At 44.3% G+C, this 60,948-nt stretch overlaps 1 protein-coding gene and 1 long non-coding RNA gene across 5 annotated transcripts; one reads left to right on the forward strand and one right to left on the reverse strand.

Moving 5' to 3' along the window:
- The first annotated feature begins 9,804 nt into the window (after window positions 1–9,804).
- Window positions 9,805–38,378, forward strand: YWHAZ (tyrosine 3-monooxygenase/tryptophan 5-monooxygenase activation protein zeta). Of its 3 annotated transcripts, none has more exons than XM_030472218.1 (6): window positions 9,805–10,116; window positions 12,605–12,908; window positions 28,955–29,078; window positions 32,738–32,901; window positions 32,993–33,088; window positions 37,302–38,378. In XM_030472218.1, the coding sequence occupies exons 2-6, from the start codon at window positions 12,615–12,617 to the stop codon at window positions 37,359–37,361; spliced, it is 738 nt and encodes a 245-aa protein (XP_030328078.1). In that variant the 5' UTR covers window positions 9,805–10,116; window positions 12,605–12,614; the 3' UTR covers window positions 37,362–38,378. The 3 variants fall into 3 exon arrangements, with proteins under 3 accessions (XP_030328078.1, XP_030328244.1, XP_030328165.1); XM_030472384.1 differs by lacking the exon at window positions 9,805–10,116 and adding an exon at window positions 10,594–10,879; XM_030472305.1 differs by lacking the exon at window positions 9,805–10,116 and adding an exon at window positions 11,191–11,279.
- Window positions 38,379–41,043: 2,665 nt separating this feature from the next.
- LOC115601920 lies at window positions 41,044–58,835 on the reverse strand. Of its 2 annotated transcripts, XR_003989546.1 has the most exons (4): window positions 58,602–58,835; window positions 58,250–58,457; window positions 43,887–44,019; window positions 41,044–41,225 (listed from the first exon to the last, which is right to left on the reverse strand). It is a non-coding gene; the product is annotated as an uncharacterized LOC115601920 (long non-coding RNA). The 2 variants fall into 2 exon arrangements; XR_003989548.1 differs by lacking the exons at window positions 41,044–41,225; window positions 43,887–44,019 and adding an exon at window positions 55,585–57,655.
- Window positions 58,836–60,948: the final 2,113 nt, after the last annotated feature.

Raw genomic sequence — 60,948 nt, forward strand, 5'->3', positions numbered from 1 at the left:
TTTAAGACCGCCTATGGATTTCATCTGTAGTAGTGATTTTTAGGAGCACTTCTTTTTCTCCAGCAAAATTCTGAAACTAGATACATTTCATACTTCTCTTATCACCTTCCTTCCTTCTTGTTTTCACACCAGGTGGAACCTTTTCTACAGCAGGTTTTGGGGGTTTAGGTTTGTTTCCCAAATCTTGTCCCTCCACCTATTGTCCTTAGAAGAGCACCCAATCTCTGCTTTTGAGTTCTGAGCTTTCCTTGTGCAAACTATCTTCTGTGAAACTTGGCATCTTAATCCATGGCCTAGCAACTCTTCCTGTGCGCTGTTGTCTCCACACAACTTCTTTGCATTTGCAGGCGTGAGCTGTAACCAGCTCTGGTGACAGTTTTTCTGTTAAAGAATAAGAGGAAAAATGACATTGTAAAATCTGGAGCTGATCAACAAATCTGTTGGTGAAGCTCAGAGGAACTCGCAGCATTCTGAAGTTAATCTGCTGCTATTACTGCAGCTCGCATGCTCCTTACTGTAACACAGAGATCATTTGGTTACAGGCTAATCGCACTCCTAATGAGCCTGGCCAGACGCCTGCCAAGTTTGAAACAAAATGTTTAACTGAGAAGTGAGACATTAACTACTTGAGAGATGATGACATCCATAAGCTTGGATTCTCAGGTTAAGTAACAAAAAAAAGAGAATCCAGAAGTTGGGAGACAAAAAAGAGTACCTGCCCTGCGAGGCCTAAGGCCTGGAGTTTTTGCTTCAAAAGGCTTTCCTCAGGGCATAGGTTTCAAAGTCTGCCCTATATAATGAGAATGATTGGCTTGGTAACTCTGGCCCTGGCTTGCAAGTGACAGGGTGGGATCTCAGCCCCTTTTTCGGCCTCACATTTTCCATATGGCCACAGGCAAATCATGCAGACATTTACCTGAGAGGTTTGTCCCCACAGAGCCTTATCCTGCAGGACTGGGTGTAGATGTCAATTTGCCACTGACCTTTAAACGGCTGTAAAACTGTAACTTGGCCACACTACAAGCACTCCCACTAACTTTATACTTCCTGGGGCTTATCTATTATGCAAAACCAGGCAGGTTTCGCAAGCTGGGAAGTTGTGCAGAAGAGCAGTGTTTATCACAGCCCAGTGCTATGCCTGCGTGTATTCTTTGTTTTGACATCAGCTCAATTGTGTTCTGTTTGGATAACTGACCAGAGAAGAACTACAAAAACTTTCCATGCTAGATAAGGTTATCCATCTTGAGGAAGAACCGGACAGAAAAGACAAAAAGGAGACAAGGTGCTTTCCTTTGTTTCTGCAGCTAAGTTGATATATAAAATATACAACTCTCACTCCATTTTTTAGAGTAATACGGATCCTTGGAGATCCTACGGAATTGTAAGCCTCTATACTTTATAGAATATTCTAAAACCACTGCAATGTTGGGTTAGATATACTATTTGAAATGTGTGTATAGATTACAAAAATAATTGTTTGATTCTAGCTAGCTTCTTTTAAACAGGATTCACTAGTCCCACCACACAGCAGCGGGGTCTCTGAAATGTCAGGTAGCTGTCAGGGGGCACAGTAAGAATCCACAAATATTTGATGAGTATAAATATCAAAGCAGGAGATTCTCCAGTCAGGGTGGAAAGGGGTTGGTGCCAACTAGTTTTGTTACAGCTATCGACATGAGCACATCCTAACAGCCTGATTGAACTTTTTTTGATGAAGAAACAGACGTAACTGGCTCCCACCAGGGTATATCTATCTGAGACCTCATTACTAAATCAGACAGAGTTCTTAGGCCGGTTAAGTTACAGGAATTGATGGTGAGCCAGGACAGCAAGGGAATACAAAGATAGCAACAGACTCTGGAGATTCTGGGAGGAAAAAAGGTGTTCGGGGTGGGAAGGAGGAGGAAGAGGCAGGGCAAGAAGCTCGAGTTGCTCTGCAAGGAATAAAACAAACAAGGTGGGGTTTGACTGACTGTTTTCATGGACTTGGGTTGTCTCCTAAAATCTCCTCTGCCGTAACAACCTTGGGTTCTCTTCCGAAATCCACTCTCCATATAGGGCACATGCTATGCTCAATCAAAGATCTCCGAGCATACTCTGGCAGGCTGGCGGCTCTCAATCACTATATAAAGGCTGGCTTCCACCTGCCTTTTCCACAGCACAGGCATTTAATTACCCACTTTGTCCTCTGTACAGCTGCAGTTTTTCACAGACCTTATTTATCTTGAGATTTCAGCTCATCTTTCAAATTTGGTTGAAAATGGGTCCCAAAGTTTTTAAGGGGAATTGCTGAATGTACAGAGAGATAAACAACACAATCCCATAAACCTCATTTCAAAGGCATCCAGGGCTAAAAAATGCCAGTTTTTAATTTCTGATCCTGTTCATGCCAAATGTTGTCTAACATTTCAGCAGCAATCTGCGGCCCTGAGAGTCTCTTTAAATATCCTATCAAGAATATAAAATAAATTGTGATAAATGTAGTCAGTATAAAATAAAATGAGTTGAAATTGGTTGCTGGGATGCAAAACTGAAGTTGACAGGCAGTTGTGAGGAAACTTGCAAGAAAATGCTTATTTTATGTATTTCTTTGGGGCTTAGCAGCCTGGAGCTGTCAAGATGGTTTTGCACATGCTCGGCAGCAAAAACAAGGGAACCGAGCGATTTTACCAGTGGAAAATGTTAAGTTCCTACTGCATCAAGCAAACCTTCAAGATTAGAAATGCTATTAATACCTGTAACTTAAATAAAGTTACTTACATATGTATTTACGTGCCTAAGATGCCCTTGTAAAACTACATCTTTAATTTCTTTAATAGCTTGTTGTGATAATTTTACCAAGGGCTTGTGAAAAATCTAAATAAAATACAAGTAAGTTCACCTTCATCCACACCTCTATTCAACCATTCAGATAGCAATAAGAGATTAATGAGATTTTTCTATTCTAGAAATTGTTGTTTTTAGACCACCTCATAAAATGACCTTTGAGGTGCGGCATCATTCCACTTTTAACTTCAAATGATCATCTAATACATAATTCACTCTATTAATAATTACTTGGATTACCTTATAAAAATACAGGTTCAATACATTACCCATTGATCCTTTTAGTGGCAAATGTTTATGGTGAGAGTTTGCATGTATCCTATAGCAGCTATGCTGTTTTGTTTTTGACGTCCTCCAGAAATCCTCAGTGTGTACCCTATGAGACTGGCAATTTGCACCTTAGCAATATTTCTGATGTATTCAACTCTAACAGCTATGGTATATTTCTAAAGACTGTAAAGAAAAGAAATAATTTATCATTCAAAAAATAAGAGACAAACTCAGGATAAATGCATACAAGAGAAGAAGCTCTGAAATTAAATGGCAGAACTGATTTGAAACAAGACATTATGGAGCCTTTTTCCTGGCAATCAACATTAAAATAACATTTGCTAGTAAGCTCAAATAAATAAAAAATAAGTCCAAAAATAAATCAAAGCAGGTATAATAGAATGATGTTAGTCTCAAGTTTGCTTCAAGACATCCTGTCTCTTCTGGTAACACTTTTTAAGTATTATCTTGCTCACTCAAAAGCAGTTGCACATCACAGAAATTAATATGAGCTAAAAAGAGTTCCAAGTTCCCAAATCCCAGTGACTATTGTTTGCAAAAAGAAAAGAACTCTTTTCATCTATAAACCAACAGAATTACTCTGGATTCCATAATTCAGGGTGTAATTCAGTCCTGTGTGGAGGATCGGGATAAGACTGATGCACAGCTAATTTATCAACACCACCTTAAATTCGCTTGAACTCATACTTCCAGCCTGGGAGGACCTGCGTTTAGTTGGTGCCCCCAGCAGAGCGGGTGGCCAACTGCCTTCATGCATCCCAGGGCAAAGCACACCCGTTTCGGCACCATCCATCTTGCTTCCTGTAGGGAGAAATGGAGAAGAAAATGTGTGATATGCTCTTTCATTGTATCTTTGGAAGACACACAAATACCCCAGCACTGGGCCATCAGTTAGGAATGAGAATATAATAAAATCATAATATATAAACCATAGATTCTACTTGCAGGCCTCTGTCTAGCCAAGTGCTTTCAAAGACTCATCTCCTTTTTGTTGCTGATGTTGGGGATATTTCATTTGATTTCTTCGTGATTCTGATGACTACTGCAGCAGCATCCCTAAAATGCTCCTTAGCTGATCTCAAAATAGTCTGATTAATCAACCTTATTTAAGAGTGATGAACTTTGTTCTTCTGCGCAGCTTTTGAGTTTGCATCTAATACTGTAAAATCAACTCAGGTACAGAAGCAAACTGAATTTTCCCTGGGAAAGTAAACAAACCCAAAGCAATGCCAAGGTGCCCATTTTCAAAATGAGCTGTCAGCAATTCAAGAATTTGCACACTTTTACATTCAATATGTCACCAATGCACAAAAATGCCACAGTGAAAGGACCCAAACGAGATTTGTTAATGGACCTATTCATACATGACAGCCTCACCACCCAGACCTATCAAACCCTCTTTCCAGCTAACCAGTTACTGAAAGTTATCGCACCCCTTCAAGTGCAGCCAGGTCGTGATGTCCTCCCCCATCGCATACACTAAATGTCAGAAATTAAAGTTATTTAGATTAAATTCAGTTCTTAGGGACCCCTGTGCAAACTTTTAGACTTTCACAGCTTTCGGGAGCTTATTCTAAACAAGCAAGAACAGCATCTAGCTTCCTTTCTAGAAAGGTCAGTAGGAGGTAGAGAGCAGTGCTAATTTATCTTCATCTTTTGGTGACAGGTTCTGTGAAGGAAGCTGCCATTTTACATTACTTTTTGTCAGAATTGGGGAGTGTGATAACTTACAATTCATCACTTCATGCCATTCATTTGGTGGGTATCCTGACATCCTTCATCGATACTTGTTACTTTGGTGACAAGATGTTTGCAAACATTTTAGACTTATTGTTGTGAAAATGACCTTTGCATTTTACCAACCGTTGAATCTGAGGAATCATCCTTGGAGACACTTCCAACCATGCACTAACTCTCCAATATATACATATCTAAATCAGTCCATATACAAAATCATTTGATGATTTTAATCAAAGGTACAGGAATACTTATGCGGGATTCACCAGTACTTAGATTCTTCAGTTCAATGTGTCATTTTTTATGAAACTAGACTATGGACATAGAGGTGAGGAGGTTAGAGAAGGTTCTGAGGACATCTTCAATGACACCAAGAGAAAGGCCATGTGAGATCCAGCAGCTCTAACTACTTTCCACTCCATGATGGAAAATAGCAGCCTTATCCACAAGCTGGCAGCTGACAGAGAGTCAGAATCTGACTCATTTTAGACTCGGGGAAAAAAGGGAACAAAAAGAAAATAAAAGCCTAAAATGCATCCATCCTTCACTGAAGCCTCTCAGTTGGGTCCACCTGCAAGAGTGTCCTGAGGACGAAGGATGTCAGTTGATCCAAAAGCACAAATAGACTACAAAGGAGAAGAATAAGAGAGCTCATTCCTTGTGCAGAGCTTGAAGTTTGGCTTGAAAATCACAGGCTGTGGCCAAGGGAAGAAATTAAGACAGCTAGGACACATTCCTAAGAATGTTAATAAATGTTTTATTCCAGAAAGGTGGTAATATTCCAAAGATCTTGCTTTTGCTATGTGGGGGGCATGAAGTTCAAAGCCCTACAAAAGCACACAAAGGCTGCATAAGAATGCTGCTATACACAATATATATATGAAGCCTGAGAATCAGCACAGAAAGGTATGTAACAAAGTCACAACAGTCAGGATTTTGAGCAAGCAGCTTTTGGAAAAGTAGTTCCTGACAGCAGGAGAGCACACGACAGAGCTGCCAACTCTTCTTTTTTTTTCCTCAGAGGCTGTAGATTTGCAGAATCATCTCTGGTCTCCAGAGAAATGCCCTTTGCTAGGCTGCCTTTCCTCATTTTCCTGTTCCCAGGAAAAAAAAAACCAACACAAAAACCAAACCAGTCAATCAGAACATCTCCATTTTCTAGCAACACCAAGAGTAACCACCGCTGTGCCTTCCAGTCCTCACAGCATTCACTGACTTTCAAGAGCTACTCCTATGGACTTCCTGGACTGCCTTCCCTAGCCCGTGTGAGAGTAACATCCCCCCCCAAAAAAAAAACCACCCTGCCATCCTCTTCTAGTGTGTGGATAACCCCTGCCTTGCTACTCATCTACTTTTAATTAAATATGGTTAAGCACAGGGAAAAACAGCTAAGCACTTACAGGAGAAAGGATGGGAAGGAAGAAGGACAAACTAAATGCTGTGCTAGAGGGAGAATAAAAGATATCTGCAGTCATTTTCTGCTGCACTTCCCTCCATTTCTTCCTCTCATATAAGAAAGTAAAGTAAGAATGTCTGTAAATAAGCATACATTTATGTGCCTTTATATGCAAATATGTCCAACTCTACAAATGAGTTTTTGCTTCTAGCTGCTGACAAGTACGCCTGACAGTCTGAGATAGTGAAAGTGCAAGTCATCGAACAAAAAGCTGTGTGGAGAGCAGCAGAGAAAATGCATTTGAAGGAAAGAGAAACTGCTTAAAGCCTATCTTTTTAAAATAAAAACATCTTCCCTGGTCAAAACAGCAGTAGGCAAGACAAAATAAAACATTCCACACTGGGGGAAAAGTGCAGGAAATATAAGAATAGAAGACAGCAGGAGAGTATCTGTTCAAAAGACAGCATATGCAAAGGTGAGTAATGTCTAATTCCTTGGATCTGTTTCAAATGGCAGCGTTCATGAAATCCAGAGGAGTGGAAGTGGTGTTTGGCAAAAATAGCCCACTTAAAGGGGAAGGAGTGCAGCGCCTATTGACGTATGGGGCTGTTAGCAAACAAAAACTATGGGTAGTGGCAATTAGGGTTGTTGCAGGCGACATTCCACTCACTCCAAAACCAGAAATAATGGAAAGGACTGACTGGAAAGGCTGATGTTTTCCTTCCACAAAACTATTAACACTGCCTACAGCATTACAGCCTACTTCACAAGGGGTTCCCCTATATTTCCTGGAGATCTCAAAAAGCAATACATGTGCTTCATCTAACGTATCATCCAGTCTGGATTCTTTGTGCGCTTTTAAGGATTATAATTTTTTCCCGTATCAGTTAATTTTTCATCATGCTACCGCAAAATATTCAAGCACCTCTGAAAACGTATATTCTATATTTGGGTGGTTGCCATTTCAGTGAGACTCTTCTACAAAATAAAGGTTTAAAGCTTATGTTAAAAATGAACTCTGTAACATAACTTGAAGCAAGTTGCAGCAAATGCTGTGCCATCATACCATCTGTGTTCAAGTACAGCTCTCAAGCTCTCCTCCTATTGCTTCCTAAAGTGGAAAATAATGGTAAAAAATAAAAACAGATAAGATGAAGAAGCATTGTGCATTGGAATATGTTATGAACCTGAGCCTTACAACGCTTGTTTCAAAAATGAACTCCTCTGTATCTGTATACCCCAACAAAGCATCATTGTAGAAATAAAAAGGAAGGTTATATTCTTCTTCACGTTTAAATTAAGCAATGGTGATGTTCTCACCTGAGACAGCTAGTAAATTCTGGTGAGCTTTGTTCCACTAAATATTGCTCACTTTGCTTTTTTTTAGCTCTTTCCACAAGTGTTCCAGCAATATTCCATGGGAACGTGAGTGAAATTCATTAGATCTTGGAGTAAATGGAAGGCACTAGAACTGCTGAGAAATCAAAAAGAAAAAATACCCCAATGTTAAATCAATGTCTAAGATAAGAGGAATTGCTGGAGAAAACTTACACAGAGAAAAATGTATGTGATGACAAACCCCAACATGCATCTTAGCCCATGAGGAAGTATAGTAAGAGACCCATAAACAAACCCTATAGGTAAAACACAGAAAACCTAACTGTTTTTTATATAATATCGTTTTAAGGGTAAATGAACAAAAACCCTACCCTTAAAAAATCAACTTTCTCATGTGCAGCTTAAAATAGCACCTTTCTGACAGTCAGTCAAAACACAGGTTGTTGTTTTGAGGATGGAGAAATAACCCCCCTGTTCTGGTCACTTTATCACACTCTCAAGGTCTCCAGTCACTTCATCACTGCAGAGCAGAAGGAAGACAAGGAACATGCTGGGAAGCTATCCCAGAAGTGCCTGGAAAAGACAGAGAGAGGCATGCAGGCAAGACTAGGAGGCACAAGGCAGAAGGCAGCGCATCTGCAGGAGAACCTGTTGATGCTCTTTTCTCTGGTACCATATCAGCCTGGTCCTGGCCGGTCACTTGACAAGAACACAGATACATTCATAACTTCCTCCTGCTTTCTGAGAAGCAAGCACCTCACTTTTCCTATGCTATTCCCACACACTGCCCTACCAACAGATTTTTATGACTCTGCCTACATAAATACGTGTCTGTCCTGAGCTGGTGGCTATTTCTGCATGAGTTGTTGTGAACGATCAGTAAAGTGAGTATGTGTGACCCAAGCAGGAGTCACTCAGAAAGCTGCTGCCACTTGATTTCCAATTACAGCCGCACAGCTGGGACACCGTAACTGACACTGTGAGCAGGGCCTGAGGTTTCATATGAGACCTTGCAGTGGAAAGGAACAGGGTGGAGTGCTCAGTGCGGTCTGCCATGGGCAGCAAGCTCCTGGGAGGGAATCTCCCTCTACCCAAGTAGATGCTCCTGTGCCATGGAAGAGAAAACCTCCCTACCACCACCGCTATCCTGCCTGACCCTTTTCAAAAACCGCATCAAGGTGCCTTTCTCCATCTTGTTTGTAATTCTGTGAGATAGTGCTGATCCCAGAGTGCAGGCGAAAGCACGCGAGAGGTCAGGGCACTGCATACTTGAGACAGGGATTCAAGCTGGAGCATGCTGTTCAAGAAGGGGACAAGGGAATGCAGGCTTTGAACACCTCTGGGAAACACTCTCTTCTCAAAAATAAAGCGTTTCCAACAGCAGCGATGTTTGTTACTTTAATATTCTTACTCCTGTCAGCACGTTCTCATCAAGGTTTGCGTGGTGCTGGCCGCAATGCCCGTTTGCCTTTCCAAGGGCGAGGCTTGCAAAAAGGCTGTTCCACATCTGCGTGGCGCAGCAGCGTGTCCCCCCCACCGGGCCCCGCCGCCACCGCCGGGCTCCTGCCGCGGCTCCATGTGCCCCTTCTGCGTCCGTCCTCCCCAACCCGCACCTCCTCCCCGCTCCCGGCCCAGTATGGAGCTCCGGGCAGCACCGCGGTGCCGTGCTCGGCAGGCGTGGGCCGCACACGGACCCGGGAGCACCGGAGGCCAGTCCCCTCGGGGCTCCCCCACCGACCCGGTTCCCCCCGCCGTGCCCACCGCCCGGCACAGCGGGAGCGGCGCTGGACGGGCTTTGGGCAACGGGGGTTTCACCGGGAGAACTCGGCCTCGGCGGAAGGCACAAGGACAGGACCGGTGCCTCAACGGGTGCGGTAAATGGGAGGGCGTGTGTGACACCGCACACAGCCCAGGACACACCGGGGGGTGCCGCCCCACACCCCCATCCACACGGCGCCGAGGCCCGGGACCCTCCGCCACCGCCGCTCTCCTCAGCCCCCCAGCGGCGAGTCAGAGGCGGGTGAAGGGGGCTCGGCTGCAGGGTCAGAGGCCAGTGCGGAGAGACGGGCGGGCGGGCGGCCGCCCCACCTCGCCTCGCCTCGCCTCGCCTCTGCCCCGCAGCAGCCCCGCAGCGGCTGGCCCCAGCCACCCGCCGCCGCAGCCGGGGGCAGGCAGAGAGGGAGGGAGAGAGGGAGTGGCGGAGGAGAGGCGCGCGCCCGCGGGCGGCGCCGGCGGCGCGAGGCGTGTCCCGGGTCCCGCGCGCCGCCCGCGGCGGTTGGCGGGTGCCTCCGCCCGCCCTGTGGCGCGCCGGGGGAGGCGCGGGCTCGTGCTCGCGCCCTCGCCGTTGCCATGGCCCCGGCTTGACGTCACGGGCGGTGCGCTGCCCGTGCGCTGCGGCGCGGTGATTGGCGGAGACGCCGTGTGTGGCGCTGGGAGAGAGGCTGCAGCGCAGCGAGCCGCGACACAGGCACAGTCCGCGCCGGCCGCCCGCCCCGAGACACCCGCCGCCGCGCTCCCGCCGCGCACAGGTAACGGGGCCCGCCGCGCCGCCCCGCCTCCGGCCCCGGGCCCGCGCCGGGCGGCCGCCCCGGCACCCTGCCCCCCGCCCCCGGGGAGCTGCGGGGGAGGGGGGGGAGAGCCGCCGCCGAGCGAGGTGGCCAGCGCCGAGCAGCTCCTTGCCCGCCCCCACCCGCTCCGGCCTCGGCGGCAAGGAGCGGGGCGGCGGGAGCAGCTTGTCCCGGGGGGGGCCGCTGCGGAGGGCGGTGGGGGCCGCGCAGGTGAGGCCGCGGCTGCCCCTCCCCGCTGGCGGGGGGGATGGGGGGGAAGCGCGGCCGGGGGCGGCGGGCGGGGGAGGGGGCGGCAGGTGAGGGCCCCACCCGTGCCGCGGCGGCGGGGGCGACCCTGCGCCCGTGGGCGCCTGGAGTAGGGGGGGGCGCGCCGCCTCCGGCGGGCGGGGGCGCGGGCGGCGGCGCTGGGTGTGGTCTCCCGCCGGGAGCGCTGCCCGGGCGCGGAGCAGCCGCAGCGGCCGCCCCTCGGTCGGGCTCGCTGCCTCCGCCCGCCCTGCCCCCCGCCCCCACCCATCCTGCCCGCCCCGCCCGAGCGCTCCGGCGGCAGCGGCGGCTCCCCCGGGACTGCGGGGGGCTCCTCCTCCACCGCCCCCTCTCACACACCCACCCACCCCCCCCCCCCCCCCCCGCGGCTCCCCGGGCCCGCGGGCTGCCCCTCGTCCGGCCGCTGCCGGGGCGGGGACGCGGCATCCTCGGCCGCCGCCGCCCCCGGCGCTGGGCGGAGGTGAGCGGGATTAACGCGCGCTGAAGTGGGCAGGGCTCCGGCGCCGATCCGCCATGACAAAGGCGGCCGGCGAGGCGCTCGGTGTCCCCGCGGCGGGCGGATGCGGCGGCCGCAGCGCGGGGAGGGGCGGCGGGAGTGGCGGCCCGGAGCGGCCCTCCGCGCCCCGGGGAGCCCTGAGGTGCCGTGCCCCGCTGCGCCGCCCGCTCCTCCCCCGGGCCGCTCCATTTTCTGCTGTCACCCCGCGTGTGGGGGAATCGCGGCAGCGCCCAGCCCCGCCGCGCTCGCCCTCGACGCAGAAGCGAGCGGCGGCCCGGCCGCCGGGGAGGATGCTGCTGTAGCAGCCGGCGGACTGGCGTTGGGGCTGGAGATTTAACCACGCTCGTCCTGCTCACGCCCGGTGGTAAATAACCGTAGCCAAAACCTTGCTTTAAAATGGCTCCTTAACCCCGCTGTTCGTCGTGCGGTCAAGTTTTCAACGCACATTTGCAAACGCTGCGGGACAGCCGCTGAGTTTTTGCCCCGGTGGTGGGGGTAGCAGCTACTAAAACTTTCCCTTTCAGGTGACTGGAATGTTAAACATGGGCTTAATTTATTCCGAAATGGAAGGTAGTGCTGCTATTGTTTGCGGTAACTTCATGCAGAATGACAAAAACGTTAATGGTTAAAGATTAAGCTGCTGGGTGTTGTGAATGGAACATACAGAGATCTATAAAGCATACATAACCAAAACTGGTTCTTGCTTTAATAATCTAGTCGAACTTTAAAGGATGGTGTATCCCAAAGCGTATTGCCAGGGCATCAAAATGATCGAGTCAAGATATGTAAAAGGATGGGGGGTGAGGGAGGAGTAATCTTCCCTGATGTACCAGAAAAACCATTACCTGGTACCTATGTTCAGCAGACCCTGACTTTTTTTTTTTTTAAGTGCTGATAAGATGCAGATTCTGAAGCATCTCAGCCAGGTCCTTCTACCTCAAATACTGATCAAGCAATATTTTTGAATAGTAAAATGTCCTTTTGTCTCTGAAACCATAGCCTGAAAGCATAGCCTCTCAGGTGGAGCAGGAGTACCTGGCTCAGAAGGTGTACGGTATCCCGTTTTGGGAGAGGAAGTTAATGCTTTTGAAGGGTCTGTGCTTTCAAATTCAGATATTCGGTGCATTCTGGCTTTGTAACATCCAGTGTGGGATTTGATTTGCAGATCCCTGTGCCAAGTCTTTCTGCATGTAACGGTAAGATTCTGATAAGGCAGAGAGTTGCCTGGTATTGTGTGCCCAGCCTTTATTTGGTCTTCTGTGAAAAACTTACTAGTGGGTATTTTCTTTGTCAATTTTGTTATATTGATAATTGGATACAGTTAGTGCTGCAGCTTGAATGTGGTCTTCTGAGAGAGAACTAGCACCATTTATGTACATAAGATAGGAATTATTTGCTTTCAGTTCACCTCTGGATGCTTTTGTTTTTATTTCTTAAGATAATGTACTTTTAAAAGTTAACAATTTTTCAGGAGGAAGCAGTGACTTAACTCTTCAATCCACGTATCTGTGTGTTTGAGCATCGAGTGCTTTTACACCTTGTAATGCTTTTTACACTTTGTGCTCTGGATTTCAGTTGTACCTCTTGCAGTTCCAAACTACTTAAAGAACGGTTGCTCTGCATATGAAGTTAAAACACCTTTGTTCTTGATCATTGTCTGAATAATGCCTCACTATTTTTCCTCTTTAGAAATATCAGCATGGATAAAAATGAGCTGGTGCAGAAGGCCAAGCTGGCTGAGCAGGCTGAAAGATATGATGACATGGCAAGTTGCATGAAATCTGTGACTGAGCAAGGAGCTGAGTTGTCCAACGAAGAGAGGAATCTTCTCTCTGTTGCCTATAAAAATGTTGTAGGAGCTCGTAGGTCATCTTGGAGAGTCGTCTCAAGTATTGAACAAAAGACGGAAGGCGCTGAGAAAAAACAGCAGATGGCTCGAGAATACAGAGAGAAAATTGAGACTGAGCTAAGAGACATCTGCAATGATGTGCTGGTGAGAAATAATGAAACTGTTGATCCATCTTTGCTTAGGGTTGCAGGGTAAATGGTGCTGGGCCCTCTGGGACTGTTTCTAGTCTCTCTGTAAAGCTGTGGTCTCCTGTGCTATTTCTGAAGGACAGCATTTAAAAAATGTTTAAAAAATGACTTTTCTCTCCCTCTAATGTATTGATTATTTATATACAAATCTTCATAGTTATAAATGCTAATGCATTTGGAGACATGGCAAAACACTGTGAAGTAATAGTTACGAAAAATCAACCTATTTTCTGAGACTGAACTACATACAGGTTTAGTTTGGGGTTTTCTCCTCTGTTCACCCTCAATGCAGTATTTGTATCCAAATCACTTTGATTTCTGCAACTTTAATATGCTGCTCTAATTGTAAGAGGTAGTTCTTACTCTACGGAAATTGTGCCCCTCCCTGGGTAAGATGATGTAATGTTAGTTATGACTCAGCCATGCAGAAAATTGACTGCAGGAAGAGGCAGTAGAAACGCTGTAATACCCTCTTAAACTTAAAAATTTCAACAGCAAACTAAAAGGGTGTTTGTGTTAGGCATTTTCTGTGGCTTGTAGTTCTGTTAAAATGTGCATGTACCTGGCAGACAACCCTGTATTTTCGCTAAGAGTCTGGTTTATGAAATCCGAAGCCCTTCCAAAAGCTTATTGCAGATTGCCAAGGTTTTTTTTCAACTGCATGTGCCTGTGGTGCTTCAGTGAGCACATGATTAACGGATGTCCAGGCCTGCGACCACCTGTGAGGTAGATGTTACTGTCAGCAATAGGATTGGCCACTGGACTGTGGACACTGGTGGTGGGTCATCCCATATGTGACAAGGGATCACATACCTGGAGGTGACAGAATGACATGTGGTAGGAGGGAGGTGCTAAATAGCTAAGCATGCGCTTGAAGATCTCATGTCAAATGAAAATTAAGATCAGTGAGTAACATGACTTTTGCTTACTGTGTAAGATAACTAAACGACAGGGGTGGTGATCAGTTGTAGAAGACTGGTTCTCCAAGGGTGTGTAAAAGTCAGTGTGGATAACTCCGAGTCTTGGCTTCCAGTTCGTGCTGGCTTCTCTGGTTATTGTAACACACCCAGTTTCATGTTGTTTTATCTTGTGTAAGGATAACTCTTAAACTTCCACTGTGAAAATGGAAATGTCAAACTTACACATAGGAAAGATGGATTTACTAGTTCTTGGGTTAAGTGGTGGCTCATTTATTAAAGCCAGGGAAATAGGGATCTAAATCTGGCATTCTAATTTATTGCCATTTCTTTCTTTTAATTAATGGGCAGTTGCTCAGGGGTGGATGCTTTCAGGTCAGAGTGATCTGAAATTCTTTGTAAACTATGTCTGGGTTTAAGAAATACATTTTAATTAAATCATTGGGCTTAGAAACCCCCTTTTAGAAGAACTTAGTGTTTGCAATTGAATTTTTTTTTTTTCTGCTAATGGAAACCAGATTGAAGTGAAATTTTACTGTGCATGCAAAATGCAAAAGCTAAAACAAAACCCAAGCTTTTGAGTTAGCTACAGCAGCTGAATTATTTGGGAGGGAAGGAATACGAGTGGGGAATCTTGTTAAATCTTCCAAATCTCAAAATGGACTAAAATTTCTCTTTGTGTTAATAAGAGATACATACATTACTCAAATAAATTCTTATGCTTGGCTATGTTACTACTGTTAGGAAGCTAATGTCTTACTCATCTTCAGTGTTGCCAGTCCAGTTGTTCTTAATAGATTAAGGAAAAATTACTGTCCAGAAGAAACAATGCCTTAGGCAGTGATTAGCAGTAATAAAACGACGGTTTTAGACTTGGGTTTAAAAAAAAAAAAACAAAACTTGTTTTATTGTTCAAGGGATAGGATTTAAAAATGCTTTCAAATGGCAAGCACTACCTTTGACAATGAAGAATTAGGTTTATATTTAAAAACATACTCTTGTTTTCTTTGTTGGAGTGGCCTGTTCACTTATATTCCCACTCACCTAGAAACGTGACTGACGTATTGCTTTATTTGACATCCAGTTTGCTTTAACAGAGAAAAAAGAATTGTGGTGACATATTTAGTTGTTTTCTATGAACAGGGATCTTCACAATGCTACATGCAAACGTAGAACTAGAGGGTAGTTTGGTTTTTTGTGTTTTGGGGTTTTTGGTTTTTTTTTGAAGCTCCTCTAATTTTTGTACAGCATAATCTAGACTATAACTGTTCACAGGAGTGAAAAACAAGGCTTGATTGCAGCAAAGTATGCCATTAGTAAGACCTGAAGTGTTAACAAACCTTCAAAGCTTTTGGTCAAGAGCCTTAGCAGGTACAGTGCAAAAGCAGCTCAAACTTATGTCATTTTTTAAGACTGTGAGTCTGTTTGAGCTGTTGTTGTGTCTTCAGTTGCCTGCTAGGCTCTTAAGTAATGTTTAATACTCTGGGGTGTTATGTCACAGCTGAACGTGGAAGTCACTGGTGTCCCAACTCGAGTGTTGAAGGGAGGAATCCAATGAAGAGCATGTGTTTGTGACTAGCAGAACGTAGCCAAAGCTGGCTTCTCTGCAGCTTCTCGCTCTCTTCACTCATTTCTTGGAATCAAATTACTAGTGGATTGGAAAAAATAGCTCCTAATCCAGTAGATGCAGAGTATATTAAACTGTGTGTGTGTGGGTTCTGTTCCCAGCTCTTCCACTGACTTAGAGTGAGTAAGAGCAATTAGTGCTGGACTTTTTTCTTGATTCATAACTATTAGACTCAATGATAAAAATTACAGTAGTTATATGGTCAGGTCCAACCATTTACTTTTCTCCTTTACACTGACCTTGCAGCAGGGAAAAAGCCAGCCATCCTTACCGCTTCCTCAATCTTCCTTCACTTGAGCCTGCCATGGAGCATCTCTACAGCTCTGCAAACAGCTGAATCCATCTTCTTGTTTGCTGCAGCATCAGAGTGCTGCTGTACAAAGAAGGGACACCTAAAATCTCCTGGTTCTGTCAGATATACGCTGGAGTATATTCAGGTGTAATATAACCATCTCTAATTTGGAGTCGGTCTGGTAGTGCTGATGATCTGCAGATAATTGTGGCACATTCTGCATAGTACAAGTTCCTTGCACGGCACAAATAAAGACTGAATTTCCAAATTCTTCAAGAGTAATATAGTGTGTGTGGGGAAGTACAATGCCATACTTGAGCATCTTAAATGTACTTGAGTATTATAGAAAATTTCCAGCCTCAGAAGTTTTATATTGATACAGGAAATTAAGCTTTTTGTTAAGTACTTTTCCTCATGTTAGCGAAGCGTGTGCTTCACATCCTGTTTCACTTTCTATAGTAGAAGGGAGGGTCTGCCTAAAATGCCAGTATAATGATCTTTTATTTGTTGTTTCCATAATAAATACTGTTATTAACCTAACAGGTGTGGATTTTCTTCAGAAATGCTTTTTGCAGTTAATTTGAAACAGAGCTGTAACTGAAGTGGTTCAGATTAAATGTGTAGTAAGATTAATTTTTCGGCTAATGAGAATTCTGAAGTACAGAGAAGAAAGTATGGTGAGGTCTCCAAATGGCTTAACGTCTGATCCTGCTTGCAAATTAGAAGTTCTTGGGAGATCTGAACTGTTGGTAGCTTTCAGGCAGCCTCTGTCATGAGCTAAACGTAAACCAACAATTTAAAACACAACTGGCTATCTTCACTTCAGTATGAATGTAATTCTAGACAACTACACTCTCTTCTCTAGGCTGGTACATATGGCAGTAGTCCCCTGCAGATCTGTATGTGACAGTTCCCGTGTTCTTCCCCCATCACCCCTCACCCTTCTGGGTGATGTCTCTTTCTCCCCGAAGTTCCCCATGCCCAGAGTCATATCTTAAGTAAATATCTTTGCTTACAGTGCCCAAGTGGCCAGTGCCCAAGTTTCAGTGTTTCTCTTCCATTTTGGTTGTTGTCTTAAAGGTCTAGAGAGTTTTCTGAAACACTGTCTGCCCTTCAGCTTTCTACTATACAGCACCTTTTTTCCCCACTCCCTGCCAGAAAAGCTGCAGGTTAATGGTGCTGTTCAGGACCCTCTCAATAAGATGAATTGTTTGCTTTCCTTGCCACATTACTTCTTCCTAACTTCATGCTCAGAAGCATAAAATGGTACTCCTTGTGTGCTTATACTATTTAGATTTCTTTGCACTTGTGATGGATGCCTTACTTGGAAATGGTAATTGTTGGGAGGAGAGAAGATGGAGTAAAATCACAATTAAGTGACACTTGGTTTGTGATTCTTTAATATGTATATTGTTTGGTGGGGAGTAGCAGAAGGTTTAGTGACTTGTTGTGGGGCTGCAGTTCACTGGGGGGAAGGGAGGGTAATTCCATTCAGAATGCATCTAAATGGCTTTTTAAAGAACATACCACAGAATTAATGCCTATTACCATCATACTGAAATCACTGTGGGACTATTTCCTAGTTGCCTGCAAACATTTAATAAGTTACTATGTTAACATCTATAAAACCTGTTTCTGCAGTAATTCTCAATGACAGAGTTAGGAAATTTAGTCCTCTCTCCTATGTGAAGCCGTATGCTTTTTGACATGCATATGCCTGAGGTATTTTTAAAGTCAGCTGTATGCTCACTGTGTCCTTCTGTTGGTCAGAGGAGCACAGCTAATCTGTAGAGTGGTGCTAACAAGCAGATGAGTATAGATGGCTTAGGAGCTTGAGTGACTGTACCATATAACCCTCTATGCTATGAAGATACCTGATACCAACAAAAAAGTCAATGTTCTGACTGAGAATTGCTACCTTTAGTTCTGTGACTCCTTCAGGCATGCTTAGTTTTTTATTTTTGGCTGCACTTTGTTTCTGTCTTTGAGATCCGTGTCCTTTCTTTGATGTTTCTGGAAAAGAAGGGGAGGTGTTTGTAGAAGCTTCTCTTTACAGAATGTTGATTGCAGAAGGGGGGTGGTTAATTTGTTGAAATCTAGGAGCTAGGTGACCAGAATCCTTGTTTCAAAAAACTTAGTCCTTATTATTTTAAGCTGTTCTAATTGAGTAATTTAGGTTGGAAGGGAGGTCATTTAGGTCAACTCTGCTTAGATCCAGTTAGATCGCATTGCTTAAGGCCTTGTCAGACAAATTTCGTGTATCTTCAAGGATGGAGATTCCACAACCTCTCTGGGTCACCCTGTCATAATATTTGGTCATACCTATGGCTAAAAGGGTAAAAAAAAAAAAAAATCCTTTTATGTAATCAGAACTTCTCATGTTTCAACTTGTCTGCTGCCTGTTGCCATTTCACTGTAGACCTCCAGGAAGACTCTGGCTCCATCTTCTCTAGGCAGCTGTACAGAGCAGTGAGATCTCCTGGTTTTCTCCAGGCCGAAGAAACCCACATCTCTCAGCCTTGCCTTGTACATCAGGTGCTTCAGCCTCATAATCATGCTGGTGGCCTCCACTGGACTTGCTTGAGTATATCCATGTTTATTACTCCATGGAGCCCAGACCTGGATGTAGAACTCAAGATGTCGCCTCAAGTTGCTAAAATTTGTATTAAAAGATGGTAATTGGTAATGTGCTAGTGATGCATGTGAAAATATGCAAGTACCTCAGAGAAGAAATGCTTCTCTGAACTTCTGTGTATCACAGAGCAAAATGTAGCCAGGGTTTACCAGCTTCCCAGGATGGTTATAATTTAAGCTTTTGACTAACTCTCCCAGTCTGGCTTTTTCAGTTAGGGTTTGGCTGGTGTAATTACTCTTCTATATTGAAGGTAGGAGGCTAAGGCAATTTGCATCAACCTCATCATTTCACTTTGTTAATCCTTTAATCACTTCCCTGGTTGTGGCTTCACCCCTTCAGGGTTGGTGGCTATTTTGGCTGTTGGTTTTTTTCCTCTCTTTTTCCTGCAGTGAAAGCACTGCCTGAACTAGAGCAATTTTCCTAATATTTTTTTAAACGGTCTTTTGTTTGGGTGGTTTTTGTTGGGTTTTTTTTGTTTTTTTGTTCCTTATGCAAATTTTAAGCTGTTGAAAAATTGTTGAATCTTGGAGAATTAAAACATCATTTATGGATCCTTCAAATATGAGATGACTTGGGTTGATTTTTATTTATTCTACAATGTTCATATAATTGTAACCGCATGAAGCTTCAGCTCATGTTTGAAAGGATTTTAGATTCCAGCATATATAAGAAATTCATTGGTGGTTGGGCTGCATGAGCAAAGGAGAGCCAGTACTTACTAATCTTAGCAAGAGGTTAATCTATAATGTTATGTATTTAATGCACCCACTTATCATAAAATCAGCTAAGGTGCTCTGCATAAATGCAAAAAAAAATTTAAACGTGCACGTACCTCTGATACTTAGCTCTGCACGTGTGTGTATGCACATACATACAGGTATCTATATCCTTTTGCATTTATTGGAAGTAGAAAAAATCTTTACTGTAACCAGTAGTCTGATGTATTAATTTCACTTGGCATTTAATGTTTAATAATAGGCTTTGATTTAAAGAAAAAGAAAGTACACAGTGCTTATGCTGTTCAAAAGTATCGAAGTAACAACTTGCTTTATTTGACAGCCACCTTTGGTGTTCAAGTACTTTATGCACTTACTGTGGACATGCAGTTCTAAGCAGCAAAATAAATCTGATGAGTTTAGTCACCTGTGACAGATACTCTCCTCCTTCTTCCAAGCTCTTGGAAGCAAGGACTTCATTGTGTGCACTTGTAATTTTGTGGAGCCACTAAGTGTGTTTGTTACACTGGTTGGTTACTTAGAAGGCTGAGTAGAAAGGCTGCATTGTTAAGGTACCAGCTTTTACTGTGCCCGTGAAAGCCATAAGTGGTAGAAATATGAAATTTAGGATATGAGCAGAGTTACTGCATTGTCTCTGTACATCTGTATAAACAGACGCCACTCTATTGCTGGTTTTATCTGGAAACTTCTGTCTTGTTACCATGCACTTGACAGAAATACGTGTTTCTGAAACAGGTTCTCAAATGTTTTACTTGTTCTTTGCTGTAGGCAGACACAGTGGCTCCTGGCTCCAAACCTGAAGTTGGATTCAGGCAGTAATTGACTACCATTTTGAAATAGTTTGAGAAAGCTTCTGCTATTAAAGTTGATTAAAGAGCATCGATTGTGATTATTTCTTAAACTTGTTTTTTACTGAATGTCAGCTCTTGTGTTGTTGCTTATTTTTCTTGAAATATGTCAGAAGATTGGCAGTGCCTCTTTTAATGAGAAGTAATAATAAATAATGCTGCTGCTGAGATGAACAGGGAGTTCTTAATTGTTTTAATCAAATCTAATGCAGCTCAAATGAGCAGAGAGCAGTTGTGGGTTGGTGGTGGTTTTTGTTTTTTGTTTTTTTTCTGGATGTTGCTAGCATTTGTGATTATGTGGATAACAACACATTTAACAACAGGAATCTGACCTCTAACTGATTGTATTCTAGTGCAGAATAGGCTTACATTGAGTAAGTGGCATTTTTGCTAATGAAATGCCTTTATTAATATTGTATGCCATAATGAACTCCTAATACATACACAGTCTACTTCATGAGGTTTCAGATCTGCTGGAGAGTGCAAGATATCTGCTGAAGATAAATGGTTCCTACTTCTGTTTCTTATCAAGGATTAAAAGAATTACGTCATGTTTATGGGGGTTTCTTGTAATATTTCTTCAGAGACCAAAACTGTAGAGTCTTAAGACAGCTAGAACATGCTATGCTTTGGCCACAATAGCTATCATGTACGCTTACCCATCTAGCAGAAATTCTCATCCAGCTCAGTTGGTTTCAATTTTGTATTATCTCAAGTTTCTCAGAACATATTCTGTTTCTTCACAGAATAATGATCATTGCATTTGGCACCATTCTATTTTGTTGCATGTCCCCAATATTCAAGAAATAGATTACTGAGGTGATGCAAAAAAGCCCCAGGTAAAAATTGCATAGAATGGTTTGGGTTGGAAGGGACCTTACAGATCATCTAGTTCCAATCACCAAGCATATGGCTTTGATCCTTAGTGGAGACTGTTTTGTATATTGATGTCTGTAGCAATACTTCAGCAAACACTTTAATACTAATTATTTTTCTATTAAGTGTCTTACTGGATGCTGCCCTTCGTATGAGTTCTCTCAGAGTTGGTTACTAAACTGGAGAAGTGGTTTTGCCTGTGCTTCAGAATTTGCTTCCTTTGCTGTCCATGTGTATGCTAAGTGTACTTCAGTAAAAACCTGCAGTGATTCACATGAAGGACCTCAAAAGTCTTTTGAATAATCTTTGAGAGTATATCCTGGTGCTACACATATTTGCTTCCCTTGCTATAATTGCAAAATAGAAAGCAAAGTGATAGAAAGAACAAGCTAGTTGGGAAGGGTAAATCTGCAATGAGAGGAGACACCCGTATGGCTGTAAAAGTGTGAACTGAGGTGCTGCTCCTCACTGCCTCAGTTCCCATCCTTTTCTTTTTATGTACACTGGTGGTGTGTCCATCCATCAGTGCCATACCTTCCCTCTAAGCACCCTGCAGGCATTTTAGTGCATACACCTGACTTGGCTCTATCCCCAGCATATGTGTCAGCATGAAGATGATTTTACAGGGTATCTTACTCCATGTTTTCCCTCACCTGTCCATATGTGGCTTTTGTTCTCTTTTCTAAAGAAACACTTCAGACTCTTTTAGTAGTATTTTCTTGCATAAGCTAAAGTTTCTTGCCATTCTTTCTGTTTTATAGTATTCCCTCTTCTCTAAGTCCTTTAGTTTGTTTTTTTTTCCAGTTACCCTCTTATTACTCGAGGCTCATTTCCTCCATTTTTCCCCCTTTCTAGATCTTTGCCAGATTGACTACAGCAGAACTGCTGATCAAGTGTACCTTTTTCCTGCTCTTACCAATCCTGAATGTCTCTATGCATGTAATGTCTCCCACTGTCCCAATCGAATTCCTCCCTGCCCCCTGAAGGTTCATTGTTCCAAATTCTGAATTCTTCCCCTGCTGAGGCTCATCATTCTCAGCTCATCTCTTCAGCCAGCCGCCTCACCTTTTTCAAACAACTTCTGCTGTTTGTGTGAGTGGGCAGCCAATTTAATGGGAAGAAAGAATAAGTGGTACTGAGAACAGGCAGCAGGCTTGTTTCCTCCTCCAGCAGATGATGTACCAGAGAGATCTCCAGTGCCACAGCAGCCATTAGTAGTTGAGAGATTTTCTTCTATTCCTCTTCTAGTGAGCAAATTAGTACATAGAAATCTGTAGCTAACATCAAACAAGAGGCTTTGGTTTTGGCTGGAGTAGAAGGCTGACAGTGGAACAGTCCTTTCGGTTTTCTCCCAGGAGCGTTGGAGGTCACCCGTGAGGCAGCAGTTGCAAAGCCCTTATCCCAAGCTCTGGGTAGAACTGTAATCAGAGGCAGCATAATGACTCTGTCTCAAAACAGCCTGGGTTTGGGAAGGGGTTATCTAAAAATATTCCCTCCAGCAATTCATATGGACATGTGTAAATGAAATTTCTACTGGCTGCAAATGGTTTGGTTAAACCCTTTGTAGTGTGTGTGTCAATCGGTGCAGTGCAGCTAATTGCATGTGTTGCTTCATAACCTGAGTAACTTTCCAAACTCTGGTGCTGAGGCAGAAAACACATGCATGGAAGATAACTCACTAGCTTTTTATGGGAATGGTAGGTGGCTTGAACTTGTCTAACCCAGGTGGCCTGCTTTGATAACTTTGTCTTTTAATAGAGTTCTGTAGAAGAATAGCTTAACAGAACTGTGCTACAGTTACTGTGCTGGTTGGTCAGTGGTTCCACTTGAAAACAAGGTATTATGTAGCTCTTCCCACAAAGTATATACCTGAAAACCTTGTCCGAATCAATATTTTTAATGTCTACCTAAGTACCTGGTGCTTTATATGTGTAATTCTTTTTAAATACAAAATGTGCAGCAGGGAGTCAGAAAACAAGAAGTCAACATTGTAATGGTAGTCTGGGTAGTTTTGTGTCCTGCCATAAAGAAAGGGTTGTTGCCCTAGGAGCATGGGAACACGAGAGGAGCTTGGCACTCTCTGGTTTGCAGTTGGTGACTGCAAGTTGGTATCCATCTGGAAAGCTGAATCTTAAGATACAATAGACTGTAATCTTATTGCTTGTTCTAACACAGTGCTTCAGCTAGTATCTTTTTTTTAATATCCATCACATCTTTCTTACTTTTCTTTCCCTCCTCCCCTGCTCATCTTTTTTTTTTTTGTGGAGAACAAAGTAAATAGCTACCTGGATGGTGCAAAAGTCAAGCAGGGGCTTTAGATTCCTTAAGACAGAATGAACACCTCATGTGCAAGTAGTTGGGTATCTGCAGCTTCTTCTCCATGATGTATTGTGGGTGTTAAGAGTATTATGTTCATGTAAGGGGAGTTTGGACATTGTGTGGAATGTGGACAAGAAGCCTATTGAAGGTTGCTACATCAGGCTCAGGAAATCCCTAGGCATTAGTGGAGGCTAATGGAAGCATGGCACTTTCTTGGTTTATGTATTTTTCTAATGACATCCTCTTTCGGGCAGTGTTGCAGGTAGATTACTAGACAGAACATTCCTGTCAGACAGTACAATCCTTCCTGTGTCCTTGTAATGTCTTGGGGAAAGATAGTGACATGGTGCTTACATCATGAAAACATTAGGCCATTGTCAGTATGAAAGAGGTTTCAGGCTGAGCTCAGAAAGATACACTATTTCTTTCAAATGTTACATGGATTTAAAAAACTATAAAGAGTTCTTCCATGTCCCTGTGCCATGTTCCGCAGATGGATGACAAGTGAATTAAAGTTCAGCTAATATCCCTATGTAATTTATCTTCAGAACTAGAAATAACGTCTTAACTATGTCAGGTGTCTTTCGATCCTGCATGAAAACAAAAGGCCTAATGCTTATCAGTGTATTCTTTTGTATTTTTGCCATTCTGCCGTTTGGTTCTTTCATGCAAGAGCAGTATCTTTTTGTTTCTCCAATAGTTCTTGAGTTTCTACATATTTAGAACCAGAGCTTCTTGTTCTCTGTACTTTATGTATTACCTGCTCATTTACAACTGTGGGTTTTTGTTTTTTAGAATCTGGTGATTTTAGTCTCCTGTTTGTCAGGAGGGAAATATCTTAGATAGAAAATTAAGCTGTTGATGCTATCCTCAAGTGCATTAAATGATCTAAAGTTCCCAGGCTGTGCTGAGACTGAGCCTTTAATACAGGAAAATATGCACTGAGCTATAAGCAACAAGGAAAGACTGAGGCATTGATTTTAATGCTCTTATGATGAATTTGGGAATAGTCTTCTGACCCACACAAGAAATTTTCCAAAGATGTAAGCAAATGCTTTAAAAAGAAGGGTAGTTTTAGGCTTCAAGTGTCAGGAAAGGACTTTTCAAGTCTTCGTGGGTTGGCTTCCTGTCTTCAACTGCAGTTCTCACCACAACTTGACAAACTGAGGCATGTCTGTTTGCAGTAAGCAGCAGGCAGACTTTTTGTAGAGGGTTGGGTGTTGGGGTTTTTTGTTGCACAGAATTACTACTCGTTACGTATCCTTCCCGCTCCCGAGTCTTGATAACTCTTACTGCCTTACAGACTTCATGTTGCAAAACCACAGGAACAAGCCCATAGGGCCTTTCATCACAATGGGCTTGTGGTGTGTTGTGCTTCATGTTGCCGTTTGTTGACTATGTCCTGCTCTTGCAAAAGAACTTGTGTAAGAGTGAAGAAAGTAAATATCTTTCCAGCTTAGTGTTTAAAATAAGCCAGGATTGAAGTTCACCAGTACAATAATAAAGTTGTGCGCATGCAGCCTCTGTTATGTCTCTGGAGACAAAGACTTTCCTCTGGTGCATGCTTGCTGGAGGTGGGGGAATGTACCAAATCTGAGATTTCTTATCTATGGTATGTGTGAGCATGGTGTTGCAAAAGCTGACATGTTCATGGCTTGAATGTGCTGTCTCTCCCGGTCCAGAGTACCAGAAAGCTGTTAACATAGGTGTCATCACAATTGCAGATGTGAAGTGTTGAAGCCTGATCTTTTAATGGCCAGCGTACTAGTAAGAGTTGAGATTCAAATTTATTACAGGCGCTTTGGTTGATTTAATTTTGTTGTTTTTTTGTTTTTTAACTGATAATCTTCTTTTAAGTCTTTCTGGAAAGACTGTGTGTGACTTTGCTATGAAAAGTATTAGAAGCACTTGTACAAGCTGTTCCAGGTTTTGGCTGAAAAGTGCTCTAAGATGCTGCTGCATCTGCCTACTTGACTACAATGCTATGGTTTGTTTTTGTTTCACAGCAGTTAGATTCTTGCTATCAAATTAAAAGCTCTGACAATTATGGCTGAGTAGTTGTGAGGTTTGAGGGGTTGGGAGTGGTGTTTCGGTTTTGTTTAAAAAGCTCTTTGTACCAGATTCTGATGGAGGCACTGTAATGAACTGCCCATCAAGCTGTAGTTAGTGCAGATTGGTATGTTTCAGAAACGGATGGGAATTTTGCACAATAGCAGCAATGTCATCAGAGAGCATGAGGCCTTAACTACATGCCTTGTAGCCATAATACACCCGTGCTGTGTGGACTTCAGTTTTCAGGGTGTTGTGTGTATTGCAGTGGTGTGGATCATCTGACAAAGTTAGTCGTTACACATCAGCTTATTGGTCTGGTCTTGGACTAGCTGTTAGCACTTCAGTGGCCTATATGGGGATCACCTCCATACTGATAAACATTGGCATATGAACTGGTAAAGAAGGGAAGGTAGGCATATAATGTGGTACTATTGAAACAGTTCTTGTCTCTTGTTTCTTCTGCTTTGGACAAACAGAACCCATCAATAGGACTTACGATATTCCTCCTTGTGGAAGAAAAGTACTATATTCTTCAGAGAAGCCTTGCAGTTAAATCTGTTAGAAAAGGATGAAAGAGAGATGAACAGTATTCCGCATAAGCAGTTGTGTTAGCAGGTAACAAAGTGTTAGATTGGTTATACGTGTTGTTATGCCTAACACTTTATCTCCTGTAGCTGAACTCTAAAAGGTCAGTAGTTTTACTGGTCTCGTGTATGGCTTTCTGTAGCCACGCCACCTCCATGCACATTGAGGCTTTCACAGCCACACTCTAGGATAAATCAGTGTAGCCGGAATCTTCAGGCTGACTTTAAAGGAGTGTTTCATGTTTGCTTATGCCAGTAAAAGAAAATAGATCCTGAAACAAAAAGACTGGTACAGACAGGAAGAACCGAATATATAGTACCAGATAAATAAGAGGGGAGAGATCTCCTAGCTTTTAAATGTTAACCTGCTTTCAGGTTTTATTGTTGCTCTTGGTGAAGTATTTGGCATAAATAAAATTCTCCCAAAAATGTGGCCTACCAGTCCTATGTGTTGCGTGTATAGAATAGAGTCTTTCATCCAGATACTAGCAAGCTACTAGTGCAGTCTCAGAGTCAGAGCCTCTTTGCATGGGCTATATTCTATGAATTGCTGTTTAAAGGGACTCTCTTAGTTTAATCTGTTAAATGTGATGTGGGGTTTAAATTTTTTTTCACTGCAAGGTTTACGCACTGTCCACTGCTGTTGCCCTGTTTCCATCTCTCTGACTAGGAAGCCTCTCAATTGATAGTCTTTCCTCTTCTCTGGCTGCTGGTTCAGTTAGGTGCCTGCAGATAAATTTCCCTCATTTGTGACCTAAGTGAAGTTTAAGTCTGGCAGTTTGGTTGCTGCTGTAGGCATGAGCAGAGCTGTACTTTTTAGTTGAACAGCCTTCTATCGGAATGATGAACAATTTCAGTTTCTAGAGTCACTGAAGCTATTTTGGTCTGACCAGTTAATGGAGGGTGCAGACGGAGGGCAGCTCTCCATGGTGCCACAAGGGTGGGTGCAGACTGGCAAGCCTGACCTAACTGCAGTCCTACAGAGGAAATCTGGTAAGGAGCCTTATTCTCTGTAGGTGGTAACCTTCAGCAGTCACTGAAGTCAGAGCTTCTTGGCACTCATGAAAAATGTCATAGCTGTGAATCTTGAAGTTCTCTAATGGTGAGAACTGAGTGTGTAAGTAGCTACAGAGCACTGAAGTGCTGACCCATATACCTCATGGCCTTCTGCTTTGTTCCAGCCGTGCTGGGGCAGAGGTGGTTCCGAACCCTTCTCCTCACATGGTGCTATGCCCTCCAGAAGGGTGCCTTTGGCATAAGGCAGCTCGGCAGCCCATTTGGCTGGCTCCATAAAAATACTTCTGCTGCCTTGTTTTGTGTTCCCTTTGTGCCAAAGGATTGTCTCTGCTGTCATTGGGATGAGAAGCAAGGGGACACAGTAGTTTTTGATGTCTCTCTGCATGGTAGTAAAATGAAGCTGTATCCCAATCTCCACCGTACTGGAAATATCTAATATTAAAGATGATTGAATAAAAACCTTCCATTATGTTGAAACCGATAAAGTAAGTCCACTAACAGGTTTTATCTCAATGGAGCATAGGTGTAGCTGAATCTTGGCTGACTTTGCTTTCTGTCAGCTGGATTTCTTCAGTAACCCTGTCTGCTAAGATGGAAACGAGCTATAATGGGTCACTTCATTTTGAGGGGTTTCACACAAGTTTGAGTCTACCAAGCTAAATATTCACAATTTATATAAATGAATTAGCAGTTCTGTAACGGGGGAGGAGGAGACACAAACAACCCAAACCCACCCAAACTTGTTTATCTGTTCTTTTTGTGAATCAGTGTTCTGTAGCGTTATGTCAGTTGGTCTGTTGAGCAAAGCAGGTACCACAAGTGCCTGTGTCACAGTACGGTGGTTACAACCTACTATATTCAGGCTGTGCCTATCCTACAAGTATGTCATGCAAGATCCTTGCTTAACCCAGAGGGTGCTATCTAGAGGGAAGTACTGTAAAGCAGCCATCATTCTGTGGGTTGGAACTGAATTAGAATTGTCCATTTCTGTGGTGTCGTTGGAAATACGAGCTAAAAACAGTGAGGCAAACCCAAAATATCAGTCATCTAATTTACAGGGGGGAAAAAAGACACACAAAATGCTTATTAAAATATCGTTTAAAGAATTATGTGCTACATAGTATCAGCAAAGTACATGTAACAGCTTCTGATTTCATTTTGGGTATTCAAGCATTTCTGTACTACTTCTGGCTTTTAAATAACTGGCTTTTCGTTCAAAGTCTGACTTTAAGCACTCAGTATCAAGAAATTTGACAAGCCTGTGCCTTAATTTGACTAAATGTGTTGGAGCTAGTGATTTTTTTTCTTTCCTTTTTTCTTCTCATCATAATAAAACTCTTGCTAAATTATACGACTGCCTCGGCTGGGAACTTACTATGTTAATTTAATAAGCAGTTAGAATAATCTAGAAAAACTTGGTGTTAAGTGGCAGCCCCCAGGGAGGATTTGGTGGAGTGACTCCAGAGAGCTGCCTTTGCTTTGGAAGATGTAGGGAACACCTGTTAAGGCAGCACAGAAAGTCAAAGAGAGGATCCTTTTCAGTGCTGGGGAGGTGCCTGTCAGGCTGTCAGCTGTCTGGAAACACAAGAATCCAGGTTCATCTTGCAGTTTCTTGCTGGCAATGCCAGTACAGTATTCCAGTTAATGAGAACTAGGTTAATGAGGCTTATTTAGTGCCTATGTATGTAAGATACTTGGGTCTCCGATTTGGCAGCTGATAAATCCTTTTATTATCTGTGGATGCAGACATTCTTCCATTGCATACCCTCTGCCCAGACTTTTGGATTACCTTATTTTTATTAAGGTGCTGTGTAACGGCTTATAGAAAGCCATCCTTTGGTCATACAAGAGTCATCTGCTACATTAACACAGCCTTCTCCCCATCAGGTCACAGCATACAGCATTCCTTTTTGTACCTAGAATTGCAATCCAGAACACGTTCTCTGTAGCTGAATTTGCTACGTAGGGTGCAAAGAAAATAGGCAAAAAGTAAAGCTGTCTTGACTTTGAAATAGATTGTAATATAATTGAATTGTTGGTTCAGCATGATGCAGAAGTATGTTTGATTAAAACAGTGTGTTCTTTGTTTCTCTTTTAGTCTCTGTTGGAAAAGTTCTTGATCCCTAATGCTTCGCAAGCAGAAAGCAAAGTTTTCTATTTGAAAATGAAAGGAGACTACTACCGTTACTTGGCTGAGGTTGCTGCTGGAGATGACAAGAAAGGTATTGTATGTCAGCTTGTGGCTGAATCTTGTCAAACTAGATTGCCTTTGGTGGGGCGGTGACATGACTCTAATCTTAGAATAATTCTGATTTGGACATAAATTTCTTTAGTAACAGGCTTTCTGTTTGCTGAAATAAAATCATAGGTCGTTGGCTTTCAAATGAGTTCTGAAAGTTCCCATGTACCTGCCATTTGAAGCAGGGAACAAATGTTCAGTCATGAAACCTTGAAATCAAGTCTTAACTTACGCATGCATACATGTTTATGCATCTTCAGCCTGGCTGAGTGTTGGTTTTTACCTCTTTGTAGAAGGTCAGTCTGGTATCTTTTTAAAGCCTTGTTTGTGCCATTTCTCCTGCGTCTCTACAGAATACAGAAAGTCTGCATAGGTTCAGGAATCAAAGAGACTGGAGCAAAAAAAGAAGTGATAAAACTAATCTTACTTTTAGGAGAATTTCTTCCATAACTGCGGTGGTTTAATGTCCAGATGTTTTTTATTTCCTCAAATTTCTTGTATCTTCATATAAACAGTTTGTAGTAATTGCAGGTAGGTTGTCTTCATCTAAATATAGAGAAGTTAATATAAGGCACTTAATATATTAGGTGGCTTAACTGCTGTACATGAAGAGACACTCTGACAACATGTTGACTCCATACGGAGTCAACTTCAGAACGATACATAATGTTTAGATACAGCTTGTTGCAGACAGTGCAAATCTCTTTCCTGGAGCCAGTTTAGGACTGAGGGCAGCGTGTCCTTAAGATCAGCACACTTCAGCACAGAGCCCCATCTGGTAACTTCTGCTGGCTGTTTTCTTGCAGAGTCAGGTTAGTCTGTGCTCAGTCTGCAGACATAGGGGATGCTTGGGGTGTGCAAACAATCTGAGTGCATGGACTTGGGAAGCTCAGGGATTGCTGGAGAACTGCTCAGCTGTGTGGCTGATGCTCGGTGGAACTCTGCCCTCCTGTAATGTTTGCCAGGTTCTTTGTGGTGCTGTTGAACGTTTGGTGCCCCTGTGGCCTTGTGCGGCTCAAGCTAATAAGCTCTCCCAGTGTGATATAGAAAGACATCTGCATGACTTGCCAGAAACAGAGGTGAAACAGACTTGAAACGTGTCTGCTCTAGCTTCGTGGTATATGTGTTATATCCAAGTTACAGAAGGTAGCCCAGTTTCCCTGGTACGCTGGATAATAGGGAGTTGCGTAAAGATGCTAAGACTTGGCATAGCAGAGCTTGATTTGACGTCTAGTGCTTTTTGCATGCGAACTGACTCAGTCTTGGTGACTGCAGGATTGCAGGTGTAACCAGTACTTTATATCTGTTGCTGTACAGAGAGTAATTGTATTTTCCCTTTAGTAACCTATTCACATGCATAGAAGGTACAATATTTTGAGTCCGGAGGTTTTTTTCTGTTGAGGATTAAGTTGCGGGATCTAAAATTAGACTGTGAAAATCTTTGTTTAAAGTGCTTTGGAAGTTCATTTGTAAGCCAGTCTCTTGGCTGAGCAGCTTTTAGTGGGTTTCCAGGTGAAGAAAATATTTTTGAAAGCCCATCTAGCTCATAGTTACTGTGGCTCCTAAACTTAAGGGATTTTTTTATTCTCTTCCTCCCCCCAAGTGTTTCATGTCACAGGCTTTTCCTGTATGCTGGCTGTGACCTTGAAGAGCAGTTGATAATTACTGTTTAGGAAATAATGGCCGTTTTGTTGGATGGTATTCTTTCAGCCTTTCGCAGTAAATACAGCAACAATATAAAGCTCCCAGCTCTAGGAATGGGACTTTTATCTTCATAAACCAGCTTGTTTATGTTGTCAACTGGGGTTTTCTTACAGCAGTGTAGTGGGCAGGAATGTCAAACAGGTACCTCAGCCAGCTGGTTTAGCCTTGGAACTGCAGAACATTTTCTAAAGAATTCAAGGTTAAAAATCTTGCAACTTTTGAAGACTGGGTGACTGATTTAGAACTAACAGAATACATCAATTTTACACTAAGTTCCCAAATCACTGCTCAAAAGATAACTGTGTTTTCTCAAATAAGGAGATAAATATGATCTCTTTTTTTTTTTTTTTTTTAAAGTTATTTATGTTAAGGAAAAATTATGAAAAAATAAAATGTCAGCTTCATTCCTTGAAGTTACTTGGTTTTCGTGCTGCTTATTTTGCCTTTCAAACTGCCATTTTCTAAGGCTTTTCTATTATGGGAAGAGTAAAACACCTCTCACAATTTTGAAATTCAACTTACAGTAAACCTGATGCTTCTCAACTCTACTGCACCAAGTTCTGGTCACTTCCAAGGCATTATGACAGTTGTCTGATTTTTCTGAAACACTCTTATTACTTGTGAAGAACGTAGAGAGAACAAAGAAAGAATAAATTGGGCAATGAGTTTTCTCCCCTTCCGTGTTGGAAGAGGACAATATAATGCTTTAATTTTTATGAATACATGCAGGTGAACAAACAGATTGCATAGACATCCTGAATATTGCTATTAGTTATTCTCAGACTTGGAGTACTTGTGGCTTAAATACTGATGTCTTTTTGAGTCCTTGGTGCCTAAGATTCTTTTTTTTTTTTTTTTTAAACACGTCTGTTGTTCTTGCAGAGATCATGCTGGATGCATTTCTAGTTTGATCCAGAAATGTTAGGATTGGAGTCCTTTTGCATCTGAATTGAATGACTTCCTGCCCACCTTCTTCTCAGATGGTATTAACCATCCTGGAGAGTGTAGGAACAATGGTCCCTTTGTATTTGGTGTCCAGCACCTCTCTTGCCTTCTGCAGTCATCAAGGGCATAGTCCAGCTTGTGGGCTGTGCTGGGCCATGATCTCTGACTTGTGCAGGCATAGTGTGCTCCTAAGTTCAAGTGCATTCAGTGAGAATAGAAACTGTTGAGCTCTTCAATCTTAGTATTCACATTATAGTCGGGTGTTTTTCCACCCGGAGTTTGGAACTTGTACAAAAGAACCAGTTAAGAGAATGGCAAAAGATTAGTCTCTAAAAACAGCCCAATTGTTATTTTTTCTCTCTCTTACTTCAAAGTTTATAGGTACTATCACTTTGAATTTAGGTAAAAATGCTTTCTATATCTACATTGGAAATGGAACTATGTTGGAAGCTTTTAAAAATATATATCTAATTTGGCTTGAGGTATGCCACACTGTCTTTGCCAGGCAATTTGAATGGAAATTCATAGATGATTGTTACTGAAAGGCTGTGATAGGCAAAGGTGTGGCTAAAATGTGGATTTGTAATGCTTTGCTGTGTTTAAAGACATAGAATTTTTGGTACTGTATCAAGTCAGTGTGCAGTTAAAACCTTGATTTTGTACCTTTTATGTAGGTGGCAGGTTTTATATTCCTCAAGTGCTACAAAACTGCTGCAAACAGTTGTAAATACAAGTAGTAACAGGGTGGCAGGGAGCGACTCAAACCTGTGATTTGATCAATGACAACTTCCTTTATAGATAAATATATAATTTAAAAATTAATTTAGTAAAAATAAAATAGTGATTTCTTTGGTAAAATGCTCATTCACAGGCATTCATTCTTAACATACTTTGTTCATGCAAGTGTGAACACAAGTCCTGATTGTATGTCTGAGTACAATATGTGAATTGCTTACTTCTGGTTTTTGTGTGTGTGGTTTTTCTCCCCCAAAGGGATAGTGGAGCAATCACAACAAGCGTATCAAGAAGCTTTTGAAATCAGTAAAAAGGAGATGCAGCCAACACATCCTATCAGATTAGGTCTGGCTCTGAACTTCTCTGTGTTTTATTATGAGATTCTCAATTCCCCGGAGAAGGCCTGTTCCCTTGCAAAAACGGTAAGTCTAAGGCAGGCAAAAATTCCCTTTCAGTTATTGGCATAACCCTTTGTCACATGGCCAATGGAGTTGTTTGTTTTTATAACACTAGGCTTTTGATGAAGCAATTGCTGAACTTGATACATTAAGTGAAGAGTCATACAAAGACAGCACGCTAATAATGCAGTTACTGAGAGACAACTTGACAGTGAGTATCATTAAAGTTTGCATGTTGTTGGTAACAAGATTGGTCTTTGGGGCACTCAGAGTTCATTCTTGGCTGTGGAGCTGTGTCTGTCATTTACTTACAGACGAGTTGATGGTACCTCATGTTTCTGAGCTACATCTTTTTCTCCTGCCTGATCTTTTTTTGTCCACACACTAATTAACACAGTTTTCTGACAGATGACAGATTGACCAATTTTTGCAGGGTTTTTTTTCTTCAAGGAATTTAAGTGACATAGCAAAACTATTACAGGATTTGAGAATACAGTCACATTTGCCTCTTCAAAACCAATGTCAAATTTCATGTAGCTTACTCTATGTGATTGTGTGTGCAAGGAACAGATCCTCCATTAGAGCTGCAAACAAAGCTAGCAAGTCCATTTAAGGACCTGTTGGTTGGTTTAGTTTTTTGTTTTGGCTTTAACATTGGTAAAGCTGCAGTTGGAATCAGCACTAGCCAGGCTATTTCCATAGCAGTTGTGAAACAACCATCTTAATTCTTTTTTCCCCTTGGTCTCACAGTTGTCTGTGCTGTAAGTTATGGATCAAGATTTGTTGCTCTGTCAAAGTAATCACAATCTTCATCTTGGGGAGGATGGGGGTGGTGGTTAACCTACTTTGAACTTTAAAACTGGCAAAGACAAGCATCTAAAGCGAATGAAACAGGAAGGTGAGCAAACATGCAATAGTGTAATTAATGGCATAGTTCACTCCCCAGTCTTCATGGCGGGAAGAGCTGCAAGCAAGAACTGAAACAATAAGAAGCATCTCTTGTCACCAGATGTAGCCCCTGTAGTCTGATATCGGAGACCTTTACGAAATACCTGGACTTCTTTTAACAGAACCAGAAGTAAAGTTGTACAGCTGCGTAACGTTGGAGTTGCCGTATTTTCTGGTTTTGTTTCTAACGCTTTATTTCCCTGTTCCTTGGAACCTTTTCCACTAGAATAGCACCACTACTGAAAAAACTACTTGTGATTGTTCCAGCTGTTGCTTACAAAACAAATGGAAGAGATTTCTCAAGCTCTTTACTGGAGACAGATACAGGGTTGGCATTGCTCTCAGTGTCTGTGTGTACTGTCCCCTTGAGTGAGATTGCTCAAGAGCTGTCCTCTGAATAAGTGGTATTGAAATAGAGAATAGAAGCTGACTTTAATTGCTAGCTTCCCACTAAAAATAATGTAAAGCTTGTCATATGAGTTGAAAAGCAAATTGTTTCATACAAGAGCAGAAGTTGGACTGAGCTACCATAGTGTGTGAATTACAGTAGTAGGCCTGGTAATTGATGTGAGCTTTCTATTATAAGAGAGAACGCTGTAGACAGCTGCAGGATTCCATACTCTTGTATGAATATGTCTTTCCTTCAATGCCTAGCATGACCTGTACGAGTACACTGATTCCATGTTTTTCCACAACTATTCAGAATGGTCATAGAATGCTTCAGGTTGGAAGAGACATTAAATATCATCCAGTTCCAAGCCCCTTGAACACTGCCAGGGATGGGGCAGCCACAGCTTCTTTGGGCAACCTGTGCCAGTGTCTCGCCACCCTCATAGAGTAGAATTTTGGTTTTCCTAGTGCCTAATCTAAATCTACTTTCTTTAATCTTAAAGCCATTCCCCTTCATCCTATCCCTAAATGCCCTTGTAAAAAGTCCCTCTCCAGATTTCTTGTAGGCCCCTTTTAGGTACTGGAAGGCTGCTCTAAGGTCTCCACTTGAGGTAGAAAGTAACTTTTGATGTATGTGTGGCTGACAAAGACTGCAGTGAATTCCAGAAATGTAAAAAAGGGTCTGTTTTGCTAGTTAGGCAAGTCTGTTACAATCTGCGAGGTAGGCTTTTGACAGTGATTCAGCATGTTGATCAGTATGTGCAGGAGAAGGTTTCCTCAGTTGTTCATTCTTTGTGTGTTGTCTTGAATGACTGAAGAAGCTGAGTGTGTTCATGCTCAGCAGGGACTGGAGGCAGAGAAGTGTTCAGAGGGTTGTTTAACATACCAAGTCTAAATCTGTTTTAGTGGGATTGCTAGATAATTCCTGCTTTGCTCTGTTACGAAATTCTTTTGTTTTCTTTAATAAAAAGACATCTCTTCCCTCTAAGGGCCTTGTGTTTTCCCAGCAGATTTGTTAAACTGTGCTCTCAATTGGTAATCCTCCTCATAGCAGTCAAGCCCTTTTTATTTAATGAATAGAAGTACGTGTATGTTTAGATTGAGTATTGGGAAAAGTTTCCTCACCAGAAGGGTTGTCAGGTATTGGCACAGGCTGCCCAGGGAAGCGGTGGGGTCACCATCTCTGGAAGTATTTAAAAGATGTGCACTTAGGGACATGGTTTAGTGGTGGACTTGGGAGTGCTGGGGTGATGGTTGGACTTGATGATCTGAAAGGTCTTTCCAACCTAAATGATTCTATGAGTCTCTATTCTAGAGGTGAGGATTTAGAATAGAAGCCTCTAATAAAGTTGTTCTTACTAATTGTTCCTTATAAAAGTAGCACTGACATTGAGACTCATGCAGTATTATAATAACATAGTATAGAATGTAGTGCAGGAGCTAGAAACAAACTGTTGTCTCCCATGTGCTGTTGTCTCCAGTAAAATAACTTGTGCTTAATGCCTTCAGCAAGGAGCGTTGAGCGCAGATACCGTGTATGATGTTCAGAGCAACAGCAAAGTTACTGGTCTTCATAGAATCACAGAATGGTTTGGGTTGGAAGGGACCTTAAAGATCATCCAGTTCCAACCCCCTGCCATGGGCAGGGACACCTTCCGCTAGAGCAGGTTGCTCCAAGCCCCATCCAACCTGGCCTTGAACACTGCCAGGGATGGGGCAGCAATGGCTTCTCTGGGCACCCTGTTCCCATATCTCACCACCCTCACAGGGAAGAACTTCTTTGTAATATCTAATCTAAATCTGCCGACTTTCACTTTAAAGCCATTCCCCCTTGTCCTGTCTCTAAATGCTCTTGTAAAATGTCCCTCTCCAGCTTTCTTGTAGGCCCCTTTAGGTACCAGAAGGCTGCTCTAAGGTCTCCCTGGAGCCTTCTCTTCTCCAGGCTGGACAAGCCCAGCTCCCTCAGCCTGTCTCCATAGCAGAGGTGGTCCAGCCTTCTGGTCATCTTTGTGGCCTCCCCTGGACTCAATCCAACAGGTCCACATCCTTTCTGTGTTGGGGGCCCCAGAGCTGGATGCAGGTTTCTCTATTGTCTTGTATTCCTGGAAAGGATAAAATGTTTCTGATGATGGAATTTTTTTTAAAAGCATCTTGTGAGACCGTAATGGTACTGAGCTGTAGGTAGAGAGAGAATTAGTCTTAGATTTTACCACCTTATGCTATAGAGCGTGAAGGATTCAGTTAATGCTGCTGGAACTTTATAAAGATTGCAAATCTTACTGGGCTGGTAATAGTCGGGAAGCATCCACTGTGGCAAAATACTTGGTTCCCAAAACAATTTCTTTCCGCTGGGTGTTGGTCTGGAACCGATGCTTAGTTTCCTTAGTTGGTCCTTAATCTTGATATAGGGCTCCCGAGTATGATTTTATGGAGCTGAAAATGAGATTTTGTGCACACTTCATGTTTAGCCTGATTTTCTTCCCTCCTTGCCCTGCTCTCTAAGTTTGGAAGCTCTCTATTTCAAAAGTTGCGAGAGGGGCATGAATGCTGCAGGGGAATGAATGACATGAATAGAGCCAAGGGATAGAGATTTAGGTGAAATGCTTTTGGTTTTAAAAACAAAAGAAAACCTTGAGATGCCTGTTCTGAAGAAAAGGTTAATGCTCGATGTGAAGAAAAAGCTTTACTGAAGCTCTTTCCTCAGAAGGATGCACAAAGCTGGCTTGAGGAGAAGGTGCATATCCACAGGAAACCAAGAATTGTTAGGTCCTGATTCTCACTTATCTGTTCTGTAGGTCTGATTCTTGCCTGCTTATATTGTATTTTAGTGAGCCTTGTGGATGTGAAACTTTGGGTTTGACTGTTCATGGACTTCCTCATTAAATACAGTAAAGGGCTGGGTCATCTAGGGCTAGATTTCCATTTTGTAATAGCCAACAATTACATTCATGTTAATGTGTGCTTAGTAGGACCTCTTACAAAATTACTGTTCAAGAACTAGGTTTTCTTTCTAACAATTCCTTATTAAATATTAGTCACTGATGTTAGTATCTTACATATTTTACTCTGTTCTCTTTCTCAAACAGTTGTGGACATCGGATACCCAAGGAGATGAAGCCGAAGCAGGAGAAGGAGGGGAGAATTAACCAGCCTTCCAACTTCCGTCTGCCTCATTCTGAAATTTACACAGTAGACCATTTGTCATCCATGCTGTCCCACAAATAGTTTTTGTTTACGATTTGACAGGTTTATGTTACTTCTATTTGGATTTCTATATTTCCCATGTGGTTTTGTTTAATATTAGGGGAATAGAGCCAGTTAACATTTGGGGAATTTATCTGTTTTCATCTGAGGTGGCCAATATAGGGTTGTGACATTTTTATACGAGTTTTACATGTTTGGCATAGTACTTTTGGTACATTGTGGCTTCCCACAAGGCCAGTGTTAAAACAGCTTTCTATGTCAAGCAAAAACGAGTGCTTGCATATTGGTCTGTCACGATGGAAAAAAGGGATAATCAGTTGCAGCCACAGGTGTAGTTAGTATGAATATTCGAGCTGGAGCACACATGGCTGTGAATCAACTGATGTCCCATAGATACTGCATGTCAAGTCAACATGTGAGATCTGTGGAATATACCAATCAAGTGTACATCTCTGATTGCAGCTGAAGTGTTCCTTAAGACAGTTTGATAACCCAGTCAACTTTCTCTAGAGAAGGACAGAGAAACGGTTCACATTCCATTATTTGTAAAGTTACCTGCTGTTGCTTTCATTATTTTTGCTACACATTTTATTTGTATTTAAATGGTTTAAGCAACCTAAGAACAAATGTACAAGTAAAGATGCAGTAAAAAATGAATTGCTTGATATCCATAATGACACTGTATATCGAGCACAGCAGTACAACAAAAACCCATGTATTTAACTTTTTTAGGTTTTTTGCTTTTGTGATTTTTTTTTTTTTTTTTTTTTTTTTTTTTGATACTTGCCTAACATGCATGTGCTGTAAAAATAGTTAACAGGGAAATAACTTGAGATGATGGCTAGCTTTGTTTAATGTCTTATGAAGTTTTCATGAACAATTCAAACATAACTGTTCAGAACATGTGTATTAAGTTGATGTAAGTGGAATAAAAGTTTTATGAATGGACTTTTCAACTACCTTTGGTGTAGATTTCATGTCATCTGTCTTCCCACACCTTTTGGAGGTATGGCAGCAGTATACACAAATCTAGTGTGGAAGTATTTTTATTATGGAAAATCTTAATATACATCTAGGCATTTAGTTACTTTCAGGGAAGCCAAGACTGAATACTTCATATCTGACTTTAAGATTGTTGTAATTAATCAGTTTACAATTAGTTTTCAAGATGCCTACAGTTTTCTGACTGTCTAGCTGGACCTCTAGAGATACCTTAACAAACATATGGTCCCTAGACTTACAGCAAAAGGCATACAGAGTTCTTAGAGAGCTGACCTTTGGGATAGGCCTGGTTTTATGGATACGCATAACTTGGTGCTGTTGACTCCTCAAAGGAGAACCGAGCAGGAGCCTCCACAGAGCTCACAGGGTTTAGGCATTACAGCTCAGTTTGTGGGAAGGCTCCCCAGAGCAATGATGCTCTTCCTTTTCTTGTCCTCAGCAAGGTCTGCACTGATGGTATTCACAGAATAACTGTGGCATTTGTAGACACTCGGGTTGAAACTGAAATAATTACAAATAAGTTGAGACTTATTTTCAAACAGTATCAAACATTAAACTTTTCTCTTTCAAGAACTGAGATAATTGGAAGATAATTGAACTGTATCTTCTTGTATTTATGTAGTCAGCATGAGGGAAGCTGACTAAAACTGTTAAAATACATCATTGCATTTGGAATGTGGTGCTCCATTTCCAGAAGCTGCTGAGCCCTTTGTCCCGGATTTTAAGGATCAAGATGGTAGAAAAGGTGGGTAGGATAATCTTAAACCTTTAGAAAAGTAGTTAGGGACACTGGTCACTATTCCCAGAATTTAATAATCTGTTATAATAGGTGATAAAAATTAGGATCTGATTAAGAACAGGAAGCAGGGAAGAATATGGAGGGCAAAGGTTAATGAGACTTTCTAAGGGAGAATTTCGATATCCCTCAATTACTACTGGAAAAAAAACCAACAATGACTTCTTTAATACATGAAAGCACTTGTCAAAAGGAAAAAGCATTCATCAAATACATTTACAAAACAAAGGGCTGCATTCCAGTCTGGGGGCAATGCAACTTGGCAGACCATGACTAAAAAATTCCTTTGGGGATATTGGATCTACTTGTAGAAGGGAAAGACCATCACTCGCTCTACAGCAGACGTGAGTTCTCTCTTAGGCTTTAATGAAGATGTTCCCTGCTTCCCTTACTGCAAGGATACTGCAATGACTTTCAACTTGCATGGTAAACTGCTTTAAACATTCAGTTTAAGCTATATGAAATAATATGACCTGAAAATTACCTTTTTCTTTTGTTTTTTTAACCTTTAACTGTTGAAGAATGTTGTGAGGTGACAGGGTTCTGAAAAGTTACTCCATGTGCCTGGTGAAATCAAGGTATGACTGAAATTTAAAAAGCACATAATCAAATGAGGACCAGTGGAATACAACAGAAAAGGTATTTTGTGCTTTTAAGGGCAAAATATGAAGGTATCTTTACATAGGATATTTTTGGTGTGGTGGTTTTTGCTTAAGGGAGCTGTCTCTTATTTCAGCACCTAAGCTGATCTTTTAAATACTACAGAAGGTTCACCCCCAAATCTTCACTCCTCTGTTCCTCCAGTAGAGTGATGTACAGTATTTGATCATGACAAACCCTTCCTCTATTGAATGATCAGCCTCCTCTTGTTAAGAATGAAAACATGCTTGTAGTCTTTGTTCTGACATTGAAGACCCTTCTAAAACACGGTAGTGTTGCTTTGCACACAGGGCATGTCCCGTTCCGCAGGGCAGCCTCCTGCTTTGTCAAGCAGAAAAGGCTTTTGGGCGCCTTGAATTCTTGCAGCTTCTAGTGCAGTATTAGCACTGCACCCGTTTGTGGTACAGAATGCTGCTTCTGTGGGAGCTGCGTCCTGCTCACAGCCTGGACAAGGCAGCACAGGCTGAACAGCCCAAACAGTGATAGAGGCTGGGGGTGCTTGAGCTGCCTGTGTGCTGAGGACAGCCTAGCACCCCCCTGCAGCCTTGTGCTCCTGGAGGGGGCGCTTCCAGAGTGCTAGCAGCAGTCTGACAGCCCGGTTAGCACCTGCCCCTTGCTCGTCTTGCCTTTTGCCTGGGGTCCTGGGAGGCAGGTAGCTAGGTTAGCTACACCTCGTGTTGGTAAGCTGTCCGTGCATTGTGTGACTGGGTGTGCATCCTTATTTCCAGTAATGTACATCTCGACAAGATCCTGGCAGGCTGACACCTCCAGATTCTGAACAGAGGCAGGAAGGAAGGACAGCCCTATGGATAAGAAAATGTATTGGAAGTCAAGATTTAGCCTCTATTCCCAACTCTCTCCTGGGATTTTTTTATGGTAAGTAGCTATATTTTCTTCCAAGGTGCAGTTAAAAGTTGCTGGAAGGTATCAAATCCCAGCCATTCTGAAAATGGTCAGTCAAAGTACGTTTCAAAAAGGAGAAATTGCTTGCTACTGATGTGGTGTTAAGGTGCTTTGAAACTCATGTAAGGAGCCTGTGGAAAGTGAGAACTATTGTAAACAATTGCTGTAGACTTTGAGCTGTATGCAAAGGCCTTGCATTAATCTGGTGGATAAAATTGAAAATAACTTTTTTGCCTACCCCACCCTTAGAAAAATGAGTCTTACTTGTTAGCTGTAGTACAGGAGCTGCCTAGTTGTGATGAGTAAGACCCAAGCATGCTTTTCCACTCGAGTTCACAAATTACACAGTAAAGGTTGCTTGATTTGTTTATTCTTGTGTTTTAATGTAACACAATCATTTGTCCTAAAGATTCTTCTCCTTCTTTGCTATCATCTTGTAGCCAGTCTGAAATAACAGGAAAAAAAAATCATTTTAAACCTGCTAAGTGCTAATTGCCATAACAACTACCTGCTCTTTAAAAAACTCAGAAACATGCATGACGAGACAACTTCAATATGAATCCAGGAAATGAAGCTCAATTCAATGTTCCTTACATTGTGCCCCGCTGTCCCCAAGCTCTGCTTTTGACAGATGAGTGACAGGGAAGTGCAGCAAAGACTTTCTACCCTGTGTAAATCAGTTTCCAGCTGAAAGCAGAAAAGCTGAGGCTGCTCTCCTGGTTTGGTCTCAGGGCGAGAGACCCAGCTCGGATCAGTGTGGTTTTACTGGAGTCAGCACTTCACATTGCCATTGTCAAATGCATCACATTGTCTGAGTTGTGGGTTAGATTATCTTCTACCCTCTCCTCAGCAAGGCTAATATGGAGCTTCAGTCGAAGCAAAGCACAACAATCTTTAAATGGGTGCTTGAAGCAAAGTCAACTATTTCAGAGGTTTGCTTTACAGATGACCAGGGACATCATGGGTGTTAACACTAGCTGGTGCAGGAGGACTCTTGGATCATGGGGTGAGGCTGTAGCTGTGCAGTCCTTACCTCCACCGCTTAGACAAGGGATGCATCTGCTGGTTTTCAGTGGGCTGACAGTTACTGGCAGTGAAACACGTACGGGGTAGAGCCAAGTCAATCATGCTACATACCAAATTGCTTTTTTAGAACTAGAGGGAAAATGGCAATTTCAGATTCTGTTCCTAGGCAAAATACAGCAACAATTATGGCTTGGAAGGAGGAGTTTAGAAGGGCTTTGGAGGTTCACTGTGCAAAGCATGCAGTTTTACTTGGCCTCTCAGGAACCCACATTTGGAATATCCAAGGTTCCTGCAGTGAGCAGCACAGTTTTAGACCTGTTTGGAGAACTTTCTGGTAGAGCTGTTTGCAGAAAATTATTTTTTTAAGGAAACTTTTCCTAGTGCAGCTGCTGAGATGGATGCTCAGCCCTGCTGGCAAAACCTCCAGGTATTACCACACTGTGGTGGCTGAAAGTAGCCTTGAAAGAAGCTGGAACACATGGGCCCTCAAACTCAACTGCTAGCTGCAGCTCTAGAACGCTGTAATTCATTGCAGACCCATTACTTGATGTGCCTCCTGACCGGGAAGAATAGGGCAAAGAAAAAAGTTTCAAGGACAAAACTTCAAATGTCATGCCCTGGATTACACGTCTGGGGCTTATCTTCAAAAGGGCTTGGAAAATGGTCGAAGAAAATAAGTATTTTTAACCATAAGCTACCTTTCTTTTGGGTTTTTTGTTTGGGAGGGGTGTGTGTTCTGGTTTGGTTTGGGGTTTTATTTTTTAGTGCTTCTGTGTTTGGTTTGAGTTTTTTTCTTACTAGAGATGTGCTTCTCTGAAGCAACTTAGCAAATTATTTCTGTTGACCAGCCGTTTCTTGCCTGGCAAGAAACATTGGTTTTAGTGGAGGAATTACTTTCTTCTTCTCCTTGCTTTTAATCACTGACCATTGTATAAACTGTGCTGGAGTGCTTTAAAACTGGAGAATTTCACAGGGAATTGTGGTGAGCAAAGTGGCATCTGCATATTGGACACATTCATTTACAATGCCATTGCTGTTGGTGATTATTGGCATTTACAATGTCATTATTGCTCTAGATCAGAGTGCCAGCTGTGTAGAATCTAAATATCATACCCCTGAGCTGCCATCCCAGCAGACTGTCCCCAAGCATGCATGGATGCAGGTGACGTGTAGGGCAAACATAACAGCTTGTCAACAAGTGTGAATTTGCAAAGCCAAGGCCAAAGCTGCTGAGTTTAAGTTCCTTAAAGAGGAAAGAATTGTTTAAGTATAAATCTTTATCATGGTAAAATATCCTTATTGACAGATATATGTCTAATATAATTCCCTCGGGTTATTTCTTTACATCTAAATCTGATCATTTTATTTCTTCACACTTCAAAAGTAATATTTAGAAATATTCTCATCTGGATTGATGCTTTCTGCTACTGTATAGCCACACACCAAGCAGAGAGGAAGACTGATCCCCAAACTTGTGCCACAGAGCCTAGTGTTTGTCCATTGCACTGAGAGTTTTTTAAGAGGCTCATCATAGTTTAACCTTCTGGGACAGGATAGTTAAGCCGTTTTGCTGTTAATGCTAAGCCATTTAGCATCAGCATATCTAATTCCAACTCCTACTGCCAAAAGGAACTGGAGAACCTTCTAGGTCAGTGAGGTTGTCTCTGGATTGCCAGCAAGTGGCATTTCATGAATGAGAATTTTTTCTGACCAAAGATAAGGATGTACCATTGCCCCAGTTGGTTGCTTAATGTGTCCTGGGATGACCACAGGTGACAGGCTGGAGGCTTTGTAGAGAAAACACTAAACTTCAACAAAACATCTGTATGTGTGTTTCGAGAACTGACAGTGTTTCTGTAACTCTGTTTCACAATTCTGTTTGAAGCAGAGAAAGGCTGATTTAATGCTTACAGCTGAGATCTTACCTGAGCTAGATGATGTAAGGCATTTCAGTGTGAATCCAGACCATTCACCTCTACATTCTCATCCTGCCATGTGCCCATGAGCAATGGCCATGAAGGGGTGACAGGCTCTTAAACTAGAACAAAGAATTACTGAGTTACTGAAGCAAAGTGCTTACCTTTTAATAGCAGGAAGACAGTGTGAGTCTGTTACCTAAAGCAGCAAACATCAGCAATGAGTGATTTCCTCCAAGACGAAGCAGGTTGATGGTCAGTCTGCAATCCTAGCATAGCTCGAACTTTAGTCCTGACCTGCCAAGGCAAAAGGGTGGGTTTTCTTTCCTGCTGCCTGTCAGTAGCATTAAAGAAGTTTAACTTTTGCATAGCAAACTTTGTGCACTATCCATCTTTTCCCAGTCTGTTTTGTCAGGCTTGAAATTCATTGTGTGCTAACCCCCCAACAAAACAGAAGGTTGCACAGCTGGGATATAGCAGTAGCTTACTTTAATTATAAGGGAAGATAGGTCTGTGGTGTTACATTCTGGAAGATAAATAATTATTTTACTAAGAAGGCAGATACTTTGAGGTGAGCAAAGAAAATGTTAATACCAAAACTACAACAAAAGGAAATAAGAAGACATGCTGAGAGAGATAGGGAAGTGAGGCAGCAAGAATCTAACCTCAAAGCGCACAGGAGATTACACGACCCAACTTCTGAGGCAGCCCTCTGAGCATTTCAGTGAGGACGATTAATGTCTTCAGTGGGACCCTGCCATTTTGTAGGGCTGAGAGGTGTTCCACAAACTATTCACATGTGGGCTTGATAAATGAGGATTTTTACACAGAACATGACCTAGAAAATGGTCTGGACTTTTGCAGAATGGGGTCAGGTGCATTTAAATGTGACCTTCAAAGAGAAGCAGAGTGAGACTTGTATCTTTTTTACTTTTTCCCCTGCCTTTTTCTGAAGTAAGAATCTGTATGCTCAGGCCTGTGTTACTTACAAAACTGTGATGGGATTTTGACCTAAATTTGGGTTTGGTTGTACTGCTATCCCCAGTGGAAATTCAGGTCACAATCGCAGTCGTAGGGGAACCTGTGAAATGATATCGTCATCAGAGCAAAGATACCAAACAGTGCACAGATAAGGGTTTTAAAGGAGGTGCCTAATTGATTTTGATTTTTCTTAACTAAAATACCTGCCAGTGCCTGATGCTCACTGGGATGTGTCACCACAGACTCAACAGTCTCTCCTTTTCCATTACTGCAGGAGCTCAGAGTGATCATCCAGAGGGATTGGTCACCAGAGGGACTCTTTGCCTCAGTGGCTGTTACAGTGATAGACACCAGAAATAATTCTTCCCTGCTCTTGCATCTGCCATATATACAAAGCCCAAGGTTTTAGTTTTTTGCAAAGTAAAATCGAAATCGGATGTGACATTCCCAATGACAGCATGTACAAGCTAAGGACAGTCTCCAGCCATCACGCTGGAGCCACCCACCCGACTCCATCCCCCGGCAGAGCAGAGGCAATTTGCTGCCTTCTACAGCTCCTGCTGTCAGGAGCAACTGCCAGGATAGGCAGACTGCCTGAGGAGGCTCTGGGGGCTCCTGGGGGGGTGTTAAGCAGAGAGGTGTGAAATTAGGCAAGCAGGAAGTGAAAGGACTGATGGATTTTTTCAAGGAGGGAAAGGAAATAAATAGCTTTGATGGTTGGGATGCAGTGGAGAGTCTCTATGGTGGGGTAAACATAGTAATGATGGAGGAAAAGCATCTCCAAAGAAGTCCCTTCTTAAATATGTTGGTCATACCTCATGCTCCAAACCCATGGAAATGTAAAAGATGGACCCAAGGTGCCTTCCAGTCAAAATGGGCTTGGTTAGGGATACCACTGTAAAGACAAGGGAAAGGCTGGAATGGGTGTCTAGATGAACACTGGTGCTGCAGAAAGTGTGGGGAGGGGGCTTTCAGTGATCACAGTCATGCAGTTTCTGAAGAGTTTGCAGCCCCACCAGATTGTGCCTTGTACCTCTGAAGAGCCACAGTGAGTCACCTTCTTTCTCCTTTATCTAGCCTACTAATACCGTGGGATTGGTAACAAAGGGAAGTGAAAAACAAGTTCCTGTGCTGGTTTCAGCCAAGAAGTTTTCTTCAGAAAAGCTTTGACTAAAAAAATCTGTATTTTCTGTCTCTGAATCTCAAGATTTTTCTCTTTCCTTTTCCCTCTCAAATGGGTGAAACAAGATAGCCAGTTACTGTCTGTTCACTTTCTTCTGGTAATACTGTATATATGGTATTACGTTGCAAAATGGAAAGGCATCTTCTTCAGGGTTCAAGAGGTTGATGTCTCTGTCCTGTGCTGCCCTTGACTTTTGAGCTGTGCTGCTTTCCTGTCTCTGTGAGCATCTTGACTGGGTAACACATGTGTTTAGCAACATGTGTTGCTCAACACAGGAGCGCTCCAAGGGTTGCATCCCCACCTGTGCCTTGCTGCTCTGAAACACTGAGCAAACTCATTCAGAGACAAAGCCATGGAGATCTCCTCCCTGCAGGCCGATAGAGCAGACGCCCAAGTCATCTTTGCATATTAGCCAGTTAATGTATTATGGTCATTAAAGCTTTGGAACATGGATATCCCATCCAAGGCTGACGGCGTGAATGACAAGTCAACCAGCGAAATGCAGAACCAGTTCTGAGCGTATGTTTATGGCCATCATTGTCATCACTGATGCAATATTCCAAAATGGTTCCCTGGAAAATCAGTTTGTTTGAACCTGGGAAGATGATGTGACCAACCTCCTTCACCTGTCTGCCAGCTCCTCCTTGAGCAAGCACTGCAAGTGATGAACCTCCAAGGAGCAGGATGCATTCCCAGATGACAAAGTTCATCCATCAAAGGGCAACCAGACAGGTCAGCTCTTTTTCTGCTGAAGTCACACCATCTCTCATTGGTGCTCTCCACGTTTTGTGGTACAACAGGAAATTATATCTTCTTGGAAGGATAATGAGGAAACCCAAACTCTTCTCTGTCCCTAAGAGCTGTCCCTAAAGGTCGTAGCTGAGATACTGGCAGAGAAACTCAAGGTGGCTACCTGTCTTCTGCTCCAATTCCCTGGCTAAGGAATGGACTGCAAACTTCAGTCTACTGCCAGGCTGCCAGGTTTGACTTAAGTTCATGTAAGAGATTTTTTAATTTAAATGCTTAACTAAAATGTTTATTATTCAAACAAGAAACTTGAAGATGTAATTTAAACCTTAGAAAAATCACAGATGTTTCTGAGGAAATGTAAGCTGAATTTGGAGCAGACATCGTGCCACGTACTGAGCAAAAGCTACATCGCAGTCTCCCTCACAAGGTTCCTGAGACAAATTTAAAGAATCAATTAAGTATCTTTCATGAGGAAATAAATGTCCACGAGGAATAAGCCAGGTGACCTTTTCTTGATTCAAGAAGTGCCTGTTACACTCTGATGATACATTTTTCTTCTAATTGCTAGCTCTACAGAATGGACTCTATTACTAATTTTTGTGGTAGTAGATCCTCTTTAATTATGTTTTTTCTTTCCTGTGACATGTACTAAGGTTTTCAGTTGTGTCATAGAACTTAAACTCGTTCTGCCGAGACCATGTGCAGCTGAAGACAGAACACAAAGAAGCAAGCAGATCAAGAAGCCATCATCAGATTCTGTGATGCAATTTCAGCGGCATATTACAGCAAGAAGGAAAATCCACCTTTCAAAAAATGAAAATGTTGCTTATGCTGTTGATGGAAAAAACAGTATTTTTGTAGTTACTTAAAAGCTACTGCTCAAAGTGTCTGACAGCCACCTTTAGCTGCATCTCTGATGGAGAGCCAGAGGATGCGCTGTAGAAGTCTGGCTATTCTGTAACTGAGGAAGGAGCACCAAGAGAAGGGTTTGTTGCTTCTCAGAATTGGCAGAAGATGCAGAATTAGCTGAGAGAAGAGGAAAATCTCTAAGGAGATGTTTGTGCTGTTGATAATGGCAGCAAATGCTGTGCTGGGCTCTACAGAGGCACACAAAATGCATGTCCTGGGAGGGGGTTATGCTCTCTGCTGTTGCTCAGTGCATCTGCAGAACTCATCCAGGGGCTGTACGTGATGCTGGGGTTCATGTCTCCGTCAATGACTGCCTGGCAGCTCCATCTGCTGTGTAGCCTCAGTGGAGAATTGTCCAGAGACCTAAATACTAAAGCCTTGGCGCTGCAATTAAGTGCTATTGGCAATCCACACTGAAACTCCATTTTCCATAGTAAATAATGAACTCGAGCTCTCTTAGTAGAGCAGCAACATGTGTGTTTCCTGTCCAGAGGTGCCGTCTTTCTTTTTGCCTAGCTGGTAGGACAGCATCATTATCCATCTCATGACAGCAAGCATCTGCTGGGTCATGTAGTAGGAGAAAGATCTCAGGCTCTGCAAATTCAACGCTGCATCCAGCCTAATGGAGCATTTTTGAGCACGAAGACCTCTGGATAGTACTCCTCAGCATCAAGCCACAAAAGAAGCCAAGGCGCCAAACTGTAAAGCATCAGACCTTTGGACTTGTACTGTAGATGGAGGCGGCAGACTGGGAGTGCCCCCTCCACCTGCCTCCAGGAGCAGGCTTCACTGTGCAGGGTGTAGTAATCCCTGTGACCCCTCTAAAGCCAACAGAAAAGAAAGGGACCCTTTACACAGGTGAATAAGCCTCTCTGTAACAGGCACAGGGTAAAGTGGATCTCCAGGAATTGCCTCTATCTCCTTTGAGGGGCAATAACCCCCTGGTTTTGATGACTGAAGTCAAAGAAGCTGCCCTTCCATGTCCTGACTCATGCCTGCCCTGTGCTGTGTGTGCAGCCTTGTCCACTGCCCTTTCCCCCCACATCAGTGCCAGGCTGCACGTGTTGAAAAGTCCGTGTCCCCCAGAGCAGGCAGCTCTGGCAGCACTCCTGAGCTGCCGTGCATGAGCAGCTCCCAAAAAGGGCACCCTCTGCGTGGCTGGGGATGATGGTGTGAGGAGCAGGGAGATCCTAACCCTGCTGTGTTTATAACTGGTTCCCTCGCTGCCAAGCAGCAGGGAAAGCAGCGGGCAGCTCCTGCAAAACGCTCCAGGTTTCTGGCTCATGTGGCCAGGGCAGGAGGGCAGTGGAGCAGGGCAGCCACCCTCAGGGGGGCTGGTGCCTTTCCATGGGCCCTGCCTGCAGTGACCCCTGTGCCAGCAGTGACTCCTGTGCCAGCAGTGACCCCTGTGCCAGCAGACACCCCAGGGCCTCAGGAAGCTATTTCTTGCCAAAATCATGATCCCCCAAATAAAGAGAGGAGCTGTGCAGATAATAAACAATTGATGTTTCAACCTGTCATACACATGAAGCAGAATGCTAAAGCAAAATGACATGTGAAGCTGCTGAGAGTAAGTATTCAAGAAGAAAAAGCATTCAGGAAACCTGCAGATGGGATCTGGGCATGGTTTTCGTATCATTAATTCAAAGCTATGTGCAGCATGTTGATGCTGTCTGCACAGTGGTGCACACTAGGCCATTGACTTCCTCTGCAAAGCAAAGGAAAGGAGCTGTGGTCCCCACATGCAGCCACCCATTGGGGCAGGTGTCTGTGGTTTCAGGTCCTTGCTGCCATGCTGTGCCCCATACCCCATGGAGAGCTGGCTGTTCCTGAGATCAGTAGGGCTCTTGCTTTTGTCTGTCGGAGAAACCGGCTTGGAAGCTCAGCAAGGCAGACAGCACGTGTTGCAATTAAAAAGCCAAAGCACCATGGCAGAAGTTGTAGTTTACACTGGCAGGAAAGATGCGCAGTTCTGTTTCTTTCCCAGGAAGGCTGAGCTACCTTTGTGTGCCTCTCTTTGTGTGGTTTCGCTATCGGAAAACTGATCCAGATGAAAACTAATCTTTATTTTCTGCTGGGTGGGCTCCCTGATTGCAAGGGCACAAAGACACCAGTGTCAACACCGGGAGAGCACGGGGACACCCCAGCAGCCTCGCTGGGCTTCCACCACAGCCTCAGCACACAGAGCATCCTCCCCATGGAAGTCTTGGAGGGGGTCTGGTGGCTGCTGAGAGGAGAGGAGGAGCTGCAGGAGCCAGGTCACCCTTTCCAATCACAGCCCATTAGGAAGCTGCACCTGCAGACTTGGAAGAGCCTCATGCATTACTCAGCTTTTCCATCCCGTGGAGCAAAGGTGTGGTTTTAGTGAGCACCTATGACCCAAACCGGGCTGATTCATGCACGAGCCCTCCTTTGTGAGGCAGAGGTCATGCATGCTCGCTACTCCTGTGTAAGATATATGTAGTTATGGAGCCTCAAATGTTTACATTTTTTTCTATACCTGAAAAGAAACTAGGTTAGGCAGTAAAAGAGCACTTTGCTTCAGCTTTTTTTCCCCTCAGGGGAGAGGAAGGTGAACTTTCTATTTATAGACAATACACGTAAAGGGTTTTCATCAGTGAGTTTACCTCATCCTTGTGTTGTGGTGTTACTTGGTGGTAAAAAATGGGTGGATGAGACCTCTTCACGCTTGCCACAAGATTATGGTTTTAGTAGCATGCTGCTGTAGCCACGATGAGCTGGAGATAGAAGCCAAGTGAGGTTTGTAGGGAGATACCAATACCTTGTATCAGACCTGGTTTAGATGGTGAATATTGGATATGGCCTTTCCCAGTGCATTTTCACTTGAGAATCTCTCCATCTCACATGGCCAGGACCCAGGGTGAGTAAACTGAGTTTTACAGTTTCTAGCATTTGCTGTCTCCTACCAGCTCAGCTGGAGGAGAGAGGATGGGAAAGGGAGAGCTGGGAGTTAATTTGGTTTCCATTGCCCCATGATGTTTTCTCTTACAGCACTTCACCCACCACAAGCTCATTGCAGTGCCCAGACTCCAGCACCTCTTCCAGAAACAACCCGGGACTGTTCCCACTTGCCCTGATCCCTCCCAAAGCTCGTGGCACTGCCCACGGCTGCCTGCAAGTGGGGGTATTGCTCCTTGTCAAGATGAACCATGGTAACTGGAGAGAAGAAAGTAGTCTCAGGGGATTCTTAATGTTCCAAAATTCCTGAAGTACATGTGCAGTAAGATAAAAAAAGCCTAATTTATTTTGCATTTGAATAAGTCCGTTAGCAAAGAACTTTGATCTCCTAAATCAAGAAGACTGGCAACAACTGCTGAACCAGTGTAAGTACAGCAAAATTTAGTGGTCCTGCTCCCCTGAGATAAAAAGTCTGAGAAATTGCCTTTGAAAACACAGTGCTGAGGGAAAAGTACAGTTGAGACATGTTTTTCATTATAAGCATGATCATATAGCAGCTTCAGTAGTTCATAGAGTCACACAATAGTTTGGGTTGGAAGGGACCTTCAAATGTCATCCAGTCCAACCCGCCTGCAATGAGCAGGGACATCTCCAGCTGGATCAGGTTGCCCAGAGCCACATCCAGCCTGGCCTTGAATGTCTCCAGGGATGGTGCATCCACCACCCCTCTGGGCAACCTGTGCCAGTATTTTACCACCATCATGCTAAAAAACTTCTTCCTCACGTCCAGCCTGAATCTCTCCTCTTTTAGTTTAAACCCATCACCCCTCATCCTATCGCAACAGGTCCTGCTAAAATGTCGTTCCCCATCTTGCTTATAGGCCCCTTTTAAGAACTGAAAGGCCACCATAAGGTCTCCTGGAGCCTTCTTCAGGCTGAACAACCCCAACTCTCTCAGCCTTCCCTCATAGCAGAGGTGCTCCATCCCCCGATCATTTTTGTGGCCTCTGCTGGACCCTGTCCAGCAGGTCCATGTCACGGCTGTTTGGAAGGTGCCGTGCTGAGCTGCTGCGGCTTTGGGCAGGAGCTGCTGTAAGTAGCACTGTCACAAGCAGTGCCCGCGGGCGGCACAAGGAGGGCCCATATCTCCTGTCCAGCCGTTCGCATGGCAGGGGCGGGTGGCCTGGCTCCTGCAGCCCCTCCTCTCATCTCAGACACTGGACCCTGTCCGAGACACGGGTGGGGAGGATGCTCCGTGTGCTGAGGCCGCAGTGAGGGCCCAGGGAGGCTGCCACAGGGCAGAGAGCAGCGGTGGTGTTCCTGCACCGAGGTGTGCTGAACTGGACGTGTTCATACTAGAATTAGATCCAAAGTGCCTTTCGGGTGTTAGCAATAACTTATATGGCTGAAAAAGAAATCATGAGATCATCTGAAGTTGTCTTCTGTGAGGATTTAAAACTACACTACTTGGGATGTGATGATGCTTCTCACAGAGATTCAAGTGACCACCCAGGAGTCAATGTGATTAAAATCATTTATCCTTTTTGTGATTCTAAGAAAGCTTTCAGGTTCATCAAGTAAGCGGCTTCTGTTCCTTTTATCCCGAAATGGGTATACCTGCTGGAGCTCGCTGCATGTCACTTTGACAAAACACATTTTCTGAGCCTTATCTACATGAAAATATCCAGATTATTATAAGTATTTCACATCAAAGGCATTTTATTTTGCAAGCATTTCTTTGTTATTTCCTACTTAGACTTTGCTAGTAAGCTGCTGAGAGGGACACTGGCACCACTGCTCAGCCTCCCCACCTCCCACTGCTGAACCGGCGGGGTTTGGGTTTCCATTCCTGCACAGGGGCATCAGGTCACCAGTAACCCATGGACACAAATATGCTCAAAATAACACCTCGATTGTCCAAGCTCAGAGCTGCAGCACCAGGAGGGTCAGGAGTGGTGCAGGATCTGGTGTCCCAACATTGCTCTGCCCGGGTTCGCCCATGTGAGACCATCCCTCTTGCCCCACCATGAGCACTGATGGCTGGAGCTTCACCTGCAGAGCTGAGCTGCAGCAAAATGGGACACAGCCATGGCACACAGGTACGGGTGCTGCTGTGACAGTGGAGTGGCATCTGGCCTGGCAGTGTGATTCCCAGTTATCTGTGGGGAGGTTTTTTGACAGCTTTTTCTTACCCTGCCAGTAGTGTGCTGGTTCGCAGCTGCATCTCAGTGAAGACCCTGCAGTCACACGGGATGTTACATCAGTTACTAACTTCTTCAGTCCCTGAAATGCCAGCCAGCCTCTGGAATGGCTCAGTAAAGAACCAAGCCTGGTCAGGTGAGAGAGAGGACGAGGAGCCTCCCCGTGAGCCCGGCAGGGCATGGGGTGCAGGCAGCAATGGAGGTCAAGCGAGAACAAGGTTCACACTTGTCAGCAGAAGGAGAAATTAACCCATCCAGCATGTTGTAAGCACAGCTGTGGGGCAGCCGTGTCCCTGCACCGGTGCACTGCTCTCCTCCCTTGTGCCCAGTGAACCCCCTTTGGCTCTCACTGCAGTGACCACAATGAAGCATTCGGTCCTTCAGATCTGAGCGAGGCAGGCAGGGCTGCGACCTGCCTGGGCAGGAGCAATGCCAGCCCCTGCCCCTGGGGAGCAACAGCCGGAGAAGCACAGGGCTGCTTACAGCAGCCTTCTGCGCTCCTCCGCTTCCTCTTCCTAAATAATTTGGCTTTAGAACACATTGGCTGATGCTGCTCAACAGTTTGCTGTTGGCTGTGCACTGCAGTGCTCGGCAATGCCTTACGGCATGAGACTGCTCCTGGTGAGTGTGGTCAGTGCTCAGAGCTGGCAGAGCAGCAGGGCTGGGTGCACTGGGACATGGGATGACAAGCCCTCAGCAGCCCAAAGAAGCCGAGCCAGAGGGTTCTGGATGGTTGTGCCTCATTGCCAGAGGTCATCTGCTCATGGTTGGAGCTTCATGCTGTCCTCGTCCCTGCAGGGTCTCTGCATGGTCTGGGTAAGAGGATGGGATGGTTTTGCCAGGGCTCCCATACAGCCCTGTGACAGGCTGCCAGGGGTTCTCCTGCATGTCTGCAGCATCAGAGACCGACTAATAACTGACTAATCGTACAGTGTAATTACTGGTTACTTTTGCCCTCTAAAATAAAGTGCTACCTCATAATTAAAAATAAAGAGAATGGCAATCCTAATTACTAGGCTTTCATTAGGCTGACAGAGGCACACGCGGCACTGCAAGGACTGTTCTCTCGGTCCCTACCCACACCTCCCCATGACGTGCCCAGGGAAGCCCAGGGCAAACCCTCCCACTGACGACAGGGGCACACGGTCATCCCCACATAAACCTCGCCAAGCGCCACGCAGAGCTGAGGAACCTGCCCTGGAGCATCCCTCAGACTTCAGTGCCTGGTGCAACCTGACCTGCAGGCTGCTGCTGGCGCTCAATCCTCAGCCACCTTAGCAGCTCATGCCCTGCAATTTTAACATAAGAATCATAAATTACACCGTGTTTCACATCCACATCAATGGAAGATAATCATAGCCTGGTATCCTCACTCTGAAAATACTGCAGCAAATACACTGCGTTGTTCTTCCCAGAGCCCCTGAGCAGCCGTACCCCGGCACATGGGGAAGGAAGAGCTGCATGGGGCCATCTGGGGCTGCCGTTGCTCAGGGGCCGGGAACAGGCAGCTTCTGCTGGAGGCAGGAGGGCTTAACAGTCTCTGAGCTCAAGAGCAGCCGTAAGTCTTGCTCTCACTATTAGTGAAGTTGTAAAATATCGTGTTAGAAATGCCAGCCTTGGAAGAACAAAAAGTAAGCACCATGGTACTGTTTGTAAAGCACTGCAGAACAGATGCCAGGTTATTCTTTTCCAGCTTTTCTCCCCCCATCTCTAACACAAGCCAGCTTTGCTTAATTTAGCCTTTTGCAGTTGTTGGTCATTGCAGATGATCTCTTCTACACCAAAACAGTTGGTCTGGCTCTGGCCAGAGGGGTAAACTAGAAATTCTCCTTGGAACCTCTGCTTGGAGTGGGACCCACAGTGCCAGTGCCCAAGTGCTGCTCAGGAGCGATGGGCACATGCTGCCAGGAGCCTTGAAACCCCTCTTCCTTGACCTTGTGCCACACTGAAGCCTCTGGGTGCATTTAGCATGTACCATCCAGGACAGCTTTATCCATTGTCCTTGCCCTGGTTGTGTGAGGGATCAGGAGCCATATGGGGATGTGGTGCTTCTACCAGGGCTGGAGGAACCCCAGGGAGGACAGCAGGTTCCCCAGGGAACGAGGCAAGAGCAGGCCAGAGGGGAGGGGGAAGGAAGCGCTGGTTTCCATCAGCAGCAGGAGGGGAAATCCAACAGGACACTGCTTACTCAGTGCCTGTGCCTCCCGGGGCCACTCATCCTGCTGGAAAGGAGCTCGTGTGCTGGGAAAGTTAGAACTTGACTCAGGGTTATTTAGTTACTTCGTCACGAGCTGTGATGGGATTATGGGTGTGAACACGGTGGCACCCGGGAGCTTTTGCTCCCTCCCAGTGCCACAAGAAAGGAGATGGGGGGTTCCCAGGAGACCTCAGCCCATCCTGCGCAGCGCTGCCAGGAAATAGAGTGAGTTAAAAGGGGGCAGGCACCCTTTCTTGCTCCATCAGGGTGCAGGACACGGCCATTGCCGGTCAGCAAAAGATCAGCAGTTCTGGACGGGAGCCTGTTCTGCTGTTACCTTCTTTTTAAATCCTCCGAACATTGTGAAGCAGCAGGGAGGAAGCCGGGAAGGCAGTGAAGGCTGTACCTGAGATCTGTGTGCCATCGAGTCATTGCTCACAGAACGGGGATGGCAATTAACTGTGTAAAAAGGAGAGCATGAGGGAGAGCTCAAGGAAGCAGCAATCAGGTTTTTCACATCAAATAAGCTGTTCTGGATTGCTGTAGCCACCTACGTGGTGAGACAGCATGGGATGAGAATTTGGGAGAGACAATTTTCTGAAACTCCCTTTTGAGTTGTGTACCCCAAATGTGACTTTCCACCCATGTTGTTTTGGAGGGACGAACTGCCCTGGTCTGCAGGAGGATTCTGCAGCTTCCAGGAGAAAGGATCTCTCAGGATGTAGGCTTGTAACTGGCAGCTTTAATACAGCCTGTCAAATAAACGTGGATTAGATTCTAGCTAAAGTAGCAGTTGTACAGGTGAAACGAGAGAGGTCTCCAGATCCACGCAGCTTGAACTCTGGGGGAAGCTGAGCTCATCCTCACATGTTCAGTCCTGAGATACAGCAAAGCAGAGAATAGCAGCACATCTTGGACATGAATCGGATGTTTCCAGAAACATTTGTGATTTTTGACATCCCATCTTCTGGTCCAAGCCCACCTGTAATTTATAGTTCTGCTTTTCGAAAGAGAAGGCAGTATTTTGGGCAGAGTGCCAGACTGGAACAGCTTCAGGACAGCAACATGCATGAACTGAGCACAGGGCACATTTCCAGTGACCTCATTTTTCGGAAGGGCTGCCCCCTCTCCTTGTCCTCTTTTGAATACCCACGGGCTCACTGTTTGCAGCTCTGTTCTTAAGATTTTTAACCCAAAGCACTGGTCAGGACACACACCTCCAGCATATTGTTGTGGCAAAGCCCGTGAAACTGTAGGGGATGTTAATCAGCTATAAAGCTCTTGCACCAGCCTTCTGTAAACGGTATCAGAGGGCTGTAATTCTCCATTCAGCTCTCCAGGCAAGCTCCTGTAGATAGGATCTCGTTCCCTTCCAGACTGTTATTGGATGTTTTGGTCCTTATTGCTGCCAGAGAAGCTGACGACTATACAGGTCTACCTGCAGGCTCTGTCCTACAGTGCGCCCAGTGCTCCAACCTTGGTCCAGCAAAGTGGTGATGTGCCCTGTATAAAGCACATGGAGATCCCCATAGAAGTCAGCATAAGGGGCAGCACCCTCTGGATCAGGCCACCAGCAACGCATGAAGGAGGAGCCATCAAGTGGCAAGTGCTGCCATCACTGGATATGGTTCTTCAGAGCGATGGTCAGTCATGGTCAGTTCCCAGCCCATATACCTCTGGTCAGTAACACTGGTTTTCACTGCAAACATTTTAAGTTGCTCCAGTATGTGCCTCACTCTTCTTATTTACAGCAGTTAGTGAGGCATTTCGGGGGGGGGGGGAGGGAAAGGGGCTTCCTAATAAGACAAGGAAACAATGACAAGGCAGGAGATATTGGTGGTAAAAAGAAATACAGCTTGCCTAGCAAAACAGCTATCCTATTACCTCATCAATGGCACAGAGAGGGGAAATTATAAATAGCAGCACTGGTAATGCCTGGGAGTTGCATCTTGGCACTGCTGCCTCTGGCCACCTCCTTCTGGCTCCCATTCCAATGAAGTACGAGGGCAGGGACAGCAGCTAGGTGGAAAATCCCGTCAGCTCTCTGACTCCTTGCTCCCATAGGGCAGGCCCCAGGCCGAGCAGGCAGGCGAATGTACCTCTGGCACTCAAACCCAGTTGAAAGAGCAGCGGACAACAAGGCTTTTTTCTTAGGAAATGCAGATTTTCTTGGTGCAACTTGCCAAAATGCACAAGGGGAAGAGCCCAGAGATGGAGGAGGTAATTGTTCTTAACTGGTTGTCCCTGATACTTGCAACAATGGCGTATGATGCAGCCTTGGCTACAATAATCCCTGTTCACAGCAGGGAGAAAGGCTTTGTGCCATTACTACGATATTGGACTAAAGAAAGGTAGGAGGAGAGCCAGGAGAGCCTCTTGGCTGGCTCTCACACCAAGCTTGGAACAGAGGGTATCATCTATTCATTTCTATTGGGAGGCCTTCATTAAAGTTTATGGAGGGTAGTAAAGGAAACAGCCTGTGCACCCTCCTGTTGCTTCCATATTTTTTCAAAGATGTTGGAGACATGGATGTATATGAACACTTCATTGCACAACCCCTGTGATACAGGCCAGACATGGACCCCCAAACCCAGCTTGGTATTCCAGAGTGGTTGCAATCGGATCCCACATTCTTTTGGGTTTCAGACTAGCACACGTCACTGGCAGCATCAGCAGCAGATCAGACCAAACCTGTGGTTCAGCTGATGGACGATAACTTGGGAGCTTTTGTATTCTGAAACATGTTACGTTGTTCAGGGTCAGGCCAATCTCAGCAAATAGGGTGGAACTTAGCTGTAAAGAAGAATTATTTTATGATGAGAGCGGTGAAACACTGGCACAGGTTGCCCAGAGAGGTGGTAGATGCCCCATCCCTGGAAACATTAAGGCCAAGTTGGACAGGGCTCTGACAACCTGATCTAGTTGAAGATGTCCCTGCTCATTGCAGGGGGGTTAGACTAGATGACCTTTAAAGGTCCCTTCCAACCCAAACTGTTTTATGATTCTAATTTGCTAACTTAACTGCTTCAAATCCTGTGTCCCCAGCCTAAGATCAGTATTTAGTCAAGACACTCACTCCTGGCCCCACAACCAGGCCAAACTTCCTCTGACCACCTGTGTGAAGGCCACCTGCACAGGGCATAAGGACCTTATCTTGTTGCTTGCTGAGCACATCCCCTCCAGCCCACTGCAGCCACAGGCATATGGAGCAGTTGCACATCCCAAGCAGGACTCCAGCAGTGTAACCCCACTTGCAGCAGAGTCTGGCCATCACAGCACTGGCTGGTCTCCTGCTGCTCCAGAAAAGAAAGGGTAAGTGGGCCGAAAATACAGCAAATAGCTTATTTCCAGCAATGCTCCTGCTGACACGTTGGTTGTGATACCTACCGATGTTCAGTATGGAAATCATCCTTGGGTGCGGATGCGTGGCACACTCCAGTTCATGACCAGCACAGGGAGACAGCGCGTGTCCAGCCCCTCGATGGGATATGGGATGTTCTGCACCAAATGTAAGAGCAAGTCTGGACTCCTCTGCTCCCTTCTTGTCTTCAGAGCTGATTTCCTCAGTGCTTGAGCGAGAAATCATGCAGCATCTCTGCAATGACAATAGGAAACACTCAACAAACAGGCTGTGGCTCAAAATCTCTGGCCTTGCAGGTGGAGGGCTGGGACACAGGAAACCATGCCAGGCTCTGAGAGCTCGTGGTTCACATTCTGCAATCATGTCATGGTCACAAACCTCTGTGCTAGCAGAGAGTAGAGCAGTGGCCGAGGGGCTCCAAGCAGCCCGAGCGAACAGCCAGGGATCCATCAGGAAGCTGAGAGAGAGAGACAATCCAATAATGAAATGAAAAACAAATAAAAAAGGTAACTCAGAGAATGGGAAACTCTTGGATGGAGCTTTTCTTCTGACCATCTTGCAGAGGGGAAAAGGAGGATGAAGAGAGGTGATCTGCAGATGCCTGTGGTGCGGGCAGTGTGAGGGAAGGGAAAGGAGCCTGCAGAGACACCCGCACCAGAAGCAGTGCTGGCAGTGAGCCGAGCGAGGGGGTTCATCCACCGGGGCAGCTGGGCTCAGCTCTCCCCATGGCCCTTTGGCGGGCACCAAGTACTCTCTGCAGGTTGCTCGGAGGTGCTCAGGGATGGCCTGAGGCTGCTGCCTTAGCCGGGACTCAGTGTCCCCAGGAAACCTCCTTCCCACCAGGTTTTCTTCCCTGTGGCACAGCCAGGGAATAGTAGTGTGGAAGGAGTGCAGCACCCTGCACTGGCTGCTCTGGCTTGCTCTGTTGAGGGTAACGGCAAACTCTTTCCTCCAGGGAAGGGAGCTGCACAACTGATTGTGTATTCCTGCCTTCTGCGGTTTCTTGCCATACAGCCCTGCCTTCTGATAAACCAAGCGGTACATGTCAGGGCCCCTGTTTGCTCTCAGCAGCAGGAATCTGTGGGTAAATCCTGGCTATAAAAACGCTGGCCTTCATGGGGGCCTTGCAATAAAACAAGGGTAGAAAGGGGGTGCACAGGAAAATCAAAGTGCTGAGATGGGTGACAGGTATGGGTAACTGACGTGTACAGTGTGGAGGTCAACCCCCTTCCAAGGTAACAAAATGCAGCAGAAAAAGCCTTTCATCAGGGTGCTCCAGTCCCACAGAGCCACTATTTGGCTACAGTGGCAGAAGGCTTCATCCATCACAAAGAAGTGAAGGTAGGGCAAACACATAGAATTATACAGAAATCAGGAAAGCCAAAGCTAATTAGCAGCAGAGCTTCCTGTGTAGTAGTCCGCATTGGGACACTTGTGCCTTACTGGGGTTGGGACACTCGAGCCTTACTGGGTTGTCCTTCTGGAGCAGAACACAGGATTATTTTCACTGTCAAAATTGGTAGAATTTCTCAGAAAGTGAGATTGAAGAGCTCTGGGAAGACAGCCTGGTTTTTAGCTCCACATTCCCATAGCCCAAAGGTCGCAGTGGATACTTCTCCTAAGGAGCTGTTCTCCTTAGTTTCTGTGGCAATTTTTGCAATGGCTTCCACCTGGATTTGGGTAGGTTTGGGTTATAATCTGGCAACAGATTATAATCTGTTAATCTGGCTGTGATCCTGTGGAGTCTGAGCTGCCCAGCCAGGCCTTATGAAGATGGGGAGAGGACTGCTTCTATGAAAAGCAGCAAAGCCAGCGATCACTTGGGTTACAGATCAGTAACCTGGCTGCTGGGGTGCTGTTGCAGGAGGCAGAGGTTGTTATTATCCCTCTTCACTCTGGGGATGTCTGTTGCTGCTGTGCAAAGCCTGCTGCAGCACTAGGGAGCGCAGGGACTGCTGAACAAGACCCACTGTGAGCCCCACAGGGCACTGCTGTCAGAAGACATGGAGGAGTTAGAGCTTGCCCAGCCCTCCCTGTTCGGCTATGGTAGCATCAGCACCCTCGGGCTTTGTACTTTACTAACGTGATATGGAAGATGATTTTGGATCACTGTGCTCACTGTTTACTGCAGATCCCTTGGGAGTCTGCCAGCACACCATACTGATACCTGCTTATTCATGCCCATGAAGTGTGCACCATAGGCAAAGAACAGGAAAACATCAGCAGCAGAGCTGGAAGGTGCAGCTGGATGAAATAGGCATGTTCTTATGGACAGACATACCACAAAAACCCCCTAGTGAGGGCACATCTGGAGGACTGTGTCCAGTTTTGGGCTTCTCAGTACAAGAAAGGCAAGGAGCTACTGGAGAGGGTCCAGCGCAGGGATATGAAGATGGTCAGGTATCTGGAGCATCTCTCTTATGAGGAGAGATTGTGGGAGCTGGACCCGTTAAGTCTAGAGAAAAGGCGCCTGAGAGGAGACCTCATTAATGTGTATAAATATATCAAAGGTGGGTGCCAAGAAGATGGTGCCAGACTCCTTTCAATGGTGCCCAGTGACGGCATGAGGAGCAGTGGCCATAAACTAAAACACAAGAAGTTTCACTTCAACATGAGGAAGAACTTCTTTACATTGAGGGTGGCAGAGCACTGGAACAGGCCCAGGAAGGTTGTGCAGTCTCCCTCTCCGGAGACACTCAAAACCCGCCTGGACGTGTTCCTGTGT

Source organism: Strigops habroptila, chromosome 1 (genome assembly GCF_004027225.2).
Source record: "Strigops habroptila isolate Jane chromosome 1, bStrHab1.2.pri, whole genome shotgun sequence".
NCBI classification, from domain to species: Eukaryota; Metazoa; Chordata; class Aves; order Psittaciformes; family Psittacidae; genus Strigops; species Strigops habroptila.

Coding starts and splice junctions, on each gene's coding strand:
- YWHAZ (XM_030472218.1), top strand. CDS start 12,615: ATGGATAAAAATGAGCTGGTGCAGAAGGCCAAGCTGGCTGAGCAGGCT. Junction 32,902..32,992: donor CCTGTTCCCTTGCAAAAACG/GTAAGTCTAAGG, acceptor TTATAACACTAG/GCTTTTGATGAAGCAATTGC. Junction 33,089..37,301: donor TACTGAGAGACAACTTGACA/GTGAGTATCATT, acceptor TTTCTCAAACAG/TTGTGGACATCGGATACCCA.